We start from the raw sequence: 72,089 nt of genomic DNA, 5'->3' as shown, positions 1-72,089 counted from the left end.
TAAAATTAAGGTAATTCAAAAAACACCAGAAAAGTTTGCAACTTTTGTCTCTGCTAAAAAACAAATATTTTTGTGTTACAGATGACTTCACAAAATGGATCTGTGCGAAAAAAGTAAATAATATATATATTAGAGGAAGTCAAGAAGCGCTACTTCATCCGGAAGTTGAAAGAAATAAAGTTAAGTATTTGGGCATGACCACACGTGGCGGATTTCCTCCGCAACTGTCCGCATCAATGCCGCACAGAATCTGCGTTGCAGATTCTGCTGCGGATCTGCACAAAATGTGCAGTAAATTGATGCGGACTAGCTGCTGCGGACTGCGGGAAAAGTACTTCCCTTCTCCCTATCAGTGCAGGATAGAGAGAAGGGACAGCACTTTCCCTTGTGAAAGTCAAAGAAATTCATACTTACCGCCCGTTGTCTTGGTGACGCGTCCCTCCTTCGGCATCCAGCCCGACCTCCCTGGATGACGCGGCAGTCCATGTGACCGCTGCAGCCTGTTATTAGCCTGTGATTGGCTGCAGCCGTCACTTAGACTGAAACGTCATCCTGGGAGGCCGGACTGGAGACAGAAGCAGGGAGTTCTCGGTAAGTATGAACTTCTATTTTTTTACAGGTTGCTGTATATTGGGATCGGTAGTCACTGTCCAGGGTGCAGAAACAGTTACTGCCGATCGCTTAACTCTTTCAGCACCCTGGACAGTGACTATACTGACGTCTCCTAGCAACGCTCCCGTCATTACGGGAGCCCCATTGACTTCCTCAGTCTGGCTGTAGACCTAGAAATACATAGGTCCAGCCAGAATGAAGAAATGTCAAGTTAAAAAAGCAAGACGGATCCGCAGCACACATAACATGTGCATGACAGCTGCGGACTTCATTGCGGAAATTAGAATCTCCATTGAAGTCAATGGAGAAATTCCGCCATGAGTCCGCAACCAGTCCGCCACTGCTCCGCAACAGACAGAGCATGCTGCGGACACCAAATTCCGCTCCGCAGCCTATGCTCCGCAGCGGAATTTTACGCCTCGTCTAAACGAACACTGCTAAATTAAAGTGTAAGTCAATGGACAAACGGCTCCGCTGCGGATTAACGCTGCGGAGTGTCCGCAGCGGAATTTAAGTGAAATTCCGCCACGTGTGAACCCAGCCTTTGAGGAGTATTTATTAAGGTAACGCGTTTCAACGCCAGACTTGCACCTTTATCAGACCTAATACCTAATAGGTGATCTGATGAAAGCGCCAGTCCAGAGTTGAAACGCGTTACCTTAATAAATATTCCTTAAATACTTAAAGAGACTCTATCACCACATTATAAGTGCTCTATCTCCTACATAAGGAGATGGGCACTATAATGTAGGTGACAGTAATGCTTTTTACTTAAAAAAAACGATCTATTTTCACAACGTTAGGAGCGATTTTGGTGTATGCTAATGAGTTGCTTAATGCCCAAGTGGGCGTATTATTACTTTCGACCAAGTGGGCGTTGTACAGAGGAGTGTATGACGCTGACCAATCGGCGTCATGCACTCCTCCTCTCCATTCATTTAGACAGCATAATCGCTTTCTTACTAGAACATGATCTGCAGCCACATACACAGCGATTCTGCTTGATTAACGTTAATCCAGTGTCCTGATAATGAATACACATGACCATCCAGCTTGGACGTCATGTGTATTCAGAATCCTGATACTTCTGAATCTTTTCTCGCGAGATTACGGAGGTAAACGAGATTTAGTTTCACTTGCTGTAAATCTCACAGAAAAGAGTCAGAAGTGTCAGGATTCTGAATACACATGACGTCCAAGCTGGATGGTCATGTGTATTCATTATCAGGACACTGGATTAACGTTAATCAAGCAGAATCGCTGTGTATGTGGCTGCAGATCATGTTCTAGTAAGAACGCGATTCTGCTGTCTAAATGAATGGAGAGGAGTGAATGATGCCGATTGGTCAGCGTCATACACTCCTCTGTACAACGCCCACTTGGTCGAAAGTAAAAATACGCCCACTTTGGCATTAAGAAACTCATTAGCATAAACCAAAATCGCTCCTAACGTTGTGAAAATAGATCGTTTTTTAACCAGTTCAGGACCGGGCTATTTTGCGCCTTCAGGACCAGACACCGTTTAGCCATTTTTAGCACGTGTTAGTTAAATGGCTATAACGTTTTTATTTTTTGGGCTAACGACGTTTTTTCCGTAGACAATGCAGGTATCATTTTTTATCGTTTTTATACACACCTTTTTTGCTATTTTAGAATTTTTATTCATAAAGTTTGAAAATAATAGTAAAAAAATAAGCTTTTTTACGTTTCAGCTATTTTTTTTGGGTAATAACATAGTTTTACCCTAAAATAGACCTTTTATTTGTGATCGTCATTGTCTACCGTCAATTTTAATATATTACATGTCTATATTAGGGTAATTGGGTCAGCGCTAGCGTTACAACAATGATTGGCGGGGGTAACGTTTTTTTTTGGGGTGGGTATTTTATGTGTATTTATTATTTAATTTTTTTTTGCACTTTACTTTATTATTTTTTTACTACTATGGTCTGTCCCTCAAAGGTCAAAAAAGACCTTTGGGGAACTTTATATATTTTTTTTTTTTCTTTTACACCAGGCTTTTCCCCTGTAACTGGGGCTGCACAGCAGCCCCAGTTACAGGGGAAATCAGCCCTCTCATAGTGATGATTGTCACTAATAGGGCTGTGCTGGGTCTAGTAAGACCCAGCAGCAGTCTGTCAGTAACGGCACCCGGCGATCATGTGACCAGTCACATGATCTTCGGGAGGAATAGAGACAGCGCCGCTGCTGCTGTCTCTATTCCTATACACAGCGTTCATTGAACGCTGTGTAAAAAGACATCGGAGAAGACAAAAGCAGTGAAAGCTGCTTCTATCCTCTCCTCAGGGTCCCCGGCAGTCACTGACATCCGGAGACCCGACATTCAGCTGCCCGAACGCGCGGGCAGCAAGTTAAACCCTGAGCCGTAAAAAGTCTATGGCTCGGGTTTTAAGGACCCTGACCGCTGGCCGTAAAAATACAGCCAGCGGTCGGGAACCAGTTAAAATAAAAATCATTACTGTCACCTACATTATAGCGCCCATCTCCTTATGTAGGAGATAGGGCACTTATAATGTGGTGACAGAGCCTCTTTAACTTTATTTTTTTCAACCTCCGGATGAAGCAGCGCTTCTTGACTTCCTCTAATATATACCATTTCATATATATATATATATTTACTTTTTTCACACTGATCCATTGCCACGCGGTGGTACTTTTTTGGTCCCATTGGCTAGGAAGCAGCAGCAACTTCATCCATTGTATGCCTTTCAACAGCATTGTGCCTGGATATTGCACAACTTTCCCAGGTGAGGATAATTCTTAGGGTATGTTCACACGGCCTATTTACTGACGTAAATCGGGCGTTTTTGCCCCGAATTACGCCCGAAAATAGCGCCTCAATAGCGCTGACAAACATCTGCCCATTGAAAGCAATGGGCAGACTTTTGTCTGTTCACACGAGGCGTATATTTACGCGCCGCTGTCAAATGACGGCGCGTAAATAGACGCCCGCGTAGAAGAAGTGACCTGTCACTTCTTTGGCCGTAATTGGAGCCGCTATTCATTGACTCCAATGAATAGCAGCGCTAATTACGGCCGTAATTGACGCGGCGTTCAAGCGCCTGCACATGCCGGTACGGCTGAAATTACGGGGATGTTTTCAGGCTGAAACATCCCCGTAATTTCAGCCGTTACGGACCCCCGCCGTGTGAACATACCCTTACACCTGCATTTCTGTTGAGTATTGGTTTGGTTTTCAGATATAAAGTGTTCACACAAAAATAGCACTTAGGATGGAATATCATTGTTTAATCAGTGGGGGTCAGCAAAATGATGGGAGGCCCCTTTATTGTTTACAGAAGCACAATGACGTGCATACAAGAATGGATGTGCCAGTTACTGTGGTTCAGTCCCTCTCACTCAAAGGCTGGGTTCACACGACCTATTTTCAGGCGTAAACGAGGCGTATTATGCCTCGTTTTACGTCTGAAAATAGGGCTACAATACGTCGGCAAACATCTGCCCATTCATTTGAATGGGTTTGCCGACGTACTGTGCAGACGACCTGTCATTTACGCGTCGTCGTTTGACAGCTGTCAAACGACGACGCGTAACAATACAGTCTCGTCAAAAGAAGTGCAGGACATTTCTGTCACGTAATTTGAGCCGTTCTTCATTGAACTCAATGAAGCACAGCTCAAAATTTACGGCTGTCAGAGAAGCCTCGCAAAATGCGAGAAGGAGGAATTACGGCTGAAACGAGGCAGCTGTTTTCTCCTGAAAACAGTCTGTCATTTCAGCCGTAAAAGCCTCTCATCGTGTGCACATACCCAAAAGCTCAATCGACCATACAGACAAGCCACTGTGCTTGTGTAAACAATTAAAGGGTTAAGGCACTAGCTACAAACTGCTAGATGATGTAGCGCTAGGGAGCGGTAATTTTACCAGTGTTGTACGATCTCTTTGATTTTATCGATCGATAGTGCTACATCATCTAGCAGTTTTATCTTATGGACGGCGCAATAGTGTTTGATAGAGGCCAGAATAAATTCCTAAACATTACACAATTTCGTTTGCCCTTTTCTGATTAAAAGAATACTGCAACATAAGGGTATGTTCACACAGAGTTCTTTGACACGTTTTTTGACGCAGAAACCGAATCAGAAAACGCGCCAAAAAACTTCTGAAAATGCCTCCTATTGATTTTGAATGGCAGGCGTTTTTTTCCCTCAAGCGGAAAAACCATCTCACGGGGAAAAGAAGCGACATGTGCTATCTTCGGGCGTTTACGCCTCTGACCTCTCATTGACATCAATGGGAGGCAGAGAAAGCGTATTTCGTGGTGTTTTTTGCCCGTGTTGCTCAATGGCCGTGGCCGAAAAACGGCGTGCAGGACAAGCAGAATCTGCCTCAAAATTCCGTTTGGAATTTTGAGGCAGATTTTCTGCCTGAAAAAACTCAGTGTGAACCTACCCTAAGGCTAAGTTCACACGGAGTATTTTGCAGAGTTTTTTGACGCGGAAACCGCGTAGCAAAACTCGGCAAAAACGGCCCGAAAACGCCTCCCATTGATTTCAATGGGAGGCGTCGGCGTCTTTTTCCCGAAAATGCCTCCTATTGATTTTGAATGGCAGGCGTTTTTTTCCCTCAAGCGGAAAAACCATCTCACGGGAAAAAGAAGCGACATGCCCTATCTTCGGACGTTTACGCCTCTGACCTCCCATAGACTTCAATGGGAGGCAGAGAAAGCGTATTTCACGGTGTTTTATGCCCGCGGCGCTCAATGGCCGCGGGCGAAAAACGGCGCGAAAATCGCCGCGAAAATCGGCGTGCAGGGAGAGGAATATCTGCCTCAAAGTTCCAAACTGAATTTTGAGGCAGATATTCCTCCTCAAAAATACTCAGTGTGAACATAGCCTGAAACCTCAGAGTGTCTATCTTTTCATATTTCTCAAATTCTGTTTTATGTTTCTCCTAAACCCAATATACCATTATAATAAGGTTAAAAGGAGTCAAATGAGTTGAAAAATCAGTCATTGTTAGGCTGGGTTCACACGACCTATTTTCAGGCGTAAACGAGGCGTTTTACGCCTCGAATTACGCCTGAAAACACGGCTCAAATATTGAGCCGTTTTTCATTGACTTCAATGAAGAACAGCTTCAAATTACGGCCGTAATTGACGCCTCGCAAAACGCGAGTACGAGCAATTACGTCTGAAATGACGGAACTGTTTTCTCCTGAAAACAGCTCCGTCATTTCAGCCGTAAATGTCGATATCGTGTGCACATACCCTTAGGGTATGTACACACGACCTATTTTCAGACGTAATTCAGGCGTTTTACGCCTCGAATTACACCTGAAAAGACGGCTGGCTCCATAACGTCTGCAAAAAATCTGCCCATTGCTTGAAATGGGTTTTACGATGTTCTGTTCAGACGAGGTGTAATTTTACGCGTCGCTGTCAAAAGACGGAGCGTAAAAATACGTCCGCGTCAAAGAAGTGCAGGACACTTCTTGGGACGTTTTTGGAGCCGTTTTTCATTGACTCCATGAAAAACAGTTCCAATTACGTCCGTAAAATACGCCGTGAAAAACGCGAGTACTTGCAAAAACATCTGAAATTAAGAAGCTGTTTTCGTCTGAAAACAGCTCCGTAATTTCAGACGTATTTTGTGTTTGCGTGTAAACATACCCTTACAGCCATAGAAAGACTTGTGCAGCAGAAGAGATAAGCAGGTGGTCACGTCTGTGAAAACTGCCAACCTGCTGCACCTCACCGACAACTGGGGGGCACCTCACAAGTGAGGTCCACCTTACAGTTTGAGAAGCATTAGTCTATACAATGCAGGTAGCAGAAATGCCTTTGCGTCTATCAAGCGATTTCTAGCGGACTGGTCACTGCTGATTCTGCCAAGACCCAGCACAGCTCTGATTGTAACTGCCACTCTATCTGGGAACTTTTCTACTGTAGCTCGGGCTGAAATGTAAAAAAGAATAATAAAATAATAAAATCCACCCAAGATTTCTTCTGATCTTTTGACACATTTTCATGGATTTAATATTTTGTTTTAGCCTGTGTAATGAAATAGTCTGCCAATTGGGCCGGTTTTGTCCTGCATGGTCAAAAGCTGCCCGAAAACAACACGGCAAGTTGTTAATGAAATTTTTTAGGACCGTACTTTTTTCTAAAAATTTGTATAGTTAAATGACTGCATGACAAAAATACAAAGATAGTGGTTATCTTTTAAATTATCAGAAAATCCTGATTCTGATTTCATAGTTAGCCCCTTTTTAACTTTGCCAAGAGAAATGATGGAATGTTATTTATTATATTTCCTGCAAGATTTTCTACTATGTGCTTCCCAATGTACATTAATTTATGTTTGTGTTTTTACTTTCGTAGGGGCAGCCATCTTTATTAGAATCTGAGTATGTGTCTCTTCACGACACATAAAGTTATAGGAGACTAGGGACAGGAGCCGACCCTATCTTCTATGCTGGTGCCCTTCTAACTTCGCTTCTCCTTCAAAGTCGCCGATCTGTTGTTTTGAAGGAACAGCTGCGCTCGTACGCTGCTGTTTCCCCTTCAGTCCCCGCTCCTATTGTGAATCGCCATCTAGTAAGCGATTCACAGTAGGAGCAAGGAATGAAGGAGCAGCGGCATACGAGCGCCACTGATCCTTCAAAGCAGCTGATCAGCGGGGGTGTCGGAAGTCGAACCCGCAACCGATCGCATATTGATGGCCTATCCAGAGGATGGGCCATCAATTTCTTATGAATGGAGAGTTCAATGTGACCAGGTTCCCAGTGGTCACATTGAAAGTAGGTCACTGACCTGCTTTCAATGTGATCGCTAGTAACCCAGGTCACATAGATAATGCAGGGACTCTGCATTAGCTTTTTCTTGCGAATTGGACCTCCATGAAGCGCCAGAATTATTGATAACTATTAATATTTCTGCCGCATGTCTAGGTCCCGTGTGTCACATTAGAAACTAGAGTTTAATAAGCTCTTGTTTCTATTGCGGTGAAGGGAAGAAGACAGAAGATTGCTGTACGAGAGTATAGGATTTTTTACTTTTCATACTACTAAATCTTTTTTTGTTCTGCAGGTTCCGCTGGACTTATTGGACTACGTCGTAGATTTGTTGGAATACGTCGTCGATTCGGTGGACTACTTCGATAATCTACGTTTTTTTTTTTGTATAAAATGGTTAACGAGGTGCTTATAGGGGAGTTTTTTATTCAATTAAAAAATTGTTATCTTATGAGTCTGTGTTTCTTTAATACTTTATTAGAGCCTTAGTAATGGCAGTTGTCTGTTTGGGCAGTCGCAGTTGCTACCGGGCCCCAAAGCCAGGGGGCTCTCGTCACTCTAGCGCATAATGCAGTGCTGCATCCTGGCTGATGTAGCATAGGTGTTGCGCCGCTGGCCGTTAAATAGACTAAGGAGCGGAAAAGGATTGGTCCATCCACTCAGCTTACTTACATAAACCAGGCCCACCCACTGTGCCATCTTTACAGTCAGCCTTCTTCGATAAGGCTTTGCCCTCCTCCCCATGTGTTAGGGGACCTGTAGAGGATGCAGAATAAGCTTGCACCTTCTTTTAGGCATCCTGATTTGCCGTGGAACTCCTCCTGCTTCTAGCACCTGACAACTACAGTAAACACTACCGTTCAAAAGTTTGGGGTCACCCAGACAATTTTGTGTTTTCCATGAAAACTCACACTTATATTTATCAAATGAGTTGCAAAATGACTAGAAAATATAGTCAAGACATTGACAAGGTTAGAAATAATGATTTTTATTTCAAATAATAATTTTCTCCTTCAAACTTTGCTTTCGTCAAAGAATGCTCCATTTGCAGCAATTACAGCATTGCAGAGCTTTGGCATTCTAGCTGTTAATTTGCTGAGGTAATCGGGAGAAATTTCACCCCATGCTTCCAGAAGCCCCTCCCACAAGTTGGATTGGCTTGATGGGCACTTCTTGCGTACCATACGGTCAAGCTGCTCCCACAACAGCTCTATGGGGTTGAGATCTGGTGACTGCGCTGGCCACTCAATTACAGATAGAATACCAGCTGCCTGCTTCTTCCCTAAATAGTTCTTGCATAATTTGGAGGTGTGCTTTGGGTCATTGTCCTGTTGTAGGATGAAATTGGCTCCAATCAAGCGCTGTCCACAGGGTATGGCATGGCGTTGCAAAATGGAGTGATAGCCTTCCTTATTCAAAATCCCTTTTACCTTGTACAAATCTCCCACTTTACCAGTACCAAAGCAACCCCAGACCATCACATTACCTCCACCATGCTTGACAGATGGCGTCAGGCACTCTTCCAGCATCTTTTCAGTTGTTCTGTGTCTCACAAATGTTCTTCTGTGTGATTCAAACACCTCAAACTTCGATTCGTCTGTCCATAACACTTTTTTCCAATCTTCCTCTGTCCAATGTCTGTGTGCTTTTGCCCATATTAATCTTTTCCTTTTATTAGCAAGTCTCAGATATGGCTTTTTCTTTGCCACTCTGCACTGAAGGCCAGCATCCCGGAGTCGCCTTTTCACTGTAGACGTTGACACTGGCGTTTTGCGGGTACTATTTAATGAAGCTACCAGTTGAGGACCTGTGAGGCGTCTCTTTCTCAAACTAGAGACTCTAATGTACTTGTCTTGTTGCTCAGTTGTGCAGCGGGGCCTCCCACTTTTCTTTCTACTCTGATTAGAGCCTGTTTGTGCTATCCTCTGAAGGGAGTAGTACACACCGTTGTAGGAAATCTTCAGTTTCTTGGCAATTTCTCGCATGGAATAGCCTTCTTTTCTAAGAACAAGAATAGACTGTCGAGTTTCACATGAAAGCTCTCTTTTTCTAGCCATTGTGAGAGTTTAATCGAACCCACAAATGTAATGCTCCAGATTCTCAACTAGCTCAAAGGAAGGTCAGCAAAACTGTTTACAGCGGTGCTAACATAATTGCAAAAGGGTTTTCAAGTGTTTTCTAATCATCCTGCAATGACGGGGTAGGGAGACAGACAGGTGAGCCCTAATCTACCCGCCACTCAGTCCCTGCCTACTTGCAATGGCCCATCCTAGGCAACGGCGTACAACTGGGCGAAGGTCCCTACGCTCAATAAGTGCACGACAGACAAACAGACAAGGGTACACAGAAGCTAAGGGAAATGGGGCAGTTGCCCACGGCAACACAGTGAGCAACAAGAGTAGTGAACGAGCCGAGTCAAACCAGGAGTGCACGAGATACAAATCGCAGAGCAGGAGCGTAGTCAGTAAAGCCAGGGTCAAAAATGAAGCAAGGTCAACAATCATAGCTGGAGCAGCAGAGCCAGGAAACAGAAAAGAATCACAGGCAAAGTAGGAGCAGGAAATGCAGGTATAAATAGACAGAGGGCGGGAGCTAGCTCCCTCTGGCCAGGCTGTGATAGGCTCTCCCACTCCTCAGCCTCCCAGCCTGACTGGTAGAAGATCGTGTCACTCTCTCAGACTTAGGAGCAGGTGCAGACTGATTACCCACGGGCGTCGACACAGAAGCTGTGTCTGGCAGATCCTTTACAGTACCCCCCCTTTTAAGAGGGGCCACTGGACCCTTTCTAGGTGGACCTGGCTTATTGGGGAAGCGAAGATGGAACCCTCTGAGCAATACCCCAGCGTGAACATCCCGGGCGGGTACCCAAGTCCTCTCCTCAGGCCCGTATCCCCTCCAATGGACCAGGTACTGGAGGGAGCCTTGGACCATCCTGCTGTCCACAATCTTGGCCACCTCGAATTCTACCCCTTCAGGGGTGAGAAGAGTGACCGGAGGTTTCCTCGAGGGAGCCAAGGACGGGGAGCAACGTTTAAGGAGGGAGGCATGAAACACGTCGTGTACTCGAAAAGACGGGGGTAACTCCAGTAGGAAGGAGACAGGGTTAAGGACTTCAATGACCTTGTACGGCCCTATATATCGGGGAGCAAATTTTTTGGACGGGACTTTAAGGCGCAAATTTTTAGAAGATAGCCACACCAGATCCCCGACCACAAACAAGGGGTTAGCAGAACGTCTTCTATCTGCCTGAGTCTTTTGTATGCTCTGGGACGCCTCTAGGTTCTTCTGAACCTGGGCCCAGACTGTGCACAGTTTCTGATGAACGACATCTACCTCGGGATTGTTGGAACTACCAGGTGAAATGGAGGAGAACCGTGGATTAAACCCAAAATTACAGAAAAAGAGGGAGACCCCTGACGAGTTACTGACCCGGTTATTAAGGGAAAATTTGGCGAGGGGAATGAAGGAGACCCAATCATATTGACAGTCAGAGATAAAACACCTTAAATATTGTTCTAGAGACTGATTAGTCCTCTCAGTTTGGCCATTAGTTTCAGGATGGAAGGCCGAGGAAAAGGACAGATCAATCTCCAACTATTTACAGAAGGCTCTCCAAAACAATGAAACAAATTGTACCCCTCTGTCAGAAACAATATTGACAGGAACCCCATGGAGACGTAGGATGTGTTTGACAAACAAGGTAGCTAACGTCTTAGCATTGGGTAGTTTCTTGAGGGGCACAAAGTGGCACATCTTACTGAAACGGTCTACTACAACCCACACCACTGACTTGCCTTGAGATGGAGGCAAATCGGTGATAAAATCCATGGAGATATGGGTCCAAGGTCTCTGGGGAATGGGCAAAGAACATAGTAAGCCCGCTGGTCGGGACCTGGGAGTCTTGGACCTAGCACACATTTCACAAGCGGCGACGTAGGCCTTAACGTCTTTAAGCAACCCAGGCCACCAATAGTTTCTGGCAATGAGATGCTTGGTACCCAGGATGCCTGGATGGCCAGATAGTGCAGAGTCATGATTTTCCCTGAGTACCCTTAGCCGGAATTGCAGGGGAACAAACAGCTTGTTCTCAGGAAGGTTCCCGGGAGCTGAACCTTGATCAGCCGCAATTTCGGAGACTAAGTCAGAATCAACAGAGGAAATTATTATACCTGTGTAATGGCAGGAAGGAGGTGAAGGGAAAGTGAGCCCTAATCTACCCACCGCCCTGTCCCTGCCTACTTGCAACGACCCGCCCTAGGCGACGAGGTACAACTGGGCGGCGGTCCCTACGCTGTCTAAGTGCACGGGAAAACAAACAGGGAACACGCAAGGGAAGGGGCAGTAGCCACGGAACGCCACGAGGAAACGGAGCGGCGAACGAACAGTCAGGACCAGGACGAAGTGAGTACACCCGAGCAGGCACGGAGACAGAAGCAAGCCAGGGGAAAAGCAAAGCAGGTCAAGCAGAACTGCAGCAAGGCAGAAGCACGGCAGAAGCAGGCTGGAGCAAGCAGCAGTGGGGCCAGGAATCCAAAAGAATTACAAGCACTGAGGGAGAGAACAGGGCAGGTAATAAAGGACAGGGGGCGGAGCTAACTCCGACAGACCAGGCCGCGATAGGCTCTCCCACTCCTGAGCCTGCCACCCTGGTTGGTGGGAGATGGTGTCAGTCGAACAGGTCTGACCTCAGGTGTGGATTGATTAATCCCAGGAGTATACCTAGATGAAGCACCTGGCAGATCCCTAACAGTACTCCCCCTTTTATGAGGGGCCACCGGACCCTTACTAAGGGGACCCGGTTTAGTGGGGAAGAGAAGGTGGAACCTCCTGATCAATACCCCAGCGTGAACATCACGGGCAGGTACCCAAGTCCTCTCCTCCGGCCCGTATCCTCTCCAATGGACCAGGTACTGGAGGGAGCCCTGGACCATCCTACTGTCCATAATCTTGGCCACCTCGAATTCCACCCCCTCAGGGGTGAGAACGGGAACAGGAGGTATCCTCGAGGGGGACCAGGACGGGGAGCAGCGTTTAAGGAGGGAGGCATGGAAGACGTCATGTATGCGAAAGGATGGGGGGAGCTCCAGACGGAAGGAAACAGGGTTGAGGACTTCAATGATCTTATAAGGTCCAATAAATCGGGGAGCAAACTTCCTGGACGGGACCTTAAGGCGCAAGTTCCTGGACGACAACCAGACCAAATCCCCGACGACAAACCGGGGGTTAGCAGAACGTCTACTATCCGCCTGAATCTTTTGTGCGCTCTGGGACGCCTCTAGGTTCTTCTGAACCTGGGCCCAGACAGTGCACAGTTCCCGATGAACATCCTCTACCTCAGGATTATTGGAACAACCAGGGGAGACGGAGGAGAACCTTGGGTTAAACCCGAAATTACAGAAAAACGGGGAGACCCCTGACGAGTTACTGACCCGGTTATTCAGGGAAAATTCAGCAAGGGGAAGGAATGAGACCCAATCGAATTGACAGTCAGAGATGAAACACCTTAAATATTGTTCCAGGGATTGGTTGGTCCTTTCCGTTTGGCCATTAGTTTCGGGATGGAAGGCGGAGGAGAAGGACAGATCAATCTCCAACTTTTTACAAAAAGCTCTCCAAAATAAGGAAACAAATTGTACCCCTCTGTCAGAAACGATATTGACTGGGGCCCCATGAAGACGCAGGATGTGTTTCACAAACAAAGAAGCTAACGTCTTGGCGTTAGGTAGCTTCTTAAGGGGCACAAAGTGGCACATCTTGCTGAAGCGGTCGACTACCACCCACACCACCGACTTGCCCTGAGATGGAGGCAAATCGGTGATAAAATCCATGGAGATATGGGTCCAAGGTCTCTGGGGAATGGGCAAGGAACGTAGTAGGCCCGCAGGTCGGGACCTAGGGGTTTTGGACCTAGCGCAAACCTCACAAGCGGCGACGTAAGCCCTAACGTCTTTAGGCAACCCAGGCCACCAATAGTTTCTGGTAATGAGGTGTTTGGTGCCCAAAGATGCCAGGATGACCAGATAGAGCGGAGTCATGGTTTTCCCTGAGTACCCTCAGCCGGTATTGCAGGGGAACAAACAGTTTGTCCCCAGGGACGTTCCCGGGAGCTGCACCCTGATCAGCCGCGATATCAGAAGCTAAATCAGAATCCGTGGCAGAGACGATTATACCAGGGGGTAAAATACAAGCAGGATCCTTCTCGGAAGGAGGATTGGCCATGAAACTACGTGACAGAGCATCAGCCTTAATATTCTTGGACCCAGCCCTATAGGTAACAAAGAAATTAAATCTGGTAAAGAATAGTGCCCACCGAGCTTGTCTAGGATTAAGCCTCCGGGCCGATTCTAGGAAAACCAGATTCTTGTGATCCGTAAGGACCGTTACCTGGTGTCTGGCCCCCTCCAGGAAGTGCCGCCACTCCTCAAAAGCCCATTTAATGGCTAGAAGTTCGCGGTTGCCAATATCATAGTTACTCTCCGTGGGCGAAAACTTCCTAGAGAAGTAAGCACAGGGGCGGAGATGGGTGAGGGAGCTGGTACCCTGGGACAAGACGGCCCCCACTCCCACCTCGGAAGCGTCAACCTCCACAATAAATGGCTCCTCTTGGTTGGGCTGAATCAGCACGGGGGCCGAGATAAAGCACTTCTTGAGAGTCTCAAAGGCCTGGACGGCCTCAGGGGGCCAATGGAGGACATCAGCACCCTTGCGGGTAAGGTCCGTAAGAGGCTTAGCGACGACCGAGAAGTTGGCAATAAATCTCCTGTAATAGTTGGCGAACCCTAAAGAACACTGTAACGCCTTAAGGGAGGCAGGTTGGACCCATTCCGCCACAGCCTGAACCTTGGCAGGGTCCATGCGGAATTCATGAGGAGTGAGGATTTGCCCTAAAAATGGTATCTCCTGTACCCCAAAGACACATTTTTCAGTCTTAGCAAACAGATTATTCTCCCGAAGGACCTGGAGCACCTTCCTGACATGCTCCACGTGGGAGGACCAGTCCTTGGAAAACACCAGTATGTCATCAAGGTACACAACAAGAAAATTACCCAGGTACTCTCTCAGGATTTCATTAATAAAATTCTGGAAGACAGCAGGGGCATTACACAACCCAAAGGGCATGACCAGGTATTCGAAATGACCCTCGGGTGTGTTGAACGCAGTTTTCCACTCATCCCCCTCTTTGATGCGGATAAGGTTATATGCCCCCCGTAGATCGAACTTAGAAAACCATTGGGCTCCCTGAACCTGATTAAAAAGATCCGGAATCAAAGGAAGTGGGTACTGGTTCCTTACGGTGACCTTATTCAGGTTACGATAATCAATGCATGGCCTAAGACCACCATCCTTCTTCCCCACGAAGAAGAAGCCAGCACCTACAGGAGAAGTCGAGGGGCGAATGAAACCCTTGGCCAGGCATTCTTGGATATACACCCTTATAGCTTCACGTTCAGGACATGAAAGATTAAATATCCTACCCTTAGGAAGCTTGGCACCAGGCACCAAATCGATAGCGCAATCGTAATCTCTATGGGGGGGCAACACCTCGGAGGCCTCCTTAGAAAACACATCGGCGAAGTCCTGAACAAACTCAGGAAGCGTGTTTACCTCCTCCCGGGGAGAAATAGAGTTAACAGAAAGACATGACATAAGACATTCATTACCCCATTTGGTGAGATCCCCAGTATTCCAATCAAACGTGGGATTATGCAACTGCAACCAGGGAAGACCTAATACCAGATCAGACGATAATCCCTGCATCACCAGTACAGAGCACTGCTCCAAATGCATGGAGCCAACCAGGAGTTCAAAAACAGGAGTATGCTGAGTAAAATAACCATTAGCAAGGGGAGTTGAGTCGATTCCTACTACAGGGATAGGATAAGGTAAATCAATACAAGGCATCTTTAGAGACATAGCAAATTCCACAGACATGATATTAGCAGATGAGCCAGAATCCACGAAAGCGCTGCCCGTGGCAGACCGGCCAGCAAACGAGACCTGAAAGGGAAGCAAAATTTTATTGCGTTTCACATTAACGGGAAATACCTGTGCGCCCAAGTGACCTCCCCGATGATCACTTAGGCGCGGAAGTTTTCCGGCTTCTTATTCTTGCGCCTGGGACAGGTGTTCAGTAGATGCTTGTCGTCCCCACAGTAGAAGCAGAGACCATTCATTCTGCGAAACTCCCTACGTTGTCGAGGGGACATGGAGGCCCCGAGTTGCATAGGTACCTCCGAGTCCTCCGTAGAGGGGCGAGGAGACGGGACCTCGGGGGGGATCGCAGAAAAGTCAGAGGGGAGCACACTGAAGCGTTCTAGCTGACGTTCCCTGAGACGTCGGTCAAGTCGTACTGCTAGGGCCATAACCTGGTCAAGGGAGTCAGACGAGGGGTAGCTAACCAGCAGATCCTTCAGGGCGTCAGATAATCCTAACCTAAACTGGCACCTTAGGGCCGGATCGTTCCACTGAGAAGCTACGCACCACTTCCTAAAATCAGAACAGTATTCCTCAACCGGTCTCCTACCCTGACGTAAGGTCACCAGCTGACTCTCGGCTAAAGCAGTCCTGTCAGTCTCGTCGTAAATGAGTCAGAGGGCAGAGAAAAAACGATCAACAGAGGAAAGTTCAGGGGCGTCAGGAGCCAAGGAGAAGGCCCACTCTTGGGGCCCTTCCTGGAGTCGGGATATGATGATACCCACCCGCTGGTTCTCGGAACCTGAGGAGTGGGGCTTTAGGCGGAAATACAGTCTGCAACTCTCCCGGAAGGAGAGAAACGTCTTACGGTCCCCTGAGAACCGGTCAGGTAACTTGAGGTCGGGTTCTAGAGGTGAGGTGAGGGGTACTACTAAAGCAGCGTCACCCTGATTGACCCTTTGGGCCAGGGCCTGGACCTGTAGGGAGAGGCCCTGCATCTGCTGGGTCAGGGTCTCAAGGGGGTCCATGATAGCGTCAGCGTAGGAGAAATGGTAGACTAGGTAAGGGCTTGTAATTATGTAATGGCAGGAAGGAGGTGAAGGGAAAGTGAGCCCTAATCTACCCACCGCCCTGTCCCTGCCTACTTGCAACGACCCGCCCTAGGCGACGAGGTACAACTGGGTGGCGGTCCCTACGCTGTCTAAGTGCACGGGAAAACAAACAGGGAACACGCAAGGGAAGGGGCAGTAGCCACGGAACGCCACGAGGAAACGGAGCGGCGAACGAACAGTCAGGACCAGGACGAAGTGAGTACACCCGAGCGGGCACGGAGACAGAAGCAAGCCAGGGGCAAAGCAAAGCAGGTCAAGCAGAACTGCAGCAAGGCAGAAGCACGGCAGAAGCAGGCTGGAGCAAGCAGCAGTGGGGCCAGGAATCCAAAAGAATTACAAGCACTGAGGGAGAGAACAGGGCAGGTAATAAAGGACAGGGGGCGGAGCTAACTCCGACAGACCAGGCCGCGATAGGCTCTCCCACTCCTGAGCCTGCCACCCTGGTTGGTGGGAGATGGTGTCAGTCGAACAGGTCTGACCTCAGGTGTGGATTGATTAATCCCAGGAGTATACCTAGCTGAAGTACCTGGCAGATCCCTAACAGTACTCCCCCTTTTATGAGGGGCCACCGGACCCTTACTAAGGGGACCCGGTTTAGTGGGGAAGAGAAGGTGGAACCTCCTGATCAATACCCCAGCGTGAACATCACGGGCAGGTACCCAAGTCCTCTCCTCCGGCCCGTATCCTCTCCAATGGACCAGGTACTGGAGGGAGCCCTGGACCATCCTACTGTCCATAATCTTGGCCACCTCGAATTCCACCCCCTCAGGGGTGAGAACGGGAACAGGAGGTATCCTCGAGGGGGACCAGGACGGGGAGCAGCGTTTAAGGAGGGAGGCATGGAAGACGTCATGTATGCGAAAGGATGGGGGGAGCTCCAGACGGAAGGAAACAGGGTTGAGGACTTCAATGATCTTATAAGGTCCAATAAATCGGGGAGCAAACTTCCTGGACGGGACCTTAAGGCGCAAGTTCCTGGACGACAACCAGACCAAATCCCCGACGACAAACCGGGGGTTAGCAGAACGTCTACTATCCGCCTGAATCTTTTGTGCGCTCTGGGACGCCTCTAGGTTCTTCTGAACCTGGGCCCAGACAGTGCACAGTTCCCGATGAACATCCTCTACCTCAGGATTATTGGAACAACCAGGGGAGACGGAGGAGAACCTTGGGTTAAACCCGAAATTACAGAAAAACGGGGAGACCCCTGACGAGTTACTGACCCGGTTATTCAGGGAAAATTCAGCAAGGGGAAGGAATGAGACCCAATCGAATTGACAGTCAGAGATGAAACACCTTAAATATTGTTCCAGGGATTGGTTGGTCCTTTCCGTTTGGCCATTAGTTTCGGGATGGAAGGCGGAGGAGAAGGACAGATCAATCTCCAACTTTTTACAAAAAGCTCTCCAAAATAAGGAAACAAATTGTACCCCTCTGTCAGAAACGATATTGACTGGGGCCCCATGGAGACGCAGGATGTGTTTCACAAACAAAGAAGCTAACGTCTTGGCGTTAGGTAGCTTCTTAAGGGGCACAAAGATGAAGTACCTGGCAGATCCCTAACAACCTGGAGGCAAAACACATGCAGGATCTTCCTCCGAAGGAGGACTCGCCATGAAGCTACGCGACAGTGCATCAGCCTTAATATTTTTAGACCCAGCCCAATAGGTGACCAAAAAGTTGAATCTAGTAAAAAATAACGCCCATCGAGCTTGTCTCGGGTTTAGCCTCCGGGAAGATTCTAAGAAAACCAGATTCTTGTGGTCGGTAAGGACCGTTACCTGGTGCCTAGCCCCCTCCAGGAAGTGGCGCCACTCTTCAAATGCCCATTTAATGGCTAAGAGTTCGCGGTTGCCAATATCATAGTTACTCTCAGTGGGCGAGAACTTCCTGGAGAAGTAGGCACAGGCACGGAAATGGGTGAGGGACCTGGTACCCTGGGACAAGACAGCACCCACTCCCACCTCGGAGGCGTCAACCTCCACGATGAATGGCTCCATTTGGTTAGGCTGAATCAGCACAGGGGCCGAGATAAAGCACTTCTTAAGGACCTCAAAAGCCTGGACCGCCTCTGGAGGCCAGTGGAGGAGGTCAGCACCTTTGCGAGTAAGATCCGTAAGAGGCTTAGTGATGACCGAGAAGTTAGCTATCCCTCTTCTGACTCCATAGATCAGGTTATGGCTTTAGCGGTACGTCTTGACCGACGCCTCAGGGAACGACGACTGGAATGTTTTTGTGCCTTCCCCTCTGACCCCCCCATGATGGCTCCCGAGGTTCCGTTGCTTCATTCTTCCACGGAAAACTAGGATGAACCTATGCAACTCGGGGCCTCCGTCTCTCCCCAACAACGTAGAGAGTTCCGCAGGAAGAATGGTCTCTGCTTCTACTGTGGGGATAACAAGAGTAGTGAACGAGCCGAGTCAAACCAGGAGTGCACGAGGTACAAATCGCAGAGCAGGAGCATAGTCAGTAAAGCCAGGGTCAAAAATGAAGCAAGGTCAACAATCATAGCAGGAGCAGCAGAGCAAGGAAACAGAAAAGAATCACAGGCAAAGGAGGAGCAGGAAATGCAGGTATAAATAGACAGACGGCGGGAGCTAGCTTCGTCTGGCCAGGCTGTGATAGGCTCTCCCACTCCTCAGCCTCCCAGGCTTACTGGTAGAAGATCGTGTCACTCTCTCAGACTTAGGAGCAGGTGCAGACTGATTACCCACGGGCGTCGACGCAGAAGCTGTGTCTGGCAGATCCTTTACACATTCATTAGCCTTCTAACACAGTTAGCAAACACAATGTACCATTAGAACACTGGAGTGATGGTTGCTGGAAATGGGCCTCTATACACCTATGTAGATATTGCATTAAAAACCAGACGTTTGCAGCCAGAATAGTAATTTACCACATTAACAATGTATAGAGTGTATTTGTGATTAATTTAATGTTATCTTCATTGAAAAAAACTGTGCTTTTCTTGCAAAAATAAGGAAATTTCTAAGTGACCCTAAACTTTTGAACGGTAGTGTATATAAGTAGCTACTAGTGTCTGCTAGTTAGGCTGGGTTTTCATGCTACAGATTCAGTGCGTTCTTTTTCTGCGAATTCCGCAAAATATCGCCACATTCTGCTACAAAAATTGCAATATCTGCTGTTCGGATAATTGTTGCGGGTTTTACCTTACGATTGAATTCAATAGGCAAATCCGCAACAAAAAAGCAGCAATTACGCAAATACAATTGACATACTGCGGATTAAAAAAATCGCACCACAGGCCAATTTCTGAGCATTTTTTTCCGCTTATCATTAATGCAACGTGTTGATGAGATTTGCTCAAATCTCATCCACTCTGCCACTACTGTATTATGCTGCGGATTTTACGCAGTAATTACGCTACGTCATCAGTCGGGCTTATAGGTGTCTATGGACTGGTTTAGAAAATGCACTGGGAGATTTAGCTGACACATACGCTGAACGTGCACACTGATGTGGACATAGCCTACATAGCCTACATAAGTATATACATTATAATCACAAGTAATGAACAGCTGCTCAATATGTTAAAATAACAAAACCGACAAGACCCACCACTTTAAGTCAATCCTGTGGTTCCCCGCTAGTCTCTGTGTATATCGCAGCACTGATGATATGCTGTACTGGTATGTGACGGCTTCAGACAAACAATGGTGGCAGCAATCATTAGAGCAGGGGTCTCAAACTCGGCTGGTTAAGTGGGCCAGATATAGAAAAAATGTGAAGTTGACGGGCCGCATTACTTTCAAATTTGATACATTACAAAATTATTGTTAATTAATTAGTTATATGAAATACTATAACACAATATTACTATAATACTACATTACTATAACAATACTACTGTAAAGGATCTGCCAGACACAGCTTCTGTGTCGATGCCCGTGGTTAGTCAGTCTGCACCTGCTCCTAAATCTGATCGAGTGACCCCCTCCTTCTACCAATCAGGCTGGGAGGCTGAGGAGTGGGAGAGCCTATCACAGCCTTGCCAGACGGAGCTAGCTCCCGCCCTCTGTCTATTTATACCTTCACTTCCTGCTCCTCCTTTGCCTGTGATTCTCCTCTTTCCTGGCTCTTCTGCTGCTTGAACTATTTATCCCTGCTTCATATTGAGACTGGCTTACTGTCTACTCTCCTGCTCTGCATTTGGTACCTCGTACACTCCTGGTTTGACTCGGCTCGTTCACTACTCTCCTGCTCTGCGTTTGGTACCTCGTACACTCCTGGTTTGACTCGACTCGTTCACTAATCTTGTTGCTCACGGTGTTGCCGTGGGCAACTGCCCCATTTCCCTTAGCTTCTGTGTACCCTTGTCTGTTTGTCTGTCGTGCACTTATTGAGCACAGGGACCGTCGCCCAGTTGTACGCCGTCGCCTAGAATGGGCCATTGCAAGTAGGCAGGAACTGAGTGGCGGGTAGATTAGGGCTCATCTGTCTGTCTCCCTTCCCCGTCATTACATAATCACAGGCCCATATACCTTTTCTACGTTGGTCCCTGACACAACTATGGACCCCCTTGAGACCCTGGCTCAGCAAATGCAGGGCCTCTCCCTACAGGTCCAAGCCCTGGATCAGAGGGGCAACCAGCATGATGCTACCCTGGTAGTGCCCCCCACCTCACCTCTTGAACCCCACCTCAAGTTGCCTGGCCGGTTCTCAGGGGACCGGAAGACCTTTTTCTCCTTTCGGGAGAGTTGTAGGCTCTATTTCCGTTTAAAGCCCCACTCCTCAGGTTCTGAGAGCCAGCGAGTGGGTATAATTATGTCCCGGCTCCAGGACGGGCCCCAAGAATGTGCCTTCTCCTTGGCTCCTGACGCCCCTGAACTTTCCTCTGTTGATATTTTTTTTTCTGCTCTCGGGCTCATATATGACGAGACTGACAAGACTGCCTTTGCCGAGAGTCAGCTGGTGACCTTACGTCAGGGTAAGAGACCCGTTGAAGAGTACTATTCTGATTTTAGGAAGTGGTGTGTAGCTTCTCGGTGGAATGACCCTGCCTTGAGGTGCCAGTTTAGATTGGGTCTGTCGAACGCCCTGAAAGACCTGTTAGTTAGCTATCCCTCTTCTGACTCCCTAGTTCAGGTTATGACTTTAGCAGTACGTCTTGACTGACGTCTCAGAGAACGACGACTTGAACGTTTTGGTGCCTTCTCCTCTGACCCCCCCAATGATGGCTCCCGAGGTTCCGTTGCTTCGTTCTTCCATGGAAAACTCGGATGAACCTAGGCAACTCGGGGCCTCCGTGTCTCCCCAACAGCGTAGAGAGTTCCGCAGGAAGAATGGTCTCTGCTTCTACTGTGGGGATGACAAGCATCAAGTGAACAACTGTCCTAGGCGTAAGAATAAGCAGCCGGAAAACTTCCGCGCCTAAGTGATCATCGGGGAAGTCACTTGGGCGCACAGGTATTTCCCGTAAATATGAAACCTAATAAAATCTTGCTTCCCTTTCAGGTCTCTTTTGGTGGTAGGTCTGCTACCGGCAGTGCCGTCGTGGATTCAGGGTCTTCTGCTAATATTATGTCTGTGGAATTTGCTATGTCTCTAGCTATGCCATTGATTGACTTGCCTAAACCTGTCCCGGTAGTGGGTATCGACTCCACTCCTCTTGCTAAAGGTTATTTTACGCAGCATACCCCTGTTTTTGAACTCATTGTTGGCTCCATTCATTTGGAGCAGTGCTCTGTACCGGTGATGCAGGGATTATCGTCCGATTTGGTTTTAGGCCTTCCCTGGTTGCAGATGCATAATCCCACGTTTAATTGGAATACTGGGAATCTTACCAAATGGGGTAATGAATGCATGACGTCATGTTTTTCTGTTAATTTAATTTCTCTCCCTGAGGAGGTGAACACTCTACCTGAGTTTGTTCAGGACTTCGCTGATGTTTTTTCTAAAAAGGCCTCCGAAGTGTTACCTCCTCATAGAGAATACGATTGCGCAACCGATTGGGTACCAGGAGCTAAGCTCCCTAAGGGTAGGATATTTAATCTAACTTGTCCCGAACATGAGGCCATGAGAGAGTATATCCAGGAATGCCTGGCCAAGGGCCCTTCTACTTCTCCTGTAGGTGCTGGCTTCTTCTTCGTAGGGAAGAAGGATGGTGGTCTTAGGCCGTGCATTGACTACCGAAACTTGAATAAGGTCACTGTACGGAACCAGTATCCCATTCCTTTGATTCCTGATCTCTTCAATCAGGTTCAGGGGGCCCAATGGTTCTCTAAGTTTGATTTACGGGGAGCTTATAACCTTATCCGCATCAAAGAGGGGGATGAGTGGAAGACTGCGTTTAACACGCCCGAAGGTAATTTCGAATATCTCGTCATGCCATTTGGGTTGTGTAATGCTCCCGCGGTCTTCCAGAATTTTATAAATGAGATTTTAAGAGACTACCTGGGGGTATTTCTTGTAGTGTACCTTGATGACATACTTGTGTTTTCCAAGGACTGGTCCTCCCACATTGAGCATGTCAGGAAGGTGCTCCAGGCCCTTCGGGAAAACAAACTGTTTGCTAAAACTGAAAAATGTGTGTTTGGGGTGCAGGAGATACCATTTTTGGGTCAAATCCTCACTCCTCATGAATTCCGCATGGACCCTGCCAAGGTTCAGGCTGTGGCTGAATGGGTCCAACCTGCCTCCCTGAAGGCGTTACAGTGCTTCCTGGGGTTTGCTAATTATTACAGGAGATTTATTGCTAACTTCTCGGTCATCGCTAAGCCTCTTACGGATCTTACTCGCAAAGGTGCTGATCTCCTCCACTGGCCTCCAGAGGTGGTCCAGGCTTTTGAGGTCCTTAAGAAGTGCTTTATCTCGGCCCCAGTGCTGATTCAGCCTAACCAAATGGAGTTATTCATCGTGGAGGTTGATGCCTCCGAGGTGGGAGTGGGTGCTGTCTTGTCCCAGGGTACTAGGTTCCTCACCCATCTCCGTCCCTGTGCCTACATCTCCAGGAAGTTCTCGCCCACTAAGAGTAACTATGATATTGGCAACCGCAAACTCTTAGCCATTAAATGGGCATTTGAAGAGTGGCGCCACTTCCTGGAGGGGGCTAGGCACCAGGTAACGGTCCTTACCGATCACAAGAATCTGGTTTTCCTAGAATCTGCCCGGAGGCTGAACCCGAGACAAGCTCGATGGGTGTATTTTTTGCTAGATTCCACTTTTTGGTCACCTATAGAGCTGGGTCTAAAAATATTAAGGCTGATGCACTGTCGCGTAGCTTCATGGCCAGCCCTCCTTCGGAGGAAGATCCTGCTTGTGTTTTGCCTCTAGGTATAATTATTTCCTCTGTTGATTCTGACCTAGTCTCCGAAATTGCGGCTGATCAAGGTTCAGCTCCCGGGAACCTTCCTGAGAACAAGCTGTTTGTTCCCCTGCAATTCCGGCTTAGGGTACTCAGGGAAAATCATGACTCTGCACTATCTGGCCATCCAGGCATCCTGGGTACTAAGCATCTCATTGCCAAAAACTATTGGTGGCCTGCGTTGCTTAGAGACGTTAAGGCCCACATCGCCGCTTGTGAAATTTGTGCTAGGTCCAAGACTCCCAGGTTCCGACCAGCGGGTTTACTATGTTCTTTGTCCATTCCTCAGAGACCTTGGACCCATATCTCTATGGATTTTATCACCGATTTGCCTCCATCTCAAGGCAAGTCGGTGGTGTGGGTTGTATTAGACCACTTCAGTAAGATGTGCCATTTTGTACCCCTCAAGAAACTACCCAATGCTAAGACGTTAGCTACCTTGTTTGTCAAACACATCCTGCGTCTCCATGGGGTTCCTGTCAATATTGTTTCTGACAGAGGGGTACAATTTGTTTCATTGTTTTGGAGAGCCTTCTGTAAAAAGTTGAAGATTGATCTCTGCTTCTCCTCAGCCTTCCATCCTGAAACTAATGGCCAAACTGAGAGGACTAATCAGTCTCTAGAAGAATATTTAAGGTGTTTTATCTCTGACTGTCAATATGATTAGGTCTCCTTCATTTTCCTCGCCAAATTTTCCCTTAATAACCGGGTCAGTAACTCGTCAGGGGTCTCCCCCTTTTTCTGTAATTTTGGGTTTAATCCACGGTTCTCCTCCGTTTTACCTGGTGGTTCCAACAATCCAGAGGTAGATGTCGTTCATCGGGAACTGTGCACAGTCTGGGCCCAAGTTCAGAAGAACCTAGAGGCGTCCCAGAGCATACAAAAGACTCAGGCAGATAGAAGACATTCTGCTAACCCCTTGTTTGTGGTCGGGGATCTGGTGTGGCTGTCTTCAAAAAATTTGCGCCTTAAAGTAACGTCCAAAAAGTTTGCTCCCCGGTATATAGGGCCATACAAGGTCATTGAAGTCCTTAACCCTGTCTCCTTCCGACTGGAGTTACCCCCGTCTTTTCGAATACACAACGTGTTTCATGCCTCCCTGAAGGGTTAGAATTCGAGGTGGCCAAGATTGTGGACAGCAGGATGGTCCAAGGCTCTCTCCAGTACCTGGTCCATTGGAGAGGATACGGGCCTGAGGAGAGGACTTGGGTACCCACCCGGGATGTTCACGCTGCAGTATTGCTCAGGAGGTTCCATCTTCGGTTCCCCAATATGCCAGGTCCCCTTAGAAAGGGTCCAGTGGCCCCTCATAAAAGGGGGGTACTGTAAAGGATCTGCCAGACACAGCTTCTGTGTCGACGCCCGTGGTTAGTCGGTCTGCACCTGCTCCTAAGTCTGATCGAGTGACCCCTCCTTCTACCAATCAGGCTGGGAGGCTGAGGAGTGGGAGAGCCTATCACAGCCTGGCCAGACGGAGCTAGCTCCCGCCCTCTGTCTATTTATATCTTCACTTCCTGCTCCTCCTTTGCCTGTGATTCTCCTGTTTCCTGGCTCTGCTGCTTCTGCTTGAACTATTTGTCCCTGCTTCATATTGACCCTGGCTTACTGACTACTCTCCTGCTCTGCGTTGGGTACCTCGTACACTCCTGGTTTGACGCGGCTCGTTCACTATTCTCCTGCTCTGCGTTTGGTACCTCGTACACTCCTGGTTTGACTCGGCTCGTTCACTACTCTTATTGCTCACGGTGTTGCCGTGGGCAACTGCCCCATTTCCCTTAGCTTCTGTGTACCCTTGTCTGTTTGTCTGTCGTGCACTTATTGAGCGTAGGGACCTACGCCCAGTTGTACGCCGTCGCCTAGGACGGGCCGTTGCAAGTAGGCAGGGACTGAGTGGCGGGTAGAATAGGGCTCACCCATCTGTCTCCCTTCCCCGTCATTACAACTACATTACTATAATAACAGCGCTAGGTTCAAACTTACCGGAAATTTGCGAGAATTCTCAACGTGCTTATTTCAACAATCCACTTTTACAGTTTAAGTGTCGCTAAATGCAGTCCGGCAGCTCAATTGGCAGCGTTTGGCAGACACGCAAATGTCAAAATTAGGCAGCCCCTTTTTAATTGTGCCACAGAACCCTCTGTAGATGCTGCCACAGTGCCCTCTGCAGATACTGCGACAGTGCCCTCTATAGATACTGCCACAGTGCCCTCTATAGATACTGCCACAGTGCCTTCTGAAGATACTGTCACCGTGCCCTCTGTAGATACTGCCACAGTGCCCTCTATAGATACTGCCACAGTGCCCTCTGTAGATAATTCCACAGTGCCCTCTGTAGATACTGCCACAGTGCCCTCTATAGATACTGCCACAGTGCCTTCTGTAGATACTGCCACAGTGCCCTCACGATACTGCCACAGTGCCTTCTGTAGATACTGCCACAGTGCCCTCTATAGATACTGCCACAGTGCCCTCTGTAGATAATGCCACAGTGCCTTCTGTAGATACTGCCACAGTGCCTTCTGTAGATACTGCCACAGTGCCCTCTGTAGATACTGCCACAGTGCCCTCTATAGATACTGCCACAGTGCCCTCTGTAGATAATTCCACAGTGCCCTCTGTAGATACTGCCACAGTGCCCTTTGTAGATACTGCCACAGTGCCCTCTATAGATACTGCCACAGTGCCTTCTGTAGATACTGCCACAGTGCCCTCACGATACTGCCACAGTGCCCTCTGTAGATACTGCCACAGTGCCCTCTATAGATACTGCCACAGTGCCCTCTGTAGATAATGCCACAGTGCCTTCTGTAGATACTGCCACAGTGCCCTCTGTAGATACTGCCACAGTGCCCTCTATAGATACTGCCACAGTGCCTTCTGTAGATATTGCCACAATGCCCTCTGTAGATATTGCCACAGTGCCCTCTGTAGATACTGCAACAGTGCCCTCTGTAGATAATGCCATAGTGCCCTCTATAGATAATGCCACAGCGCCCTCTTTAGATAATGCCACAGTGCCCTCTGAAGATAATGCCACAGTGCCCTCTGTAGATACTGTAACAGTGCCCTCTGTAGATAATGCCACAGTGCCCTCTGTAGATAATGCCACAGTGCCCTCTGTAGATAATGCCACAGTGCCCTCTGTAGATAATGCCACAGTGCCCTCTGTAGATACTGCCACAGTACCCTCTGTAGATGCTGCTACAGTGCCCTCTGTAGATGCTGCCAGTGCCCTCTGTAGATGCTGCCACAGTGCCCTCTGTAGATGCTGCCACAGTGCCCTCTGTAGATGCTGCCACAGTGACCTCTGTAGATGCTGCCACAGTGCCCTGTGTAGATGCTGCCACACACACCCTTTGTAGATAGTGCTACAGACACCCCCAGTAGATAGCTCCATTGGGGCTCCCTCTAGGAGTGGAATCCACAGCCTATGCTAGCGCTCTGCCTGGGACTCCGCTCTGGGGAAGACCCTGTCATCACGTGTCCATTTAAGGACAGCGATGTCAGGGTATTCCACAGAGTCCCGGAGCAGAACCGATACTAGCGCTCTGCTCGGGACTCCGCTCTGGGGAAGACCCTGACAAAACTGTCCATATATGGACAGCGATGTCAGGGAATTCCACAGAGTCCCGGAACAGAGCCTGTACTAGCGCTCTGTTTGGGACTCTGCTCTGGGGTAGACCCTGACATCACGTGTCCATTCATGGACAGCGATGTCAGGGATTTCACAGAGTACCGGAGCAGAGCCGATACTAGCGGATGCGTCCTGCGGGCCGACTATGACAGCCTCAGGGGACGAATGCGGCCCGCGGGCCGCGTGCTTGAGACCCCTGCATTAGAGGAATATTAAGCTGATAACAAAAAAGATATGGAAATTCCAGAGTGAAAAGTTTCATGAAAAGAATGGTGGTGTACAAATATTGACAGTTACACCATTACCTTTAACCCCTTCAGGACCAAGATAATTTTGGCCTTCAGGACCAGCTCCATTTTTTCAAATCTGACATGTGTTACTTTATGTGGTAATAACTCTGGAATGCTTTTACCTATCCAAGCGATTCTGAGATTGTTTTCTCATGACATATTGTACTTTATGTTAGTGAAAAAAATTGGTCCATAAATTCAATATTTATTTGTGAAAAACACCAAAATTAGGAGAAAATTTGCAAAAATTAGCAGTTTTTTAAATTTAAATGTATCTGCTTGTAAAACAGATAGTAATACCACACAAAATAGCTACTATTTCACATATCCCATATGTCTATTTTATGTTTGCATCGATTTTTGAATGTCCTTTTATTTTTCTAGGATGTTACTAGGCTTAGAACTTTCAGATCAGCAATGTTCCACATTTTCAATAACATTTCAAAAGGCTATTTTTTCAGGGACCAGTTCAGTTCTGAAGTGGGTTTGAGGGCCTTAAATATTAGAAAGTCCCCATAAATCACCCCATTTTGAAAACTGCACCCCTCAAAGTATTCAAAACACCATTCAGAAAGAGTTTTAACCCTTTTTCAGCAATTAAAGCAAAGTAGAGGTGAAATTAACAAATTTCATACTTTTGGGCAAAATTCATTTGTAATACATTTTTTTCTGTAACACAGAAGGTTTTACCCAAGAAACGCAACTCAATATTTACTGCCCAGATTCTGCAGTTTTTAAAAATATCCCACATGTGGCCCTAGTGTGCTAACGGACTAAAGCACAGAGCTCAGAAGCAAAGGGGCACCTTAGAGGATTTTGGAGCCTCCTTTTTTTAGAATATATTTTAAGCACCATGTCAGATTTGAAGAGGTCCTGTGGTGCCAAAACAGTGGAAACCCCCAAAAGTGACCCCATTTTGGAAACTACACCCCTCAAGGAATTTATCTAGGGGTATAGTTAGCATTTTGACCCCACAGTTTTTTGCTAAATTTATTGGAATTAGTCTATGAAGATCTACTTTTTTTTCAGAAAAAACATAGAATTTTTACAAGGAATAAAGGAGAAAAAGCACCCCAACATTTGTCAAGCAATTTCTCCCGATTATGGCAATACCCAATATGTGGTAATAAACTTCTGTTTAGACCTACGCCAGAGCTCAGAAGGAAAGGAGCCCCATTTGGATTTTGGAGCGCAGATTTTGCTGGAATGGTTTTCAGTGCCATGTCGTGTTTGCAACGCATTGGAGTGACCAAAACAGTGGAAACCCCCAAAACGTGACCCCATTTTGGAAACTTCACCTCCAATGGTATTCATCTAGGGCTATTTTGAGCTTGTTGATCGCAAAGTTTTAGGTGTTATTTAGGTTATTTGCCTTTTTTGTCCCTAAACATTGCATTTGCCTGTACAAATAACTATGTCGTGCTAAAAAAGCATATGACCAACAAATATGTCAGTCCTTAGAGTTAAGAACTTTGATATATAGTAAGTTAGATTAAGACAATTTTAAAAAATATATGAAACTGCTTTGAAGTGAAAGGCAATATATTTGAAAAGTGGAGGAAACAAATACTGAGCATGTTCACAGAATAAAAGATCAGCCATTGGGCTATATAATATATTTATTTTTTTAAGGGACTGGTTGTACAAGGCCTAATTAGCACAATCAATCCCTATATGAGGGACAAACGTGCCAGGTGGCGCTGGCACTCCATAACAGATCCCTGCCCGGCAAGGTAGGAACCGAAATGTGCGCAAAACAACCAATCACCTGCAGACTATATAAAGGAGCAGTGTCCAACACCGTATGTATAGATACAGTAAAGGATCATTGATCCACAAATTATTGTCAGCTTTACCAGCAGTATTATCGGGTAGAACGAGTTGCACAAAACCGTAAAACAAGCCCATACTGCACTGATCAGGAACAGCTCGTATAGCCTCCAAATAAAAAGAACTATGCCCGTATCACCAAAAAGAAAAAAAGTACTAAGAATGAAAATAACTTCTTTTTATGGCAGGACCAGTGGCGTAACTACCGCTGTAGCAGCGGTAGCGACTGCTACGGGGCCCGCGGCATGAGGTATTCATCTAGGGGTATAGTGAGAATTTTTCGTTTTGTTTTGGGGTTATTAATATTTTTAGTCAGTGGGCAGAAAATGGAAAATAAATAAAATTACTTTATAATGGCCAATATGAAGAAAGAGGGGACTGATAAATAAAAAATAATTTAAAACTCTAATGAGTTATGATCAATTTTGAAGCATTCTTTTATGCATAGGCCAGGTTTTGTGGGGCATGTATTGCATTGGTAGGTGGTGTCTCTTCTGATCCCTCTTCTTGTACACACCCTACATTTTTTTGGGGGTCTTCTTTTTTTCTCGGTAGGGGGTATTTCTGTGGGAAAATGCTGGCCTGAAATAATACGATTTACATTACTTGCAGTACCCTCCCCTTCTGGGTTTCCAAATATTAGGGCCTTGATGAGCTTCTCCTGGTATTGAAGGAAGGATTCACGATTGCCTGCAGACCTGGACACCACAAACGCATTATAAAATGCAATTTGGGTGAGGTGGACGACCAGCTTTTTGTACCATGTTTTGCTCTTACGCATGGCACTATATGGTTTGATCACTTGATCGGATAGGTCAACCCCACCCATGAAGCGATTGTAGTCCAGGATGCAGGTAAGCTTGGTGGTTGGGGTGCTGGATCCATGTACTATAACAGATCTGCTGCTAGAATTATGAATGGTGGAAAATATATGTACATCCCTTTTGTCCTTAAATTTAAGAAAGAGCAGATTATCGCTGCAGACGGCACTACTTTCCCCTCTCTGCAACGTCTGCCCCAGCAGGGTTTTGGGGAGGCCCGGATGGTGCCACAGGCCACGGTGGATCTGGACGAGAGGGACTTTAGGAGGGGAATACTGTTATAAAAATTATCCATGTATAGGTGATATCCCTTACCAAGTAAAGGGTGTATCAGGTCCCAAACTATTTTGCCGCTGATACCAAGAAATGAGCAGTCTGGGGGTTACATTTTTGAATCTTTTCCCTTGTAAATTTTAAAACAGTGTGTGTACCCGATGGCGCTCTCACACACCTTGTATATTTTTATGCTTTACCGGGCCCTTTTGTTTGGGAGGTATTGCCTGAAGTGCAGCCTCCCTTTGAAATTTGCGAGGGATTCATTAACCGCTATATTTTTTTCAGGGGTTTAATTTTTTGAAAATTTTATATTATAGTGGTCGATGACAGGCCTAATCTTATATAGCCTGTCATAATGGGGGTCCTGGGGTGGTAAAAAAAACTAGAAAAAAAGTGATCCCTAAAAATACAGGAGCAGGACGGAGCGCACTGTATAGGTCACAGGTGGTGACAAGACACAGAGGTCAGGTAATGAGCCTATATAATGTAGCGCTACCCCTAACAAGACTCCCTACAATTGCTAAATAACTGTTAAAAAAATATATATTTCTCTATGTTATTTTATTTTTATTTTTTTATTTTTAACAAGAAAACTAAACTCCCTAAAAATACAGGAGAGGACGGAGTAGGTAGGAACAGAAGTCCGCAAGTAAACGGTCAGCAGGTGACGGACGTCAGCAGGTAAGCAGGATTAACAGGTGACAGAAGCTGGGGCTAGGGGTCAGTATAGGGTAAAATTGGGGAACTTTTTAAACAAAATTGACAGGGACAATGATAGGGACACTGACAGGGTCTTCAAATCTGACAGGGACCTTCACAGATCGGACAGGGTCCTTCACACTAGGCAGGGATCAGCTGAAGGGTGAGTATAGAGGAGATTTTTTTCAATTTTTTTTTGTTTCAAATATGTTTTTATTAGTTTTGCCTCTCTACAACAACATACTCAATAAAGGTACAATCATCAGTAGCAAAAACTGCAATACAATAACATATTTTAGTGAACATACATTAACAAGAACACATTAAACCATTACAGAATAAACTGCAGAGAAATATCTCCAATCAGCAAATCACGAAGCCAGTACATGCATACCTCTAAGGAATTTCTGTAATAAGTAAATGACACACCTGAATGCAAGTATGTGTAAAAGGTGAGCTAAATTCCCCATCATATATCACTAGACAGTATAAAAGGAATTGACTAAATGGTAACATAGAGAGTAGAGGAGGAAGTTGTACTCAAGTGGACTATCAATTCTACAAACTATGAAGAGAGTCTACCATATTGTTGTGGATCTTGAAGAAAAGAATGCAGGCAGACCATATTCGGTTATATTTCCAGTGGCGTAGCTAGGGAGGGGCAGGCGGGGCATGTGCCCCGGGTGCAACTTAGAGGGGGGCGCCAGCGCCACCTCCTCCTGCACTATAATTGTACCTGTGCCTATAGGACACAGGTACAATTAGAAGCAATGAATAGCCGGGTACGTCCCGTTCCCGGCTATTCAGCTCTTTTGTACCAGAGAAGCGCTATCGCGCTTCCGTCGCTGAAAGGCGCTGAGTGACAGGCAAAGTCATCCTGCCCAGCCAATCAGCGCCTTTCATAGACGCTTCGTTCAACCCCCAGGAGACCTGCGCAGTAGAGAGCAGGTCTCCATTGCTGCCGGCCGGCGTGGGAACGGGATTAAGGTGAGTTTGAACAGTTTTTTTTTTATTGTAATAAAAAAAGTGTGTGGTTGTATCTACAGGGGGGGGCTTTATCTACAAGGAGGACTTTATCTATGGGGGGGCTTTATCTACACGGGGGGGGGCTTTATCTACGGGGGGACTTTATCTACAGGGGGGAACTTTATCTACGGGGGGGGGCTTCATCTACACGGGGGGCTTCATCTACACGGGGGGGCTTTATCTATGGTGGGGGCTATCTACAGGGGGGCTATATACTGGGGTGGGCTATCTATGGAGCACCATATACAGGGGTGGGCTATATCTACAGGGGGGCTATATACAGAGGTGGGCTATATCTACAGGGGGGCTATATACAGGGGTGGGCGATCTATGGAGCACTATATACAGGGGTGGGCTATATCTACAGGGGGGCTATATACAGGGGTGGGCTATATCTACAGGGGGCTATATACAGGGGTGGGCTTTCTGTGGAGCACTATAGGGGGAGCTATTTGTGGGATACTATATACAGGGGTGGGCCATATCTACAGGGGGACTATATAAAGGGGTGGGCGATCTATGGAGCACTATATACAGGGGTGGGCTATATCTACAGGGGGGCTATATACAGGGGTGGGCTTTCTGTGGAGCACTATAGTGGGAGCTATTTGTGTGATACTATATACAGGGGTGGGCTATATCTACAGGGGGACTATATACAGGGGTGGGCTATCTGTGGAGCAATATATACAGGGGTGGGCTATATCTACAGGGGGCTATATACGGGGTTGGGCTATACGTGGATCACTATATACAGGGCTGGGCTATATGTACAGGGGGGCTATATACAGGGGTCGGCTATCTGTAGAGCACTAGAGGGGGAGCCATTTGTGGGACACTATCTACAGGGGGCTCTATGGCAGACACTATCTACAGGGGGCTATATGGGGGCACTATCTATAGGGGGCCCTATGGCAGGCACTATCTATAGGGGGCACAGTGTGTGTGTGGGACATGGTGTATGGTGCTATTAGAATTAGAGGTGCAGTGTATGGCGCTATTATATTTAGGGGCATAGTATGTGGTATAATGATAACTTTATCTTTATTTATAGGTGTAGAAATGTTGGAAAAGGGAGAAGCTGAAGACATCTGAGCGGCAAACTGCAGAAATGGGCTGTGACCAGGAGAAGTCATCATAGAGGCCTGGACCGGATGGAGAAAAAGAACTAGAATCTGAGACGTCACCGGTGAGTCACTTAATGTAAATGTTCATTCTGCCTCTAATCAGTAATGCAGTCACTGTATGATCTGCAGCGAGATGATGGGTGGTGTAATTATGATATGATTTATTTTTTGTGAAACAGCATCTTCCAGCATATCCTTACCATTGTTCGGGCCATGCTGGGAGCTGGAAGCCATTTAGTGTGAACCTATATGTCAGGGGTTGCACTAAATTGAGCAGTATTTGTGCTGGTGCTGTATATATGTATTGAGCTTGGTTCTGGAGCTGTATATATGTACTGAGCACTATTCTGGTGTTGAGTATAGAACTATATTGCTTGTAAAATGTACAAATGTTTTTATGCTCGAGTTACATAAAAAGAAATGTGGAAAAGAAATGACACGTCATTGATTGGTAGAGAAAACAAACACGGCGAGGGGGAAGGAGATGTCGGGAAAGAGGTTGGGGGGGGCACCAAGCTGAATCTTTGCCCCGGGTGCTGGAGAACCTAGCTACGCCTCTGATATTTCCCTATGTTTCTCTGAACTACGTGACACAACTCCTCCAGTCTAGAGATCTGGGTAAATTTGTTCAACCATTGAGAGATTGGAGGAGTATCCTCCTTCCTCGAGTAAAGTGGAATCATGGCTTTTGTTGTTGATAGCATATGTAACCACAACACCCTATTAAACCAATTCTGATTCTGATTTTTTTTCTATTTTTACCAGGTTTTTCTGTCAGAAACACTCTGACACACAGTACCACTACACTACATTGATGACCGGCTCTGAGAAGATCTGACACTAAATTAGCTTCTCAGAGCCGGGAAACGGCACTATGCCGTCATTGACAGCTGTGATTAGTCTGTCACAATTGACTGACCAACCACAGCGATCGCTGACTCGGGACCGCTCTGATAGGTCCCGTGCCGGCTAACTGCTATTGTTAGCTGTCACGGACAGCAACAATCATTGTGATGCCACCGTGTCAAGTGACATGGTGACAGTTTGAAGGCAGGGCGTTACTGTACGCCCTTTTGCGGGAAGGCACCGCTAAAAAGAACGTACAGTAACGCCCATTTGCGGGAAGGGGTTAAAGGCTATGTACACTTTATTTAAAAAAATAAAAAATAAATGAAAATGTCAGGGTGTTTGGTGCAACTTTCAAATTAGTTTTTATGAAAAATTATTTTTACTTTTTGAGATACAGCTGCTATGTATCCTATATACCCAGTAGCTGTATCGTTCGTTAAGACCTGAATCCGTCAAATCCGCGGAACTGACGGGTTCAGTATCAGTGGGTCCTGCATATCTCTGACATGCAGGATCCACGTTTAATCTTTCACATCTAAGTTATGAACTTAGATGTGATGGATAACAGGTGGATCCTGCGTGTCAGGCCTAATTCATACGAGCATATTTTACGTTAAAAGAACGGCCGTCACACGGACCTATGTAATTCAATAAGGCTATTCAGTGTTGTCTTTCATGCAGCGAGTGTCCACTGCGTGAAACTTACTGCAAGTCCTATTTTTGTGTGTTTTTTGTGCACCACGCAGTCCATTGAAGTCAATGGGTGGGTGAATACAACGGACAGCACACGGACGTCATCCATGTGCTGTCCGTGATTCACACACCAGTTGCTAAAGAAATGGTGAGGGTAAAAAACAAAACACCTGTAAAGGATCTGCCAGGCACAGCTTCGGGGTTAACACCCATAGATAATCAGTCTGCACCTGCTTCTATGTCTGTGAGACTGACTCCATCTTCCACCACTCAGGGTGGCAGGCTTAGGAATGGGAGAACCTATCACAGCCTGGCCAGATGGAGCTAGTTCCCGCCCTCTGTCTATTTATACCTGCCTTTCCTGTTCCTCCTTTGCTTGTGATTCTTCTCGTGTGGTTTCCTGGCCCTGCTGCAGCTTCTTGTACCATTGTCCTTGCTTAATATTGACCCCGGCTTGCTGACTACTCTCCTGCTCTGCGTTTGGTACCTCGTACACTCCTGGTTTGACTCGGCTTGTTTACTACTCTTCTGCTCTGCGTTTGGCACCTCGTACTCTCCTGGTTTGACTCGGCTTGTTCACTTCTCTTGTTGCTCACGGTGTTGCCGTGGGCAACTGCCCCTTTCTCCCCCTAGCTCTGTGTACCCTTGTCTGTTTGTCTGTCGTGCACTTATTGAGCGTAGGGACCGTCGCCCAGTTGTACCCCGTCGCCTAGGGCGGGTCGTTGCAAGTAGGCAGGGACTGAGTGGTGGGTAGATTAGGGCTCACTTGTCTGTCTCCCAACCCCCATGTGGATGACATATGCGTGTAAAAAACCCAGACGCGCACTGTACACGGATGCCACACGGAACTGCAACGCAAAAAAACCTGAACTTCTTAGTCCTGCGGACCTGACGGGAGCAGGATTTAGTGATACAGCTGCTCTATATACAGGAAACAAAGCAGCTGTTTCCCAAAAACAAAAAATAATTTTCAATAAAAACTAATTTGAAAGTTGAACCAAATACACTGACTGACATTTTTACTAAAAAAAAACAAAAAAAAAACACTTTCAAAGGTTTACATAGCTTTCAACAGATGTATCTAAAGTAGAGCATGGTTCAATGTTAACCCGTAAGGCATACCTCCCAACTTTTCAGTTTCGTAAAGGGGACAATGGAAGCGGCGCGCATAGCAAATTTTTCCCCTGTTAGGCCATGCCTCTAACCCCGCCCATTCAGCCCACACAGTACAATGCTCCCATAGAACCCCCTACACAGTATAATGCTTCTATAGCTGACCCTCCACACTTTATAATACCCATAGTGCCGTCCACACAGTATAATGCTCCCATTGCTGCCCTGACACAGTATAATACCCCGATATACTGTGTGGGATGCACTAATGCCCCATAGTACCTCCCACACAGTATAATGCCCCATAGCTGCCCCCACACAATATAATGCCCCCATATTTGTACCCGTACAGTATAATGCCCACACAGATGCCCCCATACAGTATAGTGCTCCATAGCTGCCCCCATACAGTATAATACCCCCATAGCTGCAGTGACTCGCTGGCCTCAGCGGTCATGTGCCGTTCAAGGCAGCATTACCGCTGAGGCCAGCGATTGGCTGCAGCGGCACGTGACCAATTAAGGATCTGAAACATCATATATTACAAATTAAAGGGGTTTTCCCACAAACACGTGTATCCCTAATCCACAGCCTAAGGGGTTAAATGTGTGATCGCTGGGGGTCCAGCCACTGGGGCACCTAGCGATGAGGAAAACGGGGGACAAAAAGTCCCCCGAAGTGCTACAAAGAATGGAGAGCTGGTGCTTATGTTCACCTAGCGCTCCATTAATGGTCGAGCATGCGTACTAGCGCTCCATTCTTATGGAGAACTTTGAGGGACTATCGGTTCCCCGTTCTCATCGCTGGGGGTCCCAGTGGTCAGACCCCCAGCGATCATGCATGTATCCTCTATCCTGTGGATTAGGGATATATGTTTGTGAGAAACCCCCTTTAACTCCATATGAGGCATGATCCACTCGGGCCTTTTTAGATTAACCCCTTAAGGACGCAGCCTAGTTTTGGCCTTAAGGCTCAGAGCCCATTTTTCAAATCGGACATATTTCACTTTATGTGGTAATTACGTCGGAATGCTTAAACCTACCCAAGCGATTCTGAGATTGTTTTCTCGTGACACATTGGGCTTCATGTTCGTGGTAAAATTTGGTCGATATATTCAGTGTTTATTGGTGAAAAATTGCAAAATGTAGAGAAAATTTTGAAAAAATTGCATTTTTCAGAATTTAAATGCATCTGCTTGTAAAACAGACGGTTATACCACCCAAAATAGTTACTAGTTCACATTTCCCATATGTCTACTTTAGATTGGCATCGTTTTTTGAACATTCTTTTATTTTTCTTGGACGTTACAAGGCTTAGAACATAAACAGCAATTTCTCATATTTTTAAGAAAATTTAAAAAGCCTTTTTTTTAAGGTACCTCTTGAGTTCTGAAGTGGCTTTGAGGGGCCTATGTATTAGAAACCCAGATAAAACACCCCATTTTTAAAACTAGACCCCTCAAAGTATTCAAAACAGCATTTAGAAAGTTTTTTAACCCTTCAGGCATTTCACAGGAATTAAAGCAAAGTGGAGGTGAAATTTGCAAATTTAATTTCTCTTGCTGAATTTCCATTTTATTCATTTTTTTTGCTGTAACACAGAAGGTTTTACCAGAGAAACACTACTAAATATGTATTGTCCAGATTCTGCAGTTTTTAGAAATGTCCCACATGTGGCCCTACTGCGCTCGTGGACTAAAACACAAGCCCTAGAAGCAAAAAAGCACCTAGTGGATTTTGAGTCCTCTTTTTTATTAGAATATATTTTAGGCAGCATGCCAGGTTTGAAGAGGCGTGTAGGTGCCAAAACAGTAGGAATCCCCCAATAGTGACCCCATTTTGGAAACTACACCCCTCAAGGAAATCATTTATGGTTGTTGTTACCATTTTGACCGCACAGTTTTTTCACAGCACGTATTTGAATTGGGCTGTGAAATGAAAAAAATGTCATTTTTCCCAATAAAATGTCATTTGTGATAAAAATTTCTTATTTTCACAGGGAACAAAATACCCCATTTTGTTGCCCAAATTGTCCTTATTGTGTCAATATCCCATTTGTGGTGATAAACGGCCGTTTGGGCCCATGGGAGGGCTCAGAAGGAAAGGAGCGCTATATGTTTGTTGGAGTCCAGATTTTGCTGGATTGGTTTTCGGGTGCCATGTCGCATTTGCAGAGCCTCAGGGGTATCAAAGCAATGGAAACCCACCAAAAGTGACCCCATTTTGGAAACTACACCCCTCAAGGAATTCATTTATGGTTGTTGTTAGCATTTTGACCACAAAGTTTTTTCACAGCACCTATTTCAATTGGGCTGTGACATTAAAAAAATAAAAATTTTTCCAATAAGATGTAATTTTTTATCAAAATTTCTTATTTTCACAGGGAAAAAAATACTCATTTTTGTTGCCCAATTTCTCCTGAGTGCAGCAATACCCCATTTGTGGCAATAAACTGCCGTTTGGGCCCATGGAAGGCCTCAGAAGGGAAGGAGCGCTGTGTGTTCTTTGGAGTACAGATTTTGCTGGTTTGGTTTTCGGGTGCCATGTCGCATTTGCAGAGCCCCAGAGGTATCAAAGCAATGGAATCCCACCAGAAGTGACCCCATTTTGGAAACTACACCCCTCAAGGAATTCATTTATGTGTAATGTGACCATTCAGACACCATAGTTTTTCACAGAACTTTTTTGAATTGGGCTGGGAATAAAAAAAATATATATTTTTTCCAATAATATGTCATTTTAGCTAAAAAATTCTTATTTTCACAAGAAATAAAATACTCCGTTTTGTTGCCCAATTTGTCCTGAGTGCGGCAATACCCCATTTGTGGTGATAATCTGCCGTTTGGGCCCATGGGAGGGCTCAGAAGGAAAGGAGCGCAGTGTGTTCTTTGGAGTCCAGATTTTGCTGGATTGGTTTTCGGGTGCCATGTCGCATTTGCTGAGCCCCAGAGGTATCAAAGCAATGGAAACCAACCACAAATGACCCCATTTTGGAAACTACACCCCTCATGGAATTCATTTATGGGTGTTGTGACCATTTTGACCCCATAGTTTTTTCACAGAACTTATTTGAATTGGGCTGGGAATGAAAACAAAATTATTTTTTTCAAATAATATGTAGTTTTGGCTGAAAATTTCTTATTTTCACAAGAAACAAAATACCCCATTCTGTTGCGCAATTTGTTCTGAGTGCCGCAATACCCCATTTGTTGTGATAAACTGCCGTTTGGGCCCATGGGAGGGCTCAGAAGGAAAGGACCACCATTTGGCCTACTGGGGATTTTCTAGTGCGAAGTCATGTATGCAGAAGCACCTGAGGTACCAGTACAGTTGAAACCCGCAAGAAGTGACCCCGTTTTAAAAACTACACCCTTAAGGCATTCATCTAGAGGTGTAGTGAGCATTTTGACCGGAGACCTACACCCCATAAACTGTAATGTGGGTTCTCCCGGGTATGGCAATACCCTACATGTGGCTGTTATCAGCTGCCTGGGCACACAGCAGGGCCCAGAGGGGAAAGACAAGGGGGGATAAGCTGTGCGGAGTGCATCAGGGTAAGTAAAATTGGGGTAAATTATAAACCAAGGGATGTATGATAAATTTTAAAACACGCTTTCATACAGAGCTCTTGTTATTCGGGACACGTGTCACATTGATATATTGTGTCATTCCTTATCGCCCTCTTATAGCAGACTTTGCACCTCTTTTGACTTTTTCCCTTCTTGCCAGTTTGGGGAACTTCTCCTGGAAAGTCTTGCCCTGGTACGATGCGCGTGGCTTCGCTTCCAGAAGTACTGGGTGCCCCCCTTCTTGGTCCCTAAAGATTAGGTTCTTGATAATAACCTCTTGAAATTCCAGGAAAGTTCCCGTCTGGCCTGCACATCGACGTAGCACGTACACATTGTACAATGCCATCTGTATGATGTGCACGGCCAGCTTCTTATACCACACCGCATGGCGCTGTAGGGCTTCAGGGCTTGATCTGAAAAGTCCACCCCTCCCATGTACCTATTGTAGTCCAGGATGCAGTCTGGTTTGGGGGTGGCCTTTCCTTCATATATCCTAAAACTGTAGGTATACCCTGATGCACTCTCGCACAGCTTATACATCTTCACGCCATACCTTGCCCTCTTACCCGGCAGGTACTCGCGGAATTGAACCCTCCCTTTAAAATGTACCAGGGACTCATCAATAGAAATACACTTCTCGGGGGTGTATGCTTGGGAAAATCGGGCACTGGAACGGTCTAATAGGGGTCTCCGTTTATACAAACGGTCAAAACTGGGGTAATCTCGGGGTGGGCACGGCTCATTATCAGTATAATGTAAGAAGCGAAGTATTGCCTCATTTATTTATTTTTTTAGGTTCCAGTTCAGTTCTGAAGTTGCTTTGAGGGGCCCATATATTAGAAACCCCTATCAAACACACCATTTTAGAAACTAGACCCCTCAAAGTATTCACAACAGCATTTAGAAAGTTTATGAACCCTTTAGGTGTTTCACAGAAATTTAGAGCAAATTTTTTGTCAGAAAATCCTCTTTATACCATTTTTTTTATAACACAAAAGGATTTATCAGAGAAACGCAACTCAATATACTGCCCAGTATTGCCCAGATTCTGCAGTTTTGAGAAATATCCCACATGTGGCCCTAGTGCGGTAATGGACTGAAGCACCGGCCTCCGAAGCAAAGGAGCACATAGTGGATTTTGAGGCCTCTTTTTTATTAGGCACAATGTCCGGTTTGAAGAGGTCTTGTGGTGCCAAAACATTGGGAACCCCTCAACAGTGACCCCAATTTGGAAACTAGACCCCTTTAGGAATCCATTGCAGTTTTCTTGGGGTGCATGCAGCTTTTTGATCAGTTTTTATTCTATTTTTAGGTGGCGCGGTGACTAAAAAACAGCAATTCTGCTATTTGTTTTTTTATTCTTTTTTTTTTACAGCGTTCACCGTGCGCTATAAATGACATATTCACTTTATTCTGCGGGGCGATACGATTACGGCGATACCAGATGTTTATAGTTTTTTTTTTTTTCTTATGGCATTTACACAATAAAATACGTTTTGTAAACAATCATTCACTTTTTGTGTTACCTTATTCTAAGAGCCATAACGTTTTTATTTTTCCATCAATAAAGCCGTGCGAGGACTTATTTTTTGCGTAACGAACTGTACTTTCGATCAGTACCATTTTTCGGTACATGCAAATTTTTGATCTCTTTTTATTCCATTTTTTGGGAGGTGAAGTGACCAAACAATTGTGATTGTGGTACGGTTTATTATTATTTTCTTTTACGGCGTTCACCGTGCGGGATAAATAACAAAATAATTTTGTAGTTCAGGCCATTATGGACGCGGCGATACCAATTATGTATAGTTTATTTGTTTGTTTATATATTTTTATTAATAATAAATGACTGATAAGGGAAAAGGGGGGATTTTTACTTTTAATACTTTTAAAACTTTTATTTTCTTATTTTTACACATCTTTTTTTAACTTTTTTTTAACTTTATTACTTTGTCCCACTAGGGGACTTGAGGGCAGGAGGCCCTGATCGCTATTCTAATACACTGCACTACATGCGTAGTGCAGTGTATTAGAACTGTCAGCTACTCACTGACAGCAAGCATAGTGGGTCCTGACGTTGTCAGGACCCACTAGGCTTCCGTCTATGGCATAGCCGGACGCCATTGTTTGGTGTCCGGTTGCCATAGTCACCATCGCCGACCGCTGTCACGTAGCAGGCCGGCGATGGCAACTTAACCCCTAAAAAGCCGCGATCTCTATAGAACGCGGCTTTTAAGGGGTTAATCAGCGGGGACACAGCGATCGGTCCCCGCTGTAGGAGCTGTGACAGCTGCTGAACAAGACAGCAGCTGTCACAGCTCCTGTGTGTGTCGGGAGGACGGCCGAAACGGCCGTTACTCCCGAGACGTACTATTTGGTCATGGAGCGCGAACGATACAGCTGCCATGACCTAATAGTACGTCCAGGAGCGGGAAGGGGTTAAGAAGCCAGTGCCTGAAAAAACAATCATTTCTAAAATCATAAAATAAATGCCATTCATTTTATGATTGTAGAAACGCTAGTGTCTCCAGGCTTTCTGTGTATTTTTTTTTTACTCCAATTGTCACACCTTTTCGGTACACCCAGTAGTCTGTCTGTTTTTTAGTGACCGGTGGCTCGTGCCGTGCTGCCTGTTGAGCGCGCGTCCTGCTCCCTCGCTCCGGGCACACAACGCTGTTGCGCCGAGCGACATACTCACGCTGGACGCAGGCAGCTGACGAGTCACGGTCTGACCACAGTCAGACCATGACTCGTGAGCTGCCTGCAGTGAGTAAGGTCAATGTAAGCTAATTCAATTTGCTTTACATTCAGGGCCGATTCTAGCTTTTCTGCTGCCTGAGGCAAAAGAAATGGCGCCCCCACTCCCTAGGCTGTTCTACATCACTAGCATCCCCCTCAAACTGAGTCGGATGCACAATTGCCTTATACTTACCTGGCATGCGCGGTGGAGCAATGAAGTCGGGCAAAAAACGTCTCACTGCACAGTGCGTGCCCATGCAATGGCGCATCCGGGAAAGTTGGAGGACACTGGTAGTGATGTAGAACAGCCAGGGGGATGTCAATCAAGCAAGAAAACACGCTGTGCTGCGTGAGTAAGTCTCACAAAAACTTTACTGAAGTGCCGTGAGTGTGGATAGACATTGCGTTCTGGCTGGAGGCAATGTCTTTTCAGTCTCAAGACACTTCAAGAGGCTCTGTCACCACATTATAAGTGGCCTATCTTCTACATAATGTGATCGGCGATGTAATGTAGATTACAGCAGTGTTTTTTATTTAGAAAAACAATCATTTTTGACGGAGTTATGACCTATTTTAGCTTTATGCTAATGAGTTTCTTAATGCCCAACTGGGCGCGTTTTACTTTTTGACCAAGTGGTTATTGTGGAGAGAACTGTATGACGCTGACCAATCAGAGTCATACACTTCTCCCCATTCATTTACACAGCATATAGTGATCTTACTAGATCACTATGTGCAGCCACATACACACAACGTTACTCAAGTGTCTTGACAATGAATAGCCAGCCAGGACGTGATGTGTATTCAGAAACCTGACACTTCGCTAACGTTTGTGTGTCATTTACAGCACAGCACATCGAGATCACGCTGGGCTGTCATTTACAGCGTAATCTTGCGAGATTATGCTTGCTATGGTGTAAATGACACACAAACATTAGCGATTTGTCATCATCATACACTTCTCTCCACAACGCCCACTTGGTCAAAAAGTAAAACACGCCCAGTTGGCCATTAAGAAAGTCATTAGCATAAAGCTAAAATAGGTCATAACTCAGTAAAAAATGATCATTTTTTTAAATAAAAAACACTGCTGTAATCTACATTACAGCGCCGATCACATTATGTAGAAGATAGGCCACTTATAATGTGGTTACAGAGTCTCTTTCAGTAAAGTTAATGTGGGTGTATGTGACTCGCGAGATCACGTTGTGCAGTGAATACAAATGGACATGAATGGAGAGAAGTGTATGATGCTGATTGGTCACTGATTGGTCAGCGTCATACACTTCTCTTTACAACGCCCACTTGGTCAAAAGGTAAAAAACGCCCAGGTGTCTATTAAGAAACTAATTAGCATAAATCTAAAATTGCTCATAACTTGCTAAAAAATTATCGTTTTTCACAATAAAAACCACTGTTGTTATATAAATTACTGCGCCGATCAGATTATGTAGGAGATAGAGCACTTATAATGTGGTGACAGAGCCACTTTAAGGAGGTAGCACATTCTGCAGCTGCTAAGTGGAGGGAACCTCAGCCATCGGCTCTGTAATGCCGCCCCCTCTGAGACTCTGCAGGGTGCCGCCAGAGGCTCAACTCGCCTCATGGTTGATGCGGTCCTACATTGACCTTACGGGGGGAGGGGGGTGTGGTTGGCCACAGGGAGACGGAGTCTGTGACCCAACGGGACATAGCGGGACATTTTTCAGACCTCCCGGGACGGCGGGACAGCGGTTAAAAACCGGAACTGTCCGGCTGGATCTGGGACGGTTGGGAGCTATGCCATAAGGAAACGGCAAATTTGAGTTTTTTAATTTTAGTTTTTTCCTCCCCGCTTTCCAAAAGCCAAAACTTTTTTTATTTCTCCGTCGACATAGCCATCTGAGGGCTTGTGTTTTGTGGAACAAGTTGTAGTTTTTCATGGCATCATTTATTGTAGCGCATAATATACTGGGAATCTTAAAAAAAAAACTATTTGTGGGGTGAAATGGCCAAAAAACAGGAATTACGCTATTTTCTGGGGGGTTTTGTGTCGCCATATTCTAAGAGCCATAACTTTTTTATTTTTCCATCAATTTAGCGATGTGTGGGTTTAAAGTTTGCGGAGTGAGCTGTAGTTTTCACCGATACCATTATGGGGTACAAGTGACTTTTTGATCACTTTTTATTAAATTTTTATGGAGAGCCAAGGTGACCCAAAAACAGCAATTTGCATGTTTTATATATATATTTTTTTGTTACACCGTTCACCGAGCGGGTTAAATAATGATATATTGTGATAGTTCTAACTTTTACGGACGCAGCGATACCAGTTATGTTAACTTTTATTTTTTTTAACATTGCTTTAGGGGAAACATGGGAAAAGGTTTTTTTTGACATTTTAATCCTTTTACATTTTTGGAACATAAAAAAGAACTTTATTTAATTGTTTTTTACTAGTCCCCCTAGAGGACTTGAACCAGTGATCGTTGGATCGCTTGAATGATATACTGCAATACTAATGTATTGCAGTATATCGTGATTCTGATAGTCTCCTTTGAAACCCTGCCGGAGGCAGTGTGGCGCAATGGAATGTTTGAGAGGGCGCCCAACAAATTATAATAATTTAAATGCCGGGGTCGCGATTGACCGTGGCATTTAGGGTAGGAACACACACAGCTTATTCAGGTGGGATACACTGTTTCAAGCTGCGCAGCGTATCCGCCCATAACACCGCAGTGAATGCCGTCCGAAATCCCGCACCAAGACAACGGTCAGGGTACGTATAAACTTCTTTTACTTACAATCGCTGCGTTCCGCTGCGGAAACTCTGCCCGAAATGGCTGCCCCTTCTCTCTATCCACCACTGATAGAGAGAAGGGGCTGCCGATTAGTGCAATGCAAGTTTGCATAGAAAACGGGTCCGTAAATACGGGTGGAATACTGGTGATAACGTGCCCGTGTCCGTAAATACTGTTGGAATACGGGTCGAATACGTGTGACAAAGTACCCGTATTTACGTCAGTATTTACGGGAGGAAAAAAATAGGTTTGTGTGCATGAGGCCTCAGGCTGGGTTCCCACAGTGCAGATTTGATGCAGATTTTATAAGACAATACCAGATTTGGATACAGGAGAACAGACCTATAAGGCCTACCTTTATATATTTAACCTGTTTAGGTTCTGTTCCTAGTTTTGTTTTACAAAATGCAGGCAAAATCTGCAGCAAATCTGCACAGTGGGAACCCAGCCTAAGGGGCTAACCGCTGGTAAAGATATAAGTCATGTGTAAGGCACTAAGCATCCCTGGCTCTTTAAGAAGGGAGCACGTGGGGCAGGGGACAGGAAGTGGAGGCGTGGCTTAAGGTGAGCTGCAAGATAATGGATGGAGATGTGAGCAGGAATGTGTAGAGTTGCTGTTACCTCTGAGTGATTTACTTTTCATGGAGACGTCACAACTGGCGAGGGGGAGAATGTCCTGCTGCAGTGAGTACTGACTGCTGTTCTGCATTTATCAAACCCAAATACAAGGACTTTGCTCCGACACCTGCAGCATCGTTATTTCTTGCACTTCCATTACTGAGCACAGCTAAGATGGCCGATTATCTGCACGTGTTCCCAGTTACCGCGCTCTCAACAGGAGAACTAGAATTAAAAGCTTTCTGGAAGCAATTGACATAAAAGATGATAAAAGTAAAAGGGGTTATTACTGTACTATGCTGGCAGAGGTGTATGACATGTACAGCACACTACCTGCTGCAGACTCTCAAACATACAGCAGCTGCTCCAAAGCCTAACACATTACTTCAACCCTAAACCAAACATCACATTACATGAGATACAAGTTTAGACCTGCCAAGTAGCTTCCAGAAGAATCCATGGACACCTAAGTCTCAACATTTAAAGAGAACCTTTCACCTGTCCATACATGTGCAGCATATAATAGGCAGGGTTGCACAAACCCTGGGGCGTACGCATGTGCGTGCGTGCGCTCTCTGCCGGGAGCTTAAGAGAGCGCGCACAGCTCCGATGCCGCTGCCGAATTTACTCCCGCCGCAATGGAACAGAAGGATTCGCGCTCTCCTCTTCTGTTCCGTGGCGGAGCTGTGCACGCACGCTCTCTTCTCTCCAGCTCTTGCTGTGACGCTGATCGGACAGTGTCACAGCATTGTTACAAGCCCCATTGACCGTTCAGGGGGTTATTTAAATATTGGACGCCAAATATAACGGCACCGATATCTGAATAACGGAGGAAGATAGGAAAAAAAATGCAAAGTGCCCCAGGGTTTGTCCAGCCCTGCTTATTGCATGCTGCTGAGTTCACACGTGGCGGATTCACTGCGTAATAGCACGCGGCGTACCTGCCCTGTGCGCCGCAGGGAATTCCAGGCAGAAAAGTGCACTGAACTTTGGTGCCGTTTTTTGCCCGGAATGCCCGCTGCGGAAAACTGCAGCACTTAGTGCTAGCAGACCAGCCTCCTGGGATGACGTCTCATCCATCCCAGGAACCAATAACAGGCTGCAGCAGCGGTCATATGGGATGAAGCGGCATCACAGGAGGCCGGCCCCGTGACGTCATCCAGGCTGGCCTCCTGGGATGATGTTTCAGCCATGTGACCACCACTGCAGCTTGTGAGTGGCTGCAGCGGCGGTCACATGAGATGAAGCGTCATCCCAGGAGAATAAAACGGACTGCTAGGTAGGTTTAATTTTTTATTTTTTTTTGTAGTTCTGCTTTTCGCGGCGGGATCACTTCAAATCTGCTGGAAAAAAAACGGAACTGCTATTTGATGCGGGACTTACGTCCCCATTGAATTCAATGGGGAAATCTCGCAACATGTAAGCAGCGTTTGCGTGGAGACAATTGACATGCTGCAGAATTAATTTCCGGACCACGGGTCCACTTCTAAGGCTATGTTCACACGGGGTATTTTGCCGAGTTTTTTGACGCGGAAACCGCGTCGCAAAACTCGGCAGAAACGGCCCGAGAACGCCTCCCATTGATTTCGATGGGAGGCGTCGGCATCTTTTTCCCGCGAGCAGTAAAACTGCCTCGCGGGTAAAAGAAGCGACATGCCCTATCTTCGGGCGCTTCCGCCTCTGACCTCCCATTGACTTCAATGGGAGGCAGGAGAAAGCGTATATCTCGCTGTTTTATGCCCGCGGCGCTCAATGGCCGCGGGCGAAAAACGGCGCGATAATTGCCGCGAAAATCGGCGTGCAGGGAGATGAATATCTGCCTCAAAGTTCCAAACGGAATTTTGAGGCAGATATTCCTCACCCAAAATAATCTCTGTGTGAACATAGCCTAAGCGTTAAGTTAATGTCTATTTACCGGTGCATTTTTCATTTCCTGTGACGGTCCGTGTCTTTGCTCAGCCAGCACTTCCGTCTATTCAGATGCACGACGCGTCATCGACTACGTTTACAGGCAGGGTGCCAGGCGGATGTTTCATGATCTCTTCAGAGTTCTGCCTCTGGACCCACTGCCTGTAAATGTAGATAACGCGCCGGGCATCTGAATAGCTGGAAGTGCTGGCTGATCAAAGACACGGAGTCTCTGCTAGTACACGCTCCCTCCTATTATCTCGTCGTCCACGCCTCCTCCTTCTTCACACTTGTAATTCCCGTACTGCCTGGCCGCCTTGTCTCTCCACTAAAATGCCCCCTCCTCCGCTTATCTCGAGCACCATGCCCCATCCTCCTTTTTCTCTATGTTTACCGCACCAGCCTCCTCTTGCTGCATCCGAACCCTGCCTCCTATCGCTACTGTCCCTTTTTTATCTATTAGCCCAGGGGTCTCAAACATGTGGGGTAGCCCCTGACATCACTGTCCATATACAGTATGGACAGTGATGTCAGTGTCTTTCCCCAGAGCTGGAGGCCCAGAAGAGAGCGCTAGTATAGGCTCTGTTCCGGGACTCTGGGGAAGCCTCTGACATCTACGGGTGTGCACTGTGGCAGTATCTACGGGTGTGCACTGTGGCAGTATCTACGGGTGGGCACTGTGGCAGTATCTACGGGTGGGCACTGTGGCAGTATCTACGGGTGGGCACTGTGGCAGTATCTACGGGTGGGCACTGTGGCAGTATCTACGGGTGGGCACTGTGGCAGTATCTACGGGTGGGCACTGTGGCAGTATCTACGTATATTATCTATCTGTAAAAAAAAAAAAAGTTCTACCATTGTTTGGAGTAGTGTTTGCTTCACTGCACGGGTCAGTTCTCACGTTGCGTAAATACTGCATTTTTTCTGCAACGGAATAAGTTGCGGAAAATCCATAGCAAATACAGTTGCAGCAAAGTGGATGAGATACAACAAATCTCATCCACACGCTGAGTAAATACTGAGCGAAAAAAGCGCTCAGCAATTGACCTGCGGTGCAGAGTTTTTATCCGCAGCATGTCAATTGTATTTGCGTAAACGCTTATTTGTTGTGGGAATTCCATGGGAAGGTAAATCCCGCAACAAATAGTTATTGTTTTTTTTCCGGCGGGTTTGCAAAAAAAAAAAAAACACAACTCAGAAAACAAAAAATATATTATACTTACCTAGGAGCCTGTTCCTTAGTCCAGGCCGGCCTCCTGGAATGACGCGTCATCCCATGTGACCGCCGCTGCAGCCAATCACAGGTTGCAGCAGTCCTCATGGGATGACACATCATCCGAGGAAACCGGCCTGCTAACAAGTGCTGCAGTTTTTCGCAGCGGACATTTTGGATGAAAAACTGCACGGTGTTCCATTTGGAATTCCATGCGGTGCACAGGGCGGATACGCTGCGTGCTTTTACACAGCGTATCCGCCCCGTGTGAACTCCGCCTAATACGGTATCTCTTAGAACAGATCCACCAGCAGGTGAGGAAGACTTGCTGATTGGATTGTGTGTAACAAGATGTCTCTCATAGGTTGAGTGGGCAGACTTACATTTATCAGGCTGTGAAAGGGTGGGGTAGGTAGAGGGATGCCTGTAATTTAAATCAGGGATAGATGGAGGCACAAAGGATAATGATGATTATTAGTGGCTGTTTAGGACAGTGCAGGGAGGGAGCTGGGTGCCTGTAATTAGAGCAGGGAATGACCCTGTGAATGTAGAGGGGCATGGCAGTATGCAAATACCTGAGATGCTGTGGTGGAAGGGGAGGTGCAAGCTGTCCCAGATGCTGTAAGGGATCATGGGTATGGTGGGTTACAAGACAGGAAACGAAACAATGGATGTAAACAAACTAGGGCTGGGTGATTTTGCGAAAAAATAGAATCTAGATTATTTTATTTTTTACACTATAGACAATTTTTGATTTGAATCTCTATTTTCAGATTTTTGTTAAACTGTACTAAGATAGGGAATTTATGGTACATTTCTAGTAAACAATGTACAGTATATATGGTGTGGTGTATGTGCAGCAGGAGAACCGTTAGACCAGAGGTAAAATACAAATAAAGTCCCATTCACATAAAAAAAAAAATTCTACGGTTAGCGCGTACGCCTGGAAAGATCCAGACAAACACGCTTAATCCCTGAACGACCACCCACCGTCTTGTGACGGCAGGCGGTGCAGGTTCTTAGTCTACAGTAACGTCTTTTGGCGTCGCTGTAGATTAGGCTAATGAGCGCTGATCCTCTAAGCGGAAGCGACCATGGCCGCGGCAAGATCAAATGTAACTCCCCGCTTTGATCTTGTCATCGGAAACACAGGGACGTAATCAAACACCGGGGAAACCCTCTGCAATCAGCCCATGGGACCTACAAAGGACCCCAGGTCTGTCTGTTCGGTAAGCCTGCTGTTTGGGCACACTATATGCTGCCCTAACAGCAGCATGTGACATAGTAACAAAGTATGATGTGACATGTTTCACTTTATGTGGCAATAACTTCGGAATGCTTTTACCTATCCAAGCGACTCTGAGATTGTTTTCTCGTGACACATTGGATTTTATGTTACTGGCATAATTTGCTCGATACATTCAGTATTTAAAGGGAATGTGTTGCCAGCAAAAAATGTTTTTGTTTTTTTTTTAGTTAAACAATTAGTGTGTAGGTGATTAAACATTGTTCTAATTTTTTTTTATTTTTTTCACGAGTCAGGAAATATTATAAATTAGATTCTAATTTATAATATTTCCCAGCACTGGTCACTAGATGGAGCAATTCCCAAAATTGCAGCATTGCATGTGGTAAAGCAACCACATTGCTTAATGCTGCAAAATTGGAAAAAAATCCCTCGCTCTAGTGAGCTCTCAGAATCCCCCCCTCCTTTATCCTGGCTAGTGCCGGGAGAAACGAGGGGATTGAACGGTAAAACCTACTACACTGTGTGTCGCCATTTTTTGAGCTAACACACAGTGTAGAAGGTTTATATACACTAGTAAACACACACAAACACGAACATACATAGAAATCACTTACCTTCTCTTGCCTCCGTCCGCTCCGTCTGCTGCCGCTGCTCCAAGTGCACAAGTCCGGAAGCCGCGACCGGAAGTAGTAATCTTACTGTCCGGCCGCGACTTCCGGTCTACAGGAAAATGGCGCCGGACGGCGCTCAGTTCAACTTGGACTGTGTGGGAGCGGCGCATGCGCCGTTCCCACACAGACGGCGTACACCATAGTGGATGGAACGGGCCCCGTTCGCATTCACTATGGGACTGTAGCTGCCGTATTCCATGTCTGTATGTGTCGTTAATCGACACATACAGAAATGGAAAAAAAAAATTGCAGCCCCCATAGGGAAGAAAAAGTAAAAAAGTAACACACAAACACACAAATAAATACAAAAGTTTTTAATAAAACACTAACATCAAACTGATATAAAAAATTTTTTTGGGGTGACACTGTTCCTTTAATTGTGAAAAACACCAAAATTTTGTGAAAAATTGCAAAAATTTGCATTTTTCCAAATTTAAATGTATTTGCTTGTAAGACTGGCAGTTATCAAAATATGCACAATGATAAGGTTGTTACGTTCCGTTAATGATTCAAATTTACTGCCTGAAGTAGAACGATTAAAATATTGTTTAATTGATAAATCATTAAAAATGAGCTATCCTAGCCCTAATTTCAATAGAACAGGCTCAGATAAGGTGGTCAGTCATGAAGAGAGGAATACTCGTGTGATGATGTTCTTCCAACCACCAAGCAAAACCTCTCCCCTTATAGTATATTGCACTGACACACCTCACTGACAGGAGATAATCCAACGCGTTTCCGTGCCACTAGTACAGGTGACACATCATCAGGGACTATCAATTCGGTTTATTTATTGTTTCATCTATTACTGCCGGTAAGCACAGTTGTGTGCTGAATTAAACCTCACGGCGCGTGTACGTCTCTAATGCATTGGCCGCACACGCGCCGGCGAAGTTCCGGTCTATTTGACAGGCCAAAGCCCACCCTCTCAGCTGACGTAGCTAAGGCCAGGCACCAACCCGCAGTGAACACGTCAAAAATAACGTTGCAGGAAAAGTGCCGAGCCTCCTATCAAGCAGCCAATCAGCTTTCATTTGGACGCTACAGCGTCCCACGTTGCCTAGGAGATCTCCAGGCGGAGCATATTAACTGCCGCAAGAATTCATGACCTTTAGGCCTCATTTACACGAGCGTATTATACGCGCGTGCGACGCGCGTGCTTTGCACGCATGTCGTACGCACCTATATTAGTCAATGGGGCTGTTTAGACGATGCGTGAATTGCGCTCAGCGCGTGTGCGCAGAAAAAAACTCACGACATGTTCTATAATCGTGCGTTTTTCGCGCACTCACGCACCCATTGAAGTCAATGGGTGCGTGAAAACCACGCATGCCGCACGGAAGCACTTCCGTGCGAACTGCGTGATTCGCGCAAGAGCTGTCAAACTCCTGAATGTAAACAGAAAAGCACCACGTGCTTTTCTGTTTACAAACATCCAAACGGAGTGTCAAATTCGAGATGAGCGCACCGAACTTCACCGGCTTCGGCCAAACTCGTTTTGACCGAAACCGGTAAAAAATGTTCGGGTACGCGACGTCAGGAGACAGTCACTGTCCACGGTGCTGAAAGCGTTAAACTGGTTCAGCACCATGGACAGTGACTTCCGCTCCGAAAATCCATGAACCTGTAAAAAAAAAAAGACGTTCTGACTTACCGATAACTCCGGTCCGACCTCCCGGGATGACAGTAAAGTCCAAGTGACAGCTGCAGCCAATCACAGGCCAAGCACAGGCTGCAGCCAATCACAGGCTGCAGCGGTCTCATGGACTGCGGCGTCATCCTGGGAGGTGGGGCCGGATGACAAGAGAGGGACGCGTCACCAAGGCAACGGCCGGGAGCCCGGACTGGGGGAAGCAGGAAGTTCTTGGTAAGTATGAAAGTCTTTTTTTATTCACAGGTTGGTGTATATTGTGTTCGGCATTCACTGTCGAGGGTGCTGAAAGAGTTACTGCCGATCAGTTAGCTCTTTCAGCACCTTGGACAGTGACGGGCGTCGACTAGCCTCATCTCTATGATGGCGGCTGCGCGAAAATCACGCAGCCGCGCATCATACACGGATGACACACGGAGCTGCCAAGTGCCTTTTGCGCGCGCAAAACGCAGCGTTTTTTGCGCGCGCAAAACGCACACGCTCGTGTAAATGAGGCCTTATACAGATACAAATCAGACAAGAAAAAACAGACAAAGGCACCATCTCGCCACACATAGATAAGAGGAAGAAACTTAAAGACAACTCCGATAACGTTATCTATTACGCGTATAGAATAATGGGATAGACATTGTCAAAAAGTAAGACATGGTCCCAAGATGGGATACATGCCCACACAACGCTGAAAAACGCATACCAATCGCATGCTACAGATTCTCAAAAAACCTTTTACTTCCTATACCACAAGAATAACTGTATTACAACATAATTGGCAAGAGACAAAATCGCCACTCTCAAAAAACGTTCGTTGGATTATATTGTCTTATGCTCAATGAGGTTCAATGTTTGTATGATCAGTGTCTTGACGTGTACTTACACACCGAGACACCCAAATGACCTTCTATGTAGCTCGCCCAGACGTTAATGGATAAACGCATATTCAAGTCACATTAGTGACCTTGAGAACAGACTATTGGGTCAGGTATCATAAAAGTACTCAGCAATATTAACAGTAAACCAGATAGAGAATAAAGATATATAGCTCTGAAAGAAACAGCCAGTGCATACACACTTAGGGATATCAGACGTAGAGTATGATTTTACATTAGAATTTTATTGAATGTTATTAAACACCGAAAATTGCTATAGGAAACAAGCATAGGAGATCTGGTCATTTAGACCTTGGGGACAAATAGTTTTAAGACGATGGATCCATTGCGCTTCTTTTTGCATGATCCTTTTATCTACGTCACCGCCTCTTAGTGTCTGTCTGATGCATTCCACCCCTTGAAATTTGAGGTTTGAAGAATCACCCCTATGACACTCCCAGACATGACGGGACACTGAGGTATCCTCTTGTCGCCTGACATCCCCAATATGCTCCCTAATCCTCCTTCTGAATTCCCTTTTCGTTTTCCCTACATATTGCATTTTACAATCACAGGTAATTAAGTAAACCAGCCCCTTGGTTTTGCAATTGATGTAGGACCTGTTCTCAAAACTTTTCCCCGTAATGGTACTCCTAAACTTACTGCTGCATAGTATTGACGCACAGGCTTTACAGGACCCACATCTATAACTTCCTTTTAAGCCACGATTCAACCAGGTGCCAACAGGGTCCCGGATATTTAAATGGCTATGAACTAGCCGATCCTTAACGTTGCATCCACGTCTATAGGTAATCAAGGGAGATTTTCCTACCAGACCCCCAATGTCTGGGTTGGCTTGCAAAATACCCCAATAGCGTTGTAGGATAGACCGAACCTCCACACTAGAGGAGTCAAAGGTTGATGACCCTAACTATTTCCTCCTCCACTTCCTTCGGTTGACTGGCAGTTATACCACACAAAATTGTTGCTACTTAACATCCCCCATATGTCTACTTTTAGATTGGCATAGTTTTTTGAACATCTTTTTATTTTTCTAGGACGTTACAAGGCTTAGAACTTTAGCAGCAATTTCTCACATTTTCAAGAAAATGTCAAAAGGCTATTTTTACTGGGACCAGTTCAGTTGTGAAGTGGCTTTGTGGGCCTTATATATTAGAAACCCCCAATAAGTCACCCCATCTTAAAAACTTCACCACTCAAAGTATTCAAAACAGCATTCAGAAAGTTTCTTAACCCTTTGGACGTTTCACAGGAAGTAAATCAAAGTAGAGAAATCCCCCAAAAGTGACCCCATTTGGGAAACTACTCACCTTAAGGAAATTATTTAGGGGTACTGTGAGCATTTTGACCCCACAGGTTTATTGCAGAAATTATTGGAATTAGGCCGTAAAAATCTACATTTTTTTTTTTTCAAAGCAACTGTAGGTTTAGCTAATTTTTCTTCATTTCCACAAGGACTAAAGGAAAAAAAAAGCACTAAAGTTTTGTAAAGCAATTTCTCCTGAGTAAAACAATACCCCACATGTGTGTCCAAACAGCCGTTTATGACCACGGCATGGCTCAGAAGGGAAACGGCGCTATTTGGCTTTTGGTGCTCAAATTTAGCAGGAATGGTTTGCGGAGGCCATGTCACATTTGCAAAGCCCCTGAGGGGACAAAACCATGAAAACGCCCGAAAAATGACTCCATTTATGCAACTACACCCCTTGAGAAATTCATCTAGTGGTGTAGAGCATTTGGACCCCACAGGTGTTTCATAGAATTTATTAGAATTGGGCAGTGAAAAAAAAACTAATCCCTTTTCTTCAATAAGACGTAGCTTTAGCTCAAAATTTTTCATTTTCTCAACCAATAAAGGAAAAAAAGAACCTCCGCATTTGTAAAGCAATTTCTCCCGAGTACTGCAATACCCCATATGTGGTAATAAACTGCTTTTTGGGCAGAGAGTAGGGCTCAGAAGGGAAGGAGCGCCATTTGGCTTTTGGAGTGCAGATTTTACTGTATTTTTTTCCGGGCGCTATGTAGCATTTGCAAAGCCCCTGTGGGACCAAAGCAGTGGAGACCCCCCAGAAGTGACCCCATTTTGGAAACTACACCCCTCAAGGTATTCAGCTAGGGGTGTAGTGGGCATGTTAACCCCACAGGTGTTTTGGAGAAATTAGTGTGTGCTCGATGTTGCAGAGTGAAAATGGGATTTTTTCCCATTGATATGCCAGTATGTGGTGCCCAGCTTGTGCCACCATAACAAGACAGCTCTCTAATTATTATGCTCTGTTTCCCGGTTTTAGAAACACCCTACATGTGGCCCTAATCTTTTGCTTGGCCATTTGACAGGGCTCACGAGTGAAAGAGTACCATGTAAAATTGAGGCCTAAAATTACAAAGTATTGGATCACAATTGCAGAGGCTCTGATGTGAAATAATCATTAAAAAAAACCCTGAGAAGTGACCCCATTTTGGAAACTGCACCCCTCAAGGCATTTATTAAGCATTGTAGTGAGTATCTTCACCCCACAGGTCTTTTCCATAAATGATTGCGCTGCGGATGGTGCAAAGTTAAAAATGTAATTATTTTTCCTAGATATGCTATTTCAGTGGCAAATATGTCGTGCCCAGCTTGTGCCATTGGGGGGAGACACCCCATAAATTGTTAAAAGGGTTTTCCCTGGTTTGGCGATGCCATATATGTGGAAGTAAACTACTGTTTGGGCGCACTGTATGGTTCAGAGCGGAGGGAGCACCGTTTGGCTTTTGAAGCGTAGATTTGCTTGGTGGTAGATTTGTTTGAGTATTGCTGTTTCCGTTTATAATGGGGGGGGGGGGTACATCAGGGGCATAGTCAGGTGGTATAATAATTGGGTTAAAAAAAACAACCAGTAAAATAATCCATAGATGTGTGTTACGCTGTGACCCAATCCTTTCTGCACAGGCCGGTGTCGCACTGATAAATGTCCTTCCTTATCCCCCTTCTGGTCCACACTTCCCAGAAAAATTCCCCAAACTGCAAAGGTGCGAAGTGTTGTCCTGGTATAATACGGGCGCCCTCGCTTCCAGCAGATATGTTTGGGTTCTCCCATTCCTGGTTCCCTCATTTTAGGGCCTTGATAATTCGCCTCTTGAAACAGAAGAAATGTTCCCCTGGGCCGGCACTACTGCATATTTTTTTATTTCCTGACTTATGGAAGCCTTAAAGAGGCTCTGTCACCAGATTTTTCAACCCCTATCTGCTATTGCAGCAGATCGGCGCTGCAATGTAGATTACAGTAACGTTTTTATTTTTAAAAAACGAGCATTTTTGGCCAAGTTATGACCATTTTCGTATTTATGCAAATGAGGTTTGCAAAAGTACAACTGGGCGTGTTGAAAAGTAAAAGTACAACTGGGCGTGTATTATGTGTGTACATCGGGGCGTGTTTACTACTTTTACTAGCTGGGCTTTCTGATGAGAAGTATAATCCACTTCTCTTCAGAACGCCCAGCTTCTGGCAGTGCAGATCTGTGACGTCACTCACAGGTCCTGCATCGTGTCGGCACCAGAGGCTACAGATGATTCTGCAGCAGCATCGGCGTTTGCAGGTAAGTCCATGTAGCTACTTACCTGCAAATGCTGATTACGTTACTGTAATCTACATTGCAGCGCCGATCTGCTGCAATAGCAGATAGGGGTTGCAAAATCTGGTGACAGAGCCTCTTTAACTAATCTTATTTTTTGATAGATGTAGTGGTATGAGGGCTTTTTGCGAGAAGAGCTGTAGTTATTATTGGTACCATTTTGGTGTAAATGTCACTTTTTAAAAACTGCAATTCTGGCATAGTTTTTAGTTTTTTTTTGGTTTTTTTTAACAGCGTTCACCATGCGTTATAAACTACATGTTCACTTTATTCTACGAGTCAGTCAGATTCCGGCGATATCCAATTTATAGGACTTTTTTATGTTTTACAACTTTTTGCACAATAAAATTACTTTTGTAAAAAGAATGTATTTTTTTCTGTCGCCAAGTTGTGAGAACCATAAAGTTGTTTTAAATTTAGTTGACGGAGCTGTATTAGGGCTTGTTTTTTTGCAAGACGAGCTATAGTTTTTATAGGTACCATTTTTAGATATGTGCGACTTTTTGATCACTTTTTATTCCATGGTTTGTTGGGCAGTGACCAAAAAATAGATTCTAGTATAGTTTTTTTAACCTCTTCCTGCGCTGCTCCACAATAGTACGTCCTACAGAGGGGTTACAGAGCCAGAACTATTTTTTCACCACCGGAGCTACGTGAGGGCTTATTTGTTGTGGGACAATCTGTACTTTTCATTGGTTACCATTTTGGGGTACATGTGATTTTTTTTGGGATCACTTTTTATAAAAAAAATTTGCAAGCCGGGTGACCAAAAACAAGCAATTCTGACAATGTTTTTTAGTTTATTTTTTGTGGAGTTCACCGTGCGCTATAAATGACAATTTTACTTTATTCTGCGGGTCGGTACGATTACGGCGATACCATATGTATATAGTTTTTTTTATGTTTTGCAGCGTTTGCACAATAAAATCACTTTTTTGTAAGGGCTTGAGTTTTGCGGGACGGGTTGTAGTTTTTATTGGTATTATTTTCGGGTACATGCGACTTTTTGATCACTTTTTATTCTCCATTTTGGGAGGGGTGGTGACCAAAAAATAGCGATTCTGGAGTCGTTTTTTATTGGTTTTTCTTGGGGTGTTCATCGTGCGGGAAAAATATCATTCTAGTTTTATAGTTGGGGTCATTACGAACGCAGTGATACCAGATGTGTACTTTTTTTAATGTGTTCATTTTTTTCCTATAATGAAAGACTTATTATAGGAAAAAAATGCAGTGTTTGTTTATATAACTTCTAATTTTTCAATTAACCCCTCAATGACCGGGCATGTTTGGACCTTAATGACCAAGCCAGATTTGTCAAATCTGGTATGTCTGACTTTATCAGAGAATAACTCTGAAAGTTTTGAATATCCAAGTAATTCTGACATTGTTTTTTTCGTCACATGTTGTACTTTATTTTAGTGGTAAAAGTAGACTGATACAATTTGCGGAAATTAATTAAAAAATGGAAGAAATTTTGTAAAAATTACCATTTTCCCCTATTTTTAACTGCAATATGTCACATATGTACACACATACTGTACAATTTTTTTAATTAAATATATATTTCTATCTCTTTACTCTATTTTGGCAGCACTTTTGAAAAAATAAAATAAATTTTCAGCAATTTAGAGGACTTACAAATTGAAAAATAATTTTATAAATTTTGATGTACATTTTGTTTTCCTGCACCAAGCCAGGTTTTCAGAGGCTCATAGGTCTCAGAGTGATGGAAACCCCCACAAATGACCCCATTTAGAAAACTAGACCCCTTAAGGTATTTACCTAGGGGTATAGTAAGTATTTTGACCCCACAGTTTTTTGCTAAATTTAATACATAGCAGGTGAAAAAAAAGTCACTTTTTTTTCATAAAAGTATCAGTTTGAAGACCAATTTCTTTGTAAAGCGAACATGAAAATGAAGAAACACATCCCAAAATCTATCACCCTGTTTCTCCTGTTTTCAAAAATACCCACATTGTGGCCCTAATGCGCTGCCTGGACACACGGCAGGGCCCAAAAGGAAGGGAACACCCGGAGGCTTTCAGGACTCATATTTTGCTTGAAAATGTTTTAGGCCCCACTGTACATTTGGAGAGGCTTTGAGCTGCCAGAACGATAGAAACTCCCCATAAACGACCCCATTTAGAAAACTAGACCCCTTAAGGTATTTATCTAGGGGTATAGTTAGCTTTTTGACCACACAGGTTTTTCGCTAAATATATTGGAATTAGGCTGTAAAAATTAAAATGTACTTTTTTTCTGAAACAACATAGAAATTTTTATTATTTACAAGTAATAACGAAGAAAATGCACCCCAACATTTGTAAAGCAATGTCTCCCGATTACGACAATACCCCATATGTGGTAATAAACTGCTATTTGGACCCACAGCAGGGCTCAGAAGGGAAGGAGCGCCACTGGAGGGACCAAAACAGTGGAAACCCACCAAAAGTGACCCCATTTTGGAAAAACCTTCAAGGAATTTTTCTAGGGGTATAGTGAGCATATACACCCCACGGGTCTTTTGCAGAGTTTATTAGAATTGGGGCGCGAAAATTAATATCAAAATTTTTTCCACTAAAATGTTGCATTTTCTCATTTTCACAGGGGATAAAGGAGGAAAAAAACAACCATTTTTTATAAAGCTATTTCTCCCGAGTACGGAAATACCCCACATGTGGTCAAAAGTTTTTTTCATTAGAAATGAATTAACCCTTTCAGGACTGATCCATTTTTTGCTTTCATATTTTAGATTTTCACTCCCCGCTTTCCAAGAGCCATAACTTTTTTATTTTTCCATCAATAGAGTGGTGTGAGGGCTTATTTCTTGCGGGAGGAGCTGCAGGTTTTATTGGTACCATTTTTTGGTACATAAAAAGTGATTCAAAAGTTGTATTACATTTTTTTTTTTTTTTTAGAGCGAAGGTGACAAAAAAAACAAACAGCGATTTTGGCGGTTTCAATTATGATTTTTTTTTTAAGGTGTTCACTGTGCAAATTAAATAATGGTATATTGTAATAGTTCGGACTTTTACGGATGTAGCGATAATAACTATAATTCTTCTACACATTTTATTAATCCATCCCCTTAGGGGACTTGATCCAGCGATCATTGGATCACTGGTACAATATACTGCAATACTAATGTATTGCAGTATATTGTTATTCTTACAGGCTTCTGTAACAGAGCGATCGCTGTACCTGTCCGTTAGTACCGAGTGGGCCTGCTGTAATACACAGCCGACACCCGCAGCGTATGGAGCGGGCTCAGCACGTGAGCCGACTCCATACATCAACAGCCGCATCATGACGGGCAATTAAGTCATAGTGCGCAAAGGGGTTAATACGCAGCGGATGGTTCAAAGTGAAAATTGCAATTTTCCACTGATACGCCATTTTAGTGCATAATATGTTGTGCCACAGAAGACAAATACCTCATAAAACGTTAAGCGGGTTCTCTCGGGTATGGCGACGCCATATGTGTGGGCGCAAACTGCTGCTTGGGCACGCTGCAGACCTCAGAAGGGAGGGAGCGCCATTTTGCTTTTGGAGCGCAGATTTTGCTTGGTAGGTTTCTGTTTTGGGTTTCGCTGGTATTTCAGTTTATTATGTGGGGGGCATGTATAATCTGTGCGGAGAACATCAGAGCATAATAATGGGGTAAATAAATAATATTTCATAGATATGTGGCCGGTGTCGCACTGATTAATGGCGCCCGATCTTATCCACTTTTGGACACACTGCACATTTTGCATCGCCATATTCTGAAAGCCAGAACTTTTTTATTTTTTCACCACCGGAGCTGTGGGAGGGCTTATTTGTTGCGGGACAATCTTTAGTTTTCATTGGTACCATTTTGGGGTACATGCGTTTTTTTTGTTTTTTTTTATCACTTTTTATTCAATTTTTTTGCAATCCTGAGCAAAAAACAGGAATTCTGACACCGGTTTTTAGGTTTTCTTTTTGCGGTGCTCACCGTACGCTATAAATGACATTTTTACTTTATTCTGCGGGTCGGTACGATTACGGCGATACCATATGTATATAGGTTTGGTCCTTTTTTTTAGCGTATGCACAATAAAATGACTTATTTATAAAAAAAAAAAATTCTGTGTCACCATATTCAGAGCCGTAATTTTTTTAGTCAGAAAAGCTGTGTAAGGGCTTGTTTTTTGCGGGACGGATAGAAGTTTTTATTGGTACTATTTTCGGGTACGTGCGACTTTTTGATCACTTTTCATTCTTTATTTAGGGAGCGGTGGTGACCAAAAAAATTGTGATTCTGTCGTAGTTTTTTATTGATTTTTTTTGGGGGGTTTTCATCGTACGGGAAAAATAACATTATAGTTTTATAGTTGGGGTCGTTACGAACGCGGTGATACCAAATATGTGTACTTTTTGAACACGTTAATTTTTTTTTCTATAATAAAAGTCTTATTATAGGGAAAAAAAACATTTAGTGTTTATAGAACTTATAACTTTTATTTTTACACTTTTTATGAAACCTTTTTTTATTACTTTTTTTTACTTTTTTTACTTGTCCCACTAGGGGACACTTAGTCTTGCAGCTTTGATCGCTGCTAGAGTACATTACACTACACACGTAGTGTAATGTACTCTGTCATTGTGACGTGACTATCACACTGACAGGAAGCAGAGGAGGAACGGCCGGAGGCTGTTCCTCCGAGGCTTCCGTACATGGCAACCCGGAGGTCATTATCTGACCTCCGATTGCTGTGACAAGCATCGGTAGCCCCCACGATCACTTCGTGGGGGCTGCCGATGTGCTTCAAACCATTTAAATGCGGCGACGGCAATCCGTCGCCGCACTTAAGGGGTTAACTGCCGAAAGCAGCGGCGATGGTCCGCTGTCCGGCGAGACTGATGTCTCAGCTGCCTAGGACAGCTGTCAGCGCGTGTCTGTCACTCTGTTTACACAGAGTGACAGTTTGAAATGCGGACGAAAAAGAACGTCATGGTGCGGGAACTAGCACCCGACCATGACGTTCATTTTCGTCCTTGGTCGTGAAAGGGTTAAACTCATGGATGGTATTGTGTCTTAGGGTATGTGCACACGTAGTGACCAAAAACGTCTGAAAATCCAGAGCTGTTTTCAAGGGAAAACAGACCTTGCTTTTCAGACGTTTTTTGACCAACTCACATTTTTCGCGCCGTTTTCGCGGCGTTTTTTACGTCCGTTTTTGGAGCTGTTTTCATTGGAGTCTATGAGAAAACAGCTCCAAAAACGTCCAAAGAAGTGTCCTGCACTTCTTTTGACGAGGCTGTATTTTTACGCGTCGTCGTTTGATAGCTGTCAAACGACGACTCGTAAATAACAGGTCGTCTGCACAGTACGTCGGCAAACCCATTCAAATGAATGGGCAGATGTTTGCCGACGTATTGTAGCCCTATTTTCAGACGTAAAACGAGGCATAATACGCCTCGTTTACGTCTGAAAATAGGTCGTGTGAACCCAGCCTTAGGGCTCTTTGGATCATTGTAATCAATCTCACACCTGTGATAATTATAAGCAAATGTCTCACAGGGACGGGTAACTGGTTAGGTGCAGCTAACATTGGTGTAAGGCACCCCCAAAATGTCACAGAATAGCAGACTCGCTGATAGCATAGCATAAATTGAGAAAAAAGAGTCCTAAAGCTATATGTAAAGTACAAAAAATAAATTTTATTACATATAATTGACATATCGAACAATTAATAAAAAACATGGCGAGGTTTCTAAAAAAGAAGTTGCATGTGGGTCACTCAAAAGTAATATATAACCATGGGGACATGAGCATAATAGGATATAGATAGCACAGAAGCATACAAGTATGCAGTATGATAGTAACTAGTAAATAATTGCAAAAGCAGCTGCTATCTATTAGCTTTGAATCTCACATTGCTGTGACTGTATCATTCCAAAAAAGAGGGGGATCCAATACAGGAAACCCCTGTGATAATTAGTTTGCCAGGTGTGCCCAATCAAAGGAAAACTACTTAACCCCTTAAAGGAACAGTGTCATCACAAATAATTTTTTTATATGTTAAAGATGTTAGTGCTTTAATAAAAACGTTTATATTCATTTGTGTGTTTGTGTTTTACTGTTTCTTATTTTTACACTTTTTCTTCCCTATGGGGGCTGCCATTTTTTGTTCCATTTCTGTGTGTGTCGATTAACGACACACACAGACATGGAATACGGCAGCCACAGTCCCATAGGGACTGCGAACGGCTCCCGTCCCATTGACTGCCGTGTACGGCGTCTGTGTGGGAACTGCGCATGCGCCGCTCCCACACAGTCCTATTCGAAATTGGCGCCGTCCGGCGCCATTTTCCTGTGGACCGGAAGTCGCGGCCGGACAGTAATATTACTACTTCCGGTCGCGGCTTCCGGACTTGTGCACATGGAACAGCGGCAGCAAACGGAGCGGACGGGCCGGAGGGAGCCGCGGCGGCAGGAGCAGGTAAGAGATTTCAATGTATGTTAGTGTTTGTGTGTGTTTACTACTGTATGTAAACCTACTACACTGTGGGTTACCTCAAAAAATGGCGACACACAGTGTAGGAGGTTAAACCTTTCAAACCCCTCGTTTATCCCGGCACTAGCCAGGATAAAGGAGGGGGGGGATGCTGAGAGCTCACTAGAGCGAGGGCTTTTTACCCAATTTTGCAATGCTGCAATTTTGGGAATAGCTCCATCTAGTGACCAGCAATGGGAAATATTATAAATTAGAATTAATTTATAATATTTCCTGACTCGTGAAAAAAATAAAAAAAATTTGAACAATGTTTAATCACCTACACACTAAATGTTTAATTAAAAAAAAAAAAACATGTTTTTCTGGCAACACATTCCCTTTAAAGGGAATGTGTTGCCAGCAAAACATGATTTTTTTTTTTTTAATTAAACATTTAGTGTGTAGGTGTTTAAACATTGTTAAAAAATTTTTTATTTTTTTCACGAGTCAGGAAATATTATAAATTAGATTCTAATTTATAATATTTCCCATTGCTGGTCACTAGATGGAGCTATTCTCAAAATCACAGCATTGCAAAATTGGGTAAAAAGCCCTCGCTCTAGTGAGCTCTCAGCATCCCCCCCCTCCTTTATCCTGGCTAGTGCCGGGATAAACGAGGGGATTGAACGGTCTAACCTCCTACACTGTGTGTCGCCATTTTTTGAGCTAACACACAGTGTAGTAGGTTTACATACAGTAGTAAACACACACGAACATACATAGAAATCTCTTACCTGCTCCTGCCGCCGCGGCTCCCTCCGGCCCGTCCGCTCCGTCTGCTGCCGCTGGTCCAAGTGCACAAGTCCGGAAGCCGCGGCCGGAAGTAGTAATCTTACTGTCCGGCCGCGACTTCCGGTCCACAGGAAAATGGCGCCGGACGGCGCGCATTTCAAATTGGACTGTGTGGGAGCGGCGCATGCGCAGTTCCCACACAAATGGCGTACACAGAAGTGGATGGGACGGGACCCGTTCACAGTCCCTATGGGACTGTGGCTGCCGTATTCCATGTCTGTATGTGTCGTTAATCGACACATAAAGAAATGGAAAAAAAAATGGCAGCCCCCATAGGGAAGAAAAAGTGAAAAAATAGAAAAAAGTAACACACAAACACACAAATAAATAAAAACGTTTTTAATAAAACACTAACATTAACCCCTTCCCGACATTTGCCGTACATGTACGTCATGGAAAGTACTGACTTCCCGCATCTTGCCGTACATGTACGCCAAATGTTTGGGACCGGCTCAGAAGCTGAGCCGGTACCATCATCACCGGATCTCAGCTGTATCTTACAGCTGACATCCGGCTGTAACGGCGGGGACCGAAATTAGCTTCGATCCCCGCCATTAACCCCTTAAGTGCAGCGCTCAAACGCGATCGCTGCACTTAAGGTGTTTGCAGCTCATCGGAACCCCAGTAATGAAATTGCCGGGGTTCCGGTGGCTGCAATGGCAACCGGAGGCCTAATACTGGCCTCCCGGTCTGCCTAGCACCGAAGCCGGTCAAGATCCGCCCGGCGGCGGAGCCTGATCGGCTTCCGTAGCTGCCGGCAAGATGGCGCCGGGTCAGGAGCTGATCCGGCGTCATCAGCGGTGGAAGTCAGCTGTACTGTACAGCTGACATCCACCTGTAACGGCAGGAACCGGAGCTAGCTCCGATCCCTGCCATTAACCCCTTCGATGCAGCAATCGAAAGCGATTGCTGCATCGTAGCGGTTACTAGCAGATCGCCAGCCCTGACAGGCAATCGGGACTGGCGACTGCTGTTATGGCAACAGGAGACACAATGGTCTCCTGCTCTGCCATTACGGAAGCCGACTTAGGCCCCGCCGGGAGGCGAAGCCTAATCGGCTTGCTGTCAGTGAATGACTGACAGATCTAATACATTGCACTACATAGGTAGTGCAATGTATTAGAAAAAAAAAAATCTGACCGTTGGAACTTCAAGTCCCCTAGTGGGACTTGAGAAAAAGTGTAAAAAAAAGTATAAAAAAGTGTAAAAAAAAGTGCACAAAATAAAAGTTTGAAAACAGTAAAAGTTTCAAGTAATCAAATAAAACACAATCCCCCTTTTACTCTTATCAAGTCCTTTATTATTGAAAAATAATAATAAACCATATGTATTTGGTATCGCCACGACCGTAACGACCGGAGGTATCAAAATATTATATTATTTATTGCACGCGGTGAACAGCGTAAAAAAAAACGTTACCAGGGTTTCTGTTTTTTGGTCACTTTGCCCTACAAATATTAGAATAAAAAGTGATCAAAAAGTCGCACGTATCCAAAAATGGTACCTATAAAAACTATAGCTCGTCCCGCAAAAAACAAGCCCTCATATACCTCCGTCGACAAAAAAATTAAAAAGTTATGGTTCTCACAACTTGGCGACAGAAAAAATACATTCTTTTTACAAAAGTAATTTTATTGTGCAAAAAGTTGTAAAACATGAAAAAGTTCTATAAATTAGGTATCGCCGGAATCGTACTGACCCACAGAATAAAGTTAACATGTAGTTTATAACGCATGGTGAACGCTGTATAAAAAAACCGAAAAAAGCTGTGCCAGAATTGCATTTTTTTGTTTACCTGGCATCCCAAAAAATAGGATAAAAGGTGATCAAAAAGTCACATGTACCCCAAAATGGTACCAATAATAACTACAGCTCGTCCCGCAACAAACCAGCCCTCATACCGCTACGTCTATGAAAAATAAAATTAGTTATGGCTCCAATAAGTCAGGAAATAAAAAAATATGCAGTTGTGCCGGCCCGAGGGGAACATTTCTTCTGTTTGAAGAGGCGATTTTTCAAGGACCTAAAATTCGGGAACCAGGAAAGGGAGGGCCCAAACATATCCGCTGGAAGCGACGGTGCCCGTATTATACCAGGACAACACTTTCCCAGCAAAATTCCCCAAACTACAAAGGCGCGGAGTGTGGACCAAAAGGGGGATAAGAAATGACACCATTTATCAGTGCGACACCGGCCTGTGCGGAAAGGATTGCTTCACAGCGCAACACACATCTATGGATTATTTTATTGTTTTTTTTTACCCCGTTATTATACCACCTGTCTATGCCCCTTATATACTCTGCCCGGCTTACATATACCCCCACATTATAAACGGAAACACCAGTAAGACTCCAAACAAAACTACTACCAAGCAAAATCCACGCTCCAAAAGCCAAATGGCATTTCCTCCCATCTGAACCCTACAGTGTGCCCAAACAGCAGTTTCCTTCCACATATATGGCATCGTCATACCCGGGAGAACCCTTTTAGCAATTTTTGGGGTGTGTGTCTCCAGTGGCATAAGCTGGGCACGACATATTTGCCACTGAATGGCATATCTAGGGAAAAATATAAATTTTTAATTTGCACCATCCACAGCGCATTCATTTATGGAAAAGATCTGTGGGGTGAAAATGCTCACTACACCCCTTAATAAATGCCTTGAGGGGTGCAGTTTCCATAGTGGGGTCACTTCCCAGGGGTTTATTTTTATTATTTCACATCTGAGCCTCTGCAGTTGTGAACCAATACTTTGTAAATCGCCAAATTAGGCCTCAATTTTACATGGTACGCTTTCACTCCTGAGCCTGGTCGACTGTCCAGGCAAGAGATTAGGGCCACATGTAGGGTGTTTCTAAAACCAGGAAACCCAGCATAATAATTAGAGAGCTGTCTTGTTATGGTGGCACAAGCTGGGCACCACATATTGTCCACATATCTGTGGAAAAAATCCCATTTTCACTCTGCAACATCGAGTTCACACTAATTTCTACAAAACACCTGCAGGGTTAACATGCTCACTACACCCGTAGGTAAATGCATTGAGGGGTGTAGTTTCCAAAATGGGGTCACTTCTGGGGGGTTTCCACTGTTTTGGGCCCACAGGCGCCCAGAAACCAATCCAGAAACATCTGCACTCCAAATGGCGGTCCTTCCCTTCTGAGCCCTGCCGTGTGCCCAAACAGCAGCTTATGACCACATATGGGGTATTGCCGTACTCGGTAGAAATTGCTTTACAAATGTTGGGTTCTTTTTTTCCTTTATTTGTTGCGAAAATGAAAAAATTTGCGCTAAAGCTACGTCTTATTGAAGAAAAAGGATTGTTTTTATTTTCACTGCCCAATTCTAATAAATTCTATGAAACATCTGTGGGGTCAAAATGCTCACTACGCCCCTAGATGAATTCCTCAAGAGGTGTAGTTTCCTAAATGGTGTAACTTTTTGGGCGTTTTCATCGTTTTTTCCCCTCAGGGGCTTTGCAAATGTGACATGGCCGCCGCAAACCATTCCTGCTCAATGTGATCTCCAAAAGCCAAATAGCGCTCTTTCCCTTCTAAGCCAAGCCGTGTCTCCAAACAGCCGTTTATTACCACATGTGGGGCATTGTTTTACTCGGGAGAAATTGCTTTACAAATTTTGTGGTGCTTTTTCTCCTTCAGTCCTTGTGGAAATGAGTAAAAATAAGCTAAACCTACATTTTCTTTGAAAAAATGTTGATTGTCATTTTCAGGGCCTATTTCCAATAATTTATGCAAAAAACCTGTTGGGTCAAAACGCTCACTATACCCCTAGATAATTTCCTCAATGGGCGTAGTTTCCAAAATGGGGTCACCTGTGGGGGGTTTCCACTGTTTTGTCCCCTCAGGGGCTTTGTAAATGTGACATGGCCTCCACAAACCATTCCTGCTAAACTTGAGCTCCAAAAGCCAAATAGCGCTCTTTCCCTTCTCAGCCTCGCCGTGTCTCCAAACAACCGTTTATTACCACATGTGGGGTATTGTTTTACTCGGGAGAAATTGCTTTACAAATTTTACGGTGCTTTTTCTCCTTTAGTCTTTGTGAAAATGAGAAAAAAAATCGCTAAACCTACATTTTCTTTGAAGAAATGTTGATTTTAATTTTCACGGCCTACTTCTAATAATTTCTGTAAAAAAGCTGTGCGGTCAAAATGCTCACTGTACCCCTAGATAATTTCTTTGAGGTGTGTAGTTTCCCAGATGGGGTCACTTTTGGGGGATTTTGACTGTTTTGGCACCGCAAGAGCCCTTCAAACCTGACATGGTGCCTAAAATTTATTCTAACAAAAATAAGGCCCCAAAATCCACCAGGTGCTCCTTTGCTTCTGAGGCCGATGCTTCAGTCCAGTAGCACGCTACGGCCACATGTGGGATATTTCCTAAAACTGCAGAAACTGGGCAACAAATATTGAGTTGCATTTCTCTGGTAAAAACTTCTGTGTTATAAAAAAAATTGTACTAAAAATTTATTTCTGCAAAAAAATATGAAATTTGTAAAATTCACCTCTACATTGCTTTAATTCCTGTGACATGTGTAAATAGTTAAGACATTTTCTAAATGCTGTTTTGAATACTTTGAGGGGTGAAGTTTTTTAAATGGGGTGACTTTTTGGGGGTTTCTAATATATAAGGCCCTCAAAGTCACTTCACAACTGAACTGGCCCCTGTAAAAATGGCCTTTTGAAATTTTCTTGAAAATGTGAGAAATTGCTGCTAAAGTTCTAAGCCTTGTGAGGTCATAGAAAAATAAAAGGATGTTCAAAAAACTATGCCAATCTAAAGTAGACATATGGGTGATGTTAATTAGCAACAATTTTGGGTGGTATAACTGCCTGTCTTACAAGCAGATACATTTAAATTGAGAAAAATGCTAATTTTTGCAATTTTTCGCTAAATTTTGGTGTTTTTCACAATTAAATACTGAACATATCGAGCAAATTTTGCCAGTAACATAAAGTCCAATGTGTCACGAGAAAACAATCTCAGAATCGCTTGGATAGGTGAAAGCATTCCGGAGTTATTACCACATAAAGTGACACATGTCAGATTTGAAAAATGAGGCTCGGTCTGGAAGGTCAAAAGTGGCTAAAGAGGGAAGGGGTTAAACTGACATGAAATTTTTTTTTGTGGTGACACTGTTCCTTTAAGGCTTAGAGCCCATTTTTCAAATCTGACATATTTCACTTTATGTGGTAATAACGTCGGAATGCTTAAACCTACCCAAGCGATTCTGAGATTGTTTTCTCGTGACACATTGGGCTTCATGTTCGTGGTAAAATTTGGTCGATATATTCAGTGTTTATTGGTGAAAAATTGCAAAATTTTTGAGAAAATTTTGAAAAAATTGCATTTTTCAGAATTGAAATACATCTGCTTGTAAAACAGACGCTTATACCACCCAAAATAGTTACTAGTTCACATTTCCCATATGTCTACTTTAGATTGGCATCGTTTTTTGAACATTATTTTATTTTTCTTGGACGTTACAATGCTTAGAACATAAACAGCAATTTCTCATATTTTTAAGAAAATTTCAAAAGCCTTTTTTTTAAGGTACCTCTTGAGTTCTAAAGTGGCTTTGTGGGGCCTATGTATTAGACACCCTGATAAAACACCCCATTTTAAAAACTAGACCCCTCAAGGTATTCAAAACAGCATTTAGAAAGTTTTTTAACCCTTCAGCCATTTCACAGGAACTAAAGCAAAGTGGAGGTGAAATTTGCAAATTTCAATTTTCTTTCTGAATTTCAATTTTATTCATTTTTTTTTCTGTAACACAGAAGGTTTTACCAGAGAAACACTACTAAATATGTATTGTCCAGATTCTGCAGTTTTTAGAAATTTCCCACATGTGGCCCTACTGCGCTCGTGGACTAAAACACAAGCCCTAGAAGCAAAGAAGCACCTAGTGCATTTTGAGGCCTCTTTTTTATTAGAATATATTTTAGGCAGCATGCCAGGTTTGAAGAGGTGTTGAGGTGCCAAAACAGTAGGAATCCCCCAATAGTGACCCCATTTTGGAAACTACACCCCTCAAGGAATTCATTTATGGTTGTTGTTACCATTTTGACAGCACAGTTTTTTCACAGCACGTATTTGAATTGGGCTGTGAAATGAAAAAAATTTAATTTTTTCCAATAAAATGTCATTTGTGATCAAAATTTCTTATTTTCACAGGGAACAAAATACCCAATTTTGTTGCCCAATTTTTCCTTAGTGTGGCAATACCCCATTTGTGGTGATAAACTGCCGTTTGGGCCCATGGGAGGGCTCAGAAGGAAAGAAGCGCTATATGTTTGTTGGAGTCCAGATTTTGCTGGATTGGTTTTCGGGTGCCATGTCGCATTTGCAGAGCCTCAGAGGTATCAAAGCAATGGAAACCCACCAAAAGTGACCCCATTTTGGAAACTACACCCCTCAAGGAATTCATTTATGGTGGTTGTTAGCATTTTGACCACACAGTTTTTTCACAGCACCTATTTCAATTGGGCTGTGACATTAAAAAAATTACATTTTTTCCAATAAGATGTAATTTTTTTATCAAAATTTCTTATTTTCACAGGGAACAAAATACTCCATTTTGTTGCCCAATTTCTCCTGAGTGCAGCAATACCCCATTTGTGGCAATAAACTGCCGTTTGGGCCCATGGGAGGCCTCAGAAAGAAAGGAGCGCTCTGTGTTCTTTGGAGTCCAGATTTTGCTGGATTGGTTTTCGGGTGCCATGTCGCATTTGCAGAGCCCCAGAGGTATCAAAGCAATAGAAACCAACCACAAATGACTCCATTTTGGAAACTACACCCCTCAAGGAAAATTTTTTTTTTCAAATAATATGTAGTTTTGGCTGAAAAGGTCTTATTTTCACAAGAAACAAAATACCCCATTCTGTTGCGCAATTTGTTCTGAGTGCCACAATACCCCATTTGTTGTGATAAACTGCCGTTTGGGCCCATGGGAGGGCTCAGAAGGAAAGGACCACCATTTGGCCTACTGGGGATTTTCTAGTGCGAAGTCATGTATGCAGAAGCACCTGAGGTACCAGTACAGTTGAAACCCCCGAGAAGTGACCCTGTTTTAATAACTACACCCTTAAGGCATTCGTCTAGAGGTGTAGTGAGCATTTTGACCAGAGACCTACACCCCATAAACTGTAATGTGTGTTCTCCCGGGTATGGCAATACCCTACATGTGGCTGTTATCAGCTGCCTGGACACACAGCAGGGCTCAGATGGGAAAGACGAGGGGGGGATAAGCTGTGTGGAGTGCATCAGGGTAAGTAAAATTGGGGTAAATTATAAACCAAGGGATGTATGATAAATTTGAAAACTGACTTTCATACAGAGCTCTGGTTATTCGGGACACGTGTCACATTGATATATTGTGTCATCCCTTATCGCCCTCTTATAGCAGACTTTGCACCTCTTTTGACTTTTTCCCTTCTTGCCAGTTTGGGGAACTTCTCCTGGAAAGTGTTGCCGCCTTGGTACGATGTGTGTGGCCCCGCTTCCAGAAGTACTGGGTGCCCCCCCTTCTTGGTCCCTAAAGATTAGGTTCTTGATAATCACCTCTTGAAATTCCAGGAAAGTTCCCGTCTGGCCTGCACATCGACGTAGCACGTACGCATTGTACAATGCCATCTGTATGATGTGCCCGGCAAGCTTCTTATACCACACCGCATGGCGCTGTAGGGCTTCAGGATTTGATCTTACAAGTCCATCCCTCCCATGTACCTATTGTAGTCCAGGATGCAGTCTGGTGGCCTTCCCT

This window comes from Rhinoderma darwinii, chromosome 3 (assembly GCF_050947455.1).
Source record: "Rhinoderma darwinii isolate aRhiDar2 chromosome 3, aRhiDar2.hap1, whole genome shotgun sequence".
Taxonomy (NCBI): domain Eukaryota; kingdom Metazoa; phylum Chordata; class Amphibia; order Anura; family Rhinodermatidae; genus Rhinoderma; species Rhinoderma darwinii.
This window is presented reverse-complemented; position numbering follows the sequence as displayed.